The following is a 72,089-nucleotide window of genomic DNA, read 5'->3' on the forward strand; positions in this document are numbered from 1 at the left end:
ATTAGGTAATGATTGTTTGTCTAATAAAATCTGTCAAAATATTATTTAATTATTTTCAATTTTATATTGTCACAAGTATCCCGGGGAAGTTTGCTTAGGTTTATGAAATGTGTTCGTCCAGCCTGTCCTCTCTCAGAAGTCATCAAAAACTGTTGCTTTGTCAGTCATTTCTGTCTAAGATAGAGACGCCAAAAGCCACCTTTCGCGGTGTTATAATATGCCTCCAGACAGCGTCAGTTTGTAATGTGTAAACTGGCAATGCATGCAGCCGATCTTTGCACAGTCGTGTGGTGTTCTTCTACGGTGTGTCATTACAAAGTTACACCACCAACCGCTGGCCTGGCATGCATACTACAGTGTTTCTGTTGTTTTTGCGGGTCCATGTACACAAGGATGACTCTCACAATGTTGTTATATGAATGCAGATTTTTTTTTAAACGCAAAGGGAAGACATTTTGGGTTTTAGTGGGGCAATTCTCATCTAAGCGTAGCCTTTAAATGCTACCAATAATGATCTCATAGAGGGAGCTGAAAGTTTTATATGGGGCAGTGGATAGGTCCAACAAACTCCAGACTTTCAAACTGGAGCAAGTCAAGCGAAATGTAACTACACCCAAGCAATCAACACTCATTGTCTTTTGTTTGTTTTCTTCATATTTATGGTTTCTTTCTTTTTTTAAGTATCTTTATCCAATATCTGATCTAATATCATGGCTTTGTTGACTTTGTATTTGGTTATAAGTATGCACTTAATGGTGAATAAAGAATTAAGGAGGAAAAAAAACCTTTGGAGCATTTTTCAGCCCTGCTCCAATAAGCTATACCAGTATTGTTGGTACCAGTGGGTACCTTAGGTTGTCTAGTTGTACAAGATCCCACTACCTTTGCTTTAAAAATGAGCGCGCCACAGTCTTGCTTGAGACAGTAATGCCAGCCTTCAATTATTTCCACTGCAGGGGGACAACATTTATATTAGAGTGCCCCCTCCCCTCAACCCCTGCTGCCCAGCACCTTGTAGAGAGGTTATATTCAGTGTCTTTTCAATGGAAGCCATAATAGCAGGAAAAAATCAATAGTTAAGCCACCCAACCACAAGACACCAAAAGCCACCAAATCAAATCAGCCAATAATAGATCAGTTCATTCAGCTTCCTTTTCTCATTGATTTTTCAGTTTCTTTGTGAAGTATTTATTCTACTTGATAAGTCTAACACCAGGTATGAATGATCATAACATTAGTGTAAATATATAATGGATCTATATTGTGATCTTTCTGCTTACAGCTTATTTAGACTTTTCTTTCTCTCTATATTCAGCCTTATAATGGAAATTAAGACCTCTTTGAAACCTTATCCATGTGTTTTTCAATGATCTTTCATAATATCATCCTGGCTGTGGATAAAGCAAGATTGATTTTACAAGGTGTTGTTACATTAATGTAATCAATAGATGTTCAGCCCAAATGGCTTTATAAATCAGATTATCAATTTCCATGTGAGACCAAATATACAAATTATATGCCAATTATAGAAATTATATGTATGCCTTTATACTTGACATGCATCATAAACTGATCTTATATAGTCTTCTCACACCAGGATCTTACTTGACCCTTTCCCTCTCACACATAACCCTCATACACTTATTCCTCGATTATAAACTCAACAGCTAACGATAAAGTGCAATCTAAGCAGGATCAAAACATTGTCTGAAATAAACGTGTGTGGCGTGGAGCAAGTGTGCAGGCGTTAACTTTGTCCCCATGAACTAGCAGTAGTCCCTTCTTCAGCAAGCCCTGGGCACTACATATTTGGCAATGATGCAAAGATGAATACTGCAGTGGAAAGAAACTGTACCCACTGAGATATTGACATTTATAAAGCTGATATGCTGACCTTGTTGCCCATTTAGCAGATATAAAGCAACATTATCTTTCATTTGGAGTCATGTCTCTTGCGACCTGAACAGTAAAAGTCCAATACTCTTCTTTTACCTTGTTTGTTTTTTTCCCCCACTGTCTGTAAAGCTGCTAAATGCTCCCCTATATTCACCAGAGACACTATTGTCATTGTGCTGCTTGGTCCCGAGCAGGTAGTGAACTGCAGAGTCGGGTCATGATTCTCTGTGGGTTCATCTCTACAAGCGACCCCTTTCACATACAGATAGACATGTGATCCATTGTTAATATAGAAAGTATTGATTGTAGTTCCTTTAAAGATAACACCTGGAGCAGTCTGTGTTAGTTAATCCACTCTGTCACTCTATCCTGCCCCTGCTCATATCCACTCTGCCTTTGCCTGTGTGGAATTACCTTAACACTGAATGTAATTAGCAAATGTTTAAAGGTGCCTGATATATGCATGAATTGTTAAATATACTATATATATATATATATTCTGGTGTCAGGCTTCACACTTCCCAACAGCATTGCCATTTGATGACTTTTGCTATCAACTAAATGTAGTATCTTTATTTTTTAAAATTCTTTTAAAAAATCCTACAGAAGGTCAGTGTCTGCACTAGTTACATTAATGCACTGATTATATTCATGCTTCATTTGTATATTCATCAGTAATTTCTATGTTTGTGTATATTTGCTAATAACTTGTGCAAATTGACCCCTCTCAATAAAATGCTTTCAGTTCATTTACTTATTGTTAAATTTAAACTCAGCCCTTATTTACAATAATGTTGAGCAGAAAATTAATTAAAATAATTACAGGCATGATTAACAAATAATAAAACAAATATTAAAAATATATAAGAGAAAATGTGATCAATTCATTAAAATAAATCGGATGCTAGCTCTGAAGCTGTTGTTTGACGCACACTGCTGAAACAAAGGGTGAAGATCTGTCTGGCCACGTTTTCACGTAGCGACAGGGATTCTAAAATGTAACTGGCAGGAAGCATGTTACAGTCTGAAACAGGCGGCCAATGACAGGCTCATACCAACAGTGAAGAACCTGTGAGCCAGACTCCTACTACCGACTACTGTACATCTGCTACACTCTAGATAGCCAGCCCTCCGACTGTGACGGGTGCCAGATAACATCATCTATGGCACACTCAATATCTCCCAAGCCAGTGGGATGCAAGCTTCAAATGGCACATATTCCAGCTTATTATCACTGATGTGAAGGCGGCAGGATGAACAGTTCAAATGGAAAAAAAATTCTTAAGAAGCTCTCTTTTCCAAGCTAGACCGTCTGTACATGTAAGCCAGCAATACCCCTGAAAATGCCTCTTCTGGTGTCTGGATATTTGAAGTTGGTGGAGTGGAGGTATTTCCGACAAACTGCCTAAAAGGAGCATTGTTTGACTTGTGGATATGTTGGTACACTGAAATGTGTCATTACAGCAGACACAGGCTCAAAGAGCAAGGCTGAAAGATCGTAGACCTTTAAAAGCCCCAGACATCACGGGCTTTGTGTATCAAGTGAAGATGTTGTTGCCTGAATCAGGCACCACCTCATGCTGTCTGCTTGGCAGCTGCTGTGCTTTTCTTCTTCTGTTCCTCCTGCCTTCACCCAGACTTGAAGCAAAGTAGGCCGCGGCCTTGGGAAGTCCCTCAAGTTACTTATCTCAGCAGTATGGTTAGACACAAGCCTCCCACTTTCCCCAAATGACTCAAGTTTTATAGCATTAGGTTCTCTGTAACGTGCTGTGCATGTGAAGACCTACACAGGTTTTGTTTTTGGCAGACACCCTACCTACTGCTGAGCTAAATTATGAATCACTTGCTGATGTTTGAAAATACATTATTAAAAAGCTGAACACCTCAACAATACTTTTTGGGTATGTGTGCGTGTTTGTGTGTGTGTGTTTGTGATGTTCAACTGCTGGTATACTCAATTTGTAAATGATCTTTGTTTACACTCTCAGTGTTTGTATTAACATTCAATTTTGCATTAATGAATATGAATGTGGTCGTCCAAGTGTTGCTTCACTCGCACGGTCTTTTTTATTAGCGGCAGTGCTGTCACGGAGCAATGAGAAAAGGCTGCTCTCGGCTCGGATCTGCACTGTGGAAATGGAGCTTTTAATACAGATTGCACACTTCATCTGCAAATTTTGTTCACTTTCTATTTTAATGTGCAAGATAAGAAAACACAACATGTATGACATGTCTACAACCAAGTAGAAACAGGAAATTAAAGGAAAGTAAAAGAAACTTATTATTACAGTTTGAAATGTCAAGTTGTTTAAGATATGTGCTCATATGTTTACAGTTATTAAATTAAAGATAGAGTGTGGGACTTTAACATATAAATGAACATCACATAATGCTAATTAAGCCTATCGCTGCCAGGCAAAGCTATGCGTATTTCTTACAGTTTTGATGTCAGGAACTGTTTGACTTTTCCACACAGGTACACAAGAAGTGATGTCTTTTATGTCAACAAGCCAGAGCAAAAGAGAAAGAGACTAATTATTTCATTTTTCTTATTTAATTTAATTTATTTTTATTCAATTTTATTTTATTTTGTTCAATTTTATTTTATTTTATTCAATTTATTTTATTTTATTTTTATTCTATTACTTTATTTTTCTTATATCTTCTATTTATATATATTCTATTTTTTTTTTTTTACATTTTAATCATGACAAATTCCTTTTTTTCTGATGTTAAGCCTTTGAACTTTGCAACAGATATGGTCCACCAGTGCCTACACTGGTAGTTTTGCTTATTGTGATGTGATTTCTTGGAGTATCGACCAATACTTCATGACCCTAATTTTTAAACCTTAGTTTAAGTATATTAAACCACAATAATTGATCAAAGTATTGAAATTATGCCAATAAACAAAAATGTCATGTTTTTTCATCAGATTTAACAAAAATATAATAAATTTATCAATATAATGATCTGCAAGATTTTTAAAGGTAGAAACATAAACACAAAATAATTTTTAACATGCCATAGCTTATTTGAACAATATTATTTTATTTTTGAGATATGCTCATTTTTATAGGCAGAGTGCAAAGGCAGTGTGATGGATTCATCTCTGACACCCCCGCATGTTTTTGCACCCTGGGTACTGCAGTGCAATGACATCATTATGACATAAAACATGAAGAAACAGAAATTGGAAGCCTGAGCTTTCTACAGCAAAAAGAATGAATGTACTTGCTATGGTTTTTACTGTAAATCGATACATATCCAGGATTATGCCGACAAAAATCTCCTGGCCATGAGGGGAAAATTAAAGCAGAAATTCTGCCATAATTACAGCAAAATAATATGTTTGCAACACATGCATGGTAAAAAAACACAAGATAATGATGTGATTACATAAAAGATTAAAGCCTTAGCTCCTCAGTTATAAAAGAATTAAATCTGTAGCTATATATATATATATATATATATATATATCAATGGTGGTTGCCAACTCTGAGCCTTAGGTACAAACAAAGTGTGTTGCAAGGGTGTAGTAGTGCAGCTTGTCCCACATGGGATATATAAAATGTCTATATTGTGATTATCAAGTATAAATGGTCACGTCAGCTTTTGTAGGCCACTGGAATGAGTTGCTTCAGTGTTTTGGCTCAGTCAAATCAGATCAGTCATGATACTGATATCAAATGAACCTAGAAAACCTAAGGAATACAGTGGCACCATGAGGAAGGGGGCTACAACTTTCCAAAGTTAGGCAAAATTTTGTCAATGGAAAAATGGTGGGGCCATTTGACACGGGTCACTTGACCTCTGACTTCCAGATATCTGAATAAAAATGGATTCTATGGGTACCCATGAGTCTTTCTTTTACAGACATGCCCACTTTATGCTAGTCCCATGGATATTTGGGCAAAAACCATGCAGTTTTTGCATGCATTATCAATGTGTTACTTCTGCCTATTGTATTTGAATATTTCTGCATATTGGGGTCCTTTAATAGTCTTGAAATTGCTTACCCCTTAGAGCTGATTATACAGGTGCAGCTAATCACACTGTTGGCAGTGGCAAACTATTTTGGAGTGTGTGAATATCTACTAACCTGTGAATGAAACTAATGCAATGCTTAGATGAAAATGACGCTACTGAAGGCAGAAAAGTCTTTCCTTTGTGTTTAAAAAAAATCAGTGTTAATGTGAGAACACTGTGAAAACATTCCACCTGTTCACAGATCCGCAAAAACAACCAAAACTGTAGTATGCACGCCAGGCCAGTAGTTGGCAGTGCAATTTTGTAATGTAACAGCATAGAAGAACACTACGCACATGCATGAAGTGCGGCCATGATGTCACTGTCTTCACAAGATCTACGCATTTACGCCAGTTTGCACAGCCACAGAAGGGATGGTGTTTTTCTCCAAAAGATTACACTCTGGAACCTGTTTTCAGGAAAAGTTTGCGTTTTCAGGCCCCTAAAACATGAAAGACCAAACTGCAACAAAAGTTTAATGTTTCATGCAAGAACCATTGCCCTGCAAACAGCCCTGAATCGCAGCTAAGATGATGGCTTATGGTTATCAGCTGCCTTAAACCTGCATTTTTTCAAATGTCCAGCACAGTTCGGCTCCACTGGGTGCAAAAAGAAGTCTGACTTTATACAGGTCTATGAATAAATGACTCGACTTCTGTTATGACCCCTGGGGTCATCTCGGCCTTTTCTGTGCCCGTGCTTTCTCTCCTTCCCTGTGTGTGTGTGTGTGTCTGTGCCTGTGTCCTTATATAGCATTTTCATGGCTGATGGTGAGCTGCAGGTGGGATGCCATCATTGGGTGTTGTGGGGGCCTGGTTGCTATAGGATTGGCTTCTCAGGGATTGGAGGGCTTTTTAAGATGAATAAACCCACAGCTCTGCCCTTCCTGCCTACTCCACTCTCAACAGAGCAGGTTAGAGATAGAGGGTTTTCTGCAATTCTGTGCTTCATGATTTGGTAATCAATGAGTGCCTTTTGGCCTTCTTTTGTGTTTAATGTTGATTCTGGGTTCATAACATGTGTAAATACTCTTCTTGGTTTATTGCAGTAATCGAGCACTTTGATAATTTGTTGAGCAGTACACGGAGTGAGTAACCATTTTTCTTTTATTTAACGATTTCCCCTTTTTTAAGTTAGGTATTTATGTTGGAGACCCGTCTTTTGTTTTTAGGTGAGTTTAGGGACCAGGGTGTGTTTTTTTGTGTTGTCTTTTGTTGGTCTTCATGTTGTGTCTAGGTATCCCCCAGGCCGGGGACATAACACTGCTCGCTTGATTTATTACCTAAACATTTTCCTTATGAGTATACGATATCAATAACTACTCTCCAGCCTTCTTTACACATCATGATGTTCATTTAGTAAATTATGGTCCTATTCAGAGTAAAACAGACAATAAAGCAGGGTATGCTTCAGGGCATGGCTACATTGTGAATGACAAGTTGCTACCTCTGCATTGTCCTGAGAACCCCAGGACAAAGCTCTTCCCTCTCATTTAAATATGGTCATTTCTGCCCCCCCAAAAAACATTATGGTTATGCCAAAATACAAGTCTGCTAAGGCTTCAAAACAGGGTTCCTACATAAAACAGTGGCTATATCTATTATGTTCCACCACGATGACAGTCTGAGAAACACGAAGAGACCTAATCAGATTGTATAGTAAAAGCTACCTGGCTTACAGCTTATCATGGAGAAGGATCGATGTTTTAGCGCTGCTTAGATGTAGACAGACGGTAAATGGTAAACAGTGGTGGCATGTCATTGCATCACATTCACCCAGGTCTTGTATTTCTGTCAGAGCCGATCAGGGGCAGAGGTGATAAATACACACAACTACTGCTGAATCATTTGACCCAGGTGTGAATGCCAATTGTAAACATTCCCATTGCAATGTTAGTGGGTGTTAATGGTTTTTTTGTGCAGTGGAAATGAGGCTTAAGATATTAACATATTAACACACTTAATTTTCTTTAGACAAGATTCCATTACACACAGACAAAAAAGGGCTGAGATTAAGTTAACCCTTTGATATCTGGATTAGCATCAGTTTTGTTGCAGTACAATGCCTTTGGCAAACATTTCAACCTTTGAAAAATTAACAAATTGGATGGATTTATTTGGAAACGTGGACAAAGGCAATGAGCAATTTGGAAAGAAATGTCCTGCATATTGCAAGAAATTAGGAAAAGGTAGCAAGACAGTATCTTTTAAAATGAGAGGGAGAAAGAGAGAGAATTATTTTTTCCTTTAAGTTGAGGAAGAAGAAGAAGAAGAAGAAGAAGAAGAAGAAAGAAGACAGTTATTTTCCTTCAATCCTCATATAATCCAGTTTTGAAGAGAAGATAAAATCTAAGAAAAATATTCCTTGCCCAATGCTAACATAACTTCACAACTTGAAAGACCATGTAAGTAATCAAAGCCACCCATGAGCTTAGTGTTACAACCAGAGTCCCCACAATGTGAAACAGCTGCCTGATGTTTGGCTATAAACACAGTGTCGTCTTTCTCAGCACACTATAAACGTATATTATTTATTTATTCCGCATTGTTTTCTTTTGTGTGGCTGTCTGCTTTTGTGCCTTTATGATTGTGAAAATATTTTTTCAAACATACTTTCAGTCAGATTTCTATCCTTTTCCAATGCTGCCTCTCAATACAAACTAAGAGATGCTGCAACCTTGAGTGCTTAGAAAATGCTGATAAGCAGAGTAATCTTCCCCTGAAACGGGATGGGCTGGGCGCACTGACACCGTCTGTATACTGTGCAGCTATTGTAGGAAACCAAAAAGGGATTCAGAAAATTATGAATGCTTTCCGTGGGTAAAATTTGAGGACAAAGATTTGTGTGTGTATCCCTCAATAAAACAAATTCAATAAAAATTCATTCTTATCAACATGGTATTTCAAGAACACCTTTGGGGATTTTCTTCAAATTTGGCACAAATGTTCGAGTAGACTCAAGAATGAACTGATAAGATATTGGTGGTCAAAGGTCAAGGTCACGGCGACACCTCACGGCATTCTTGTGAACGTGGTACCTCAAGAATACCTTGGAATTTCTTGAAATTTGGCAAAAACAGCCACTTGGACGTTTGTTACCTTTCATTCCTCTCATTCTTGTGAAAACAATTTCTCAGAAACAACTTGAAAGAATCTCTTCAAATAAGCTAAAATGCCCACTTAGACTCAACAATGAGCTGACAAGACTTTGGCTGTCAAAGGTCAAGGTCACAGTAACCTTGCATTCATCTCATTCTTGTGAAGGTGATTTCTAAAGAATAGCTGGAAGGAATCTCTTCAATTTTGGTACAAACATCCAACGATGAGCTGACTACTTCGTTGTTTAAAGATTAAGGTCACTGTGACCTTGGATAAGTCTTATTTTCATGAATGCAGTATCTGAAGATGGCCTTGAGGGAATTTCCTCAAATGTGGCACAAACTTCTGCTTGGACTCCAGAATGAACTGATTAGAATATGGTGGTCGAAGGTCAAAGTCACCTCTTAAAACATATTGGCCATAAATCAAGAATTAATACGCTCAGATTTCACACAAGTATCTTCTAGGATATCATGATGAAGTTATGACATTTTATATTCAAAAGGTCAAAGGCCAACTTACCTTTGACACAATAATGTAGTGCAAAAACACTTTTCTGGCTATTTCTCAACATCATAACTGAGACACAGAAAGGGAAACGTTTGGTCAGAAACTGAATTGGTGACACTAATCATGAAACGGTGCTAATTGTAGAGATTCTCTATGCTGCCGGGGGGAAGATGTGTGTGAAGCATAACTGTAAGTGCAACTTGTATGTTGCATGGAGGCAAACAACCACATGGTATTATTTCTAACATGGGTTTTCTACTGGTTTGTCACCGGGATTTCCTCCCATTGCAGCACTGGAATTTGAATTAACCTCCCAGGGGTGTTGGGAGTTTATCAGCTCCAGAGGACACCGGTAGTTATTGAGCATACAGTAAACTGTCAGCAGACTGGGAGGAAAATGCTCAGCCATCCCCCTGATGCGAGAACAACTACCCAGTCCCCCCAAACCCAAGAATGCTTTTCCCCTAGAACACAACTATTTTTAGCTGTTTCCCCCCACAGTGAAAGCAAAATGCTAATCTTCAGCCAGCATCTCTTTGAAGTCTAAGAGGATACTTGAGGTGGATTATTTATGGCCACATAGCTGTAGTCTTAAATCCTGTTAAGTCTCCAAAGAAGCCCTAACTGATATGTTGGAGGTCTGGTAAATAAATAAGAGTGTGTTGCAGTGGCATGAACACATGACAGTTGACTGTGGCTGATAATAAGGTATGAGCACTTGTGAAAAGCTCAGCTTGCATTGCCTCTCACATCTCCCTCGGTCTCGCTCTGCCTCTCTATGTCTCTGCTAATGACAAGAGAGGTAAAAAATGAGGTGTCATTATTTGATGTCCGCAACTTGTTAATGATATGCTTGGCCTTTGCTGCGAGTGACACAGCATTCAGCACTGCCGATTGATATGGTAATGCATTATATGTTTATGCTCACATACATATTTTCATTTCAAAGGGGGCAACAACAAATGCACGAGACATGCACAACATTTGGAAAAATAGGTCATTGCTGCTAAATGTTGATAGTGCTACTTTGCCCCCCAGTGGCACACAGACTCAGTGCAGACGAGGAGCGTTTCATTATCATAACCTTCAGGCTGTTGACTTTCTTCCACACAGTAGCAGGGATATAGATAGGCTGCATATGTGCTCTTTTAAAATATGTGGGTTTAATTTTCTACAAGCATTTCTGTGACATGCCAAAAAATACATGCCCTGCTTTTGTGTTTGACTGCAGCTTTGTGGTTTTAATTGTAGGCTGAAGCAGATTTTTTTTTCTCCATCTCACATCTTGGATGTTTTTGCTCTAGTGAGTCATTTCCAAACTGCTGTGATGGATGACTCATATGTTAAATTCACTTGGCATCACCTCTCAGAAGCTGCAGTTAAACCAACACTATTTTCATTTAATGTACCTAAATGGGGAATATATATACAAATCACATCCCCGCAGGTCAGCAGGCTCTGTTTAAAGCCAAGCCAAACAGATTTCCATCCCATACGATGATATGATTGATAGTTTTCCTCACAGGTTTTAAATCACGCTGGGATGTATAAATATCAATCACAGCCTGGTATGCAGAGCAAAATAAATTATCCATTCAACAGGCTTTTTTGTGACAATAGAACTGATTAGTTTCTGTGTGTGGCTCTATAAATCAAATCCCAACATGTTCTCATACCCAAGTCATCACATATTGCAGGTATCCTTCTGTGCCTGCTCTTTACGTTCCAGGATGTCACTACGGTGATGTCAACACAAGCACATGGTGGGATTACACCGCATGTGGTTATGTTTAGGCAACAAAAACACATGGCAACCAACGCCAGGATATCAACAAACACAAATGCTGGCACAGATGGTTAGGATTAGGTAAAAGAGGCACATGGTAAAGTGTAGAAAAAAACCCATCACATTCAGACAGGAAGCAAACACCCCCTGCATCAATGTCCAAGGTTTATTGGACCCATCCACCATCTATATCAGTATATACTTTACCTAAATATTCCCTCCACTCCACCTTGCACACTAAAGGCCCAGACACACCAAATTGACATCAGCAATGAAAGCTGACAGATGTGCCCCCTCACATTGCCTGTGTCTCGGCCAAAAAGTTGCACATGAACACCACAAAGACTTCAGCCAACTGCCAACAATAGCGTACGTTCTGTACCTGTGTAAGAGAAAATAATTCTCAATACCAGCAGACAGTGGTAGTTTGTAATTGTCATTTAAAAAGGGAAGCCGGAAGACCATCGTGGCACTAGTTAACCAGTTAGCTAATGTTGAAAGCACAAAGCATAATTACCAACAACACAAACCATCAAGTAAAGTTTCTGTTAAAGAGTTAAATGGCTAAAGACAAAAAAAAATCTTACCTCATTTAACAAGTTTGTTTTGATCTTATCCCCTCTCACTTCTGTTTCTTTACTCGGCATGATGAATCAGAAGGAAAAAATCCCACTAGTGCAAACGAGGGCAAAACATGCAGAACACACCTTGGTGACTAGGGCGATGGATGCTCACTGATGGCCCAACACTGACTTACAGCTGACTGTTGGCTTGGTGTGTCAGTTCTACTAACCACAACCACTGTGTTCTGCAAAGTAAAATTAATGTGTCTGTCAATGGAGTCCGGTGGCTTTGATATAATAATAATACCCCGTCGCAAAAAGGCTGTTTATTGTCAAGGTGAAAATCTTATTAATACAGCGCTTTAAAAAAAGGTTGATTGTTTTAGGTGTGCCTTTTTAGGTGGCTAAACATTAACCAACTGAGGCAGCGTTTGCTAAACACTGTTTAATTTTATGTATGTAATGTGAGGGTATTCTTCAAATAAGTTATTGTAAATACACACTGATTCAGTCTACAGCAGTGATACCCGACTTTCAGCCCACAGAACAAATCTGGCCCCTGATAGTGTGCCAATGGCCACTCAAACATTTTCTAATTCACAATAAAAACTAGTAATTCAAAAAAGTAATTCACACCAGGAACTGCTTTTGTATTTTTAGTGTACATGAGGTGCCAGAGCGTGTAAAACAGCAACAAAATAGATTTCATTCATCAAAAAAAGTGCCAGTGGAGGATCTCCCACACCCCTCCGACAGAGGGCCTAGCTAAGCCCCTAATGTCCTAAAATCCTACAAACATCCTAAAATCCTAAAAATGTCCTAAAACCCTAGGCATGTCCAAAAATCCGAAAAATGTTCTTGAGTCCATAAAGCATTCTAAAATCCACAAAATCTGAGACATCCTAAAATCCAATAAACTGTCCTTAAAACTTAGAAACGTCCTAAAATCCTAGAAATGCCCTAGAAATACCTTAAAATCCAAGAAATGCCTAAAATCCGAAATGTCCTTAAATCTGATAAATGTCCTACAATTACAGAAACATCCAAAAATCAGAGAAACATGCTAAAATCCTAGAAATATCTTAAAATCAAAGAAATGTCCTGAAATCCTAAAAATGTCCTTAAGTCTGATAGGCATCCTTAAATACAAGAAATGTCCAAAAAAACGAGAATTGTCCTAAAGATATGTCCTACAAGTCTAGAAACATGTATTGGGTTGCTGTGACTGGCCCCTAGCCTCCTGACATTTTACAAAAATGAAAAACCAAGCAAAGCAAGTTCCCATCCCTGGTCTTTACGAACACAGGCATAAACTTCATAATTCATAGCAGGTTTTTGGAGATAATCCCCATGTTAAACTATGCTTGGCTCTGTTTATATCGTCACCTTCTACTATCATCTATATTCCTGCCTATCTCTCCATATAATAATGTCTTCATTATGAGGTGCATGAAAGGAACTGACCTCAGATCTGCACAGCACTGTGTTTGCTTAATGAATACATGAATGCAGGATCACTGGAAGGATCTTGCTGTGTTCAAAAATGCAGTAATATTTTATGGAAATCAGAAGCTTTGCTCATTGACAGAAGCTTTGCTCATTAATAGATTGCGACAAGCAACTTTGCCTGGGTGTCGGCAGAAAGGCTCAGCTGAATCGGCTGTATCTAGTCCCCCATTGTACTGACTGTCACACTGATCCTCTTTGTGGTCTACAAAGAGGATGAAGAAGAGGAAGGAGACAAGTCGTATGAGCCAAGCACGTGCAAACATACACACAGACACATGCATGCAATCTGTCCGTCTCATTACTTTCTCACACTGCTCTTCTCACTTGTGCATTTATCTGTCCAAACATGACACACAAACAGCATGTCAAAGCTGCATTGTCTCGTCAGGGGACACACACAGCCTGGAGCTGCAGCACAAAGCTTTACAGTGCTGCAGCAGGGGACACGTGCACTGTAAGGCCAGCTGTACCAGAGCCACTGATATCATGTGGGGGTTGACTTCTTACACACACACAGGCCTCACACACACATCTACATCCATAGAATTCAAATGAATTCACATGGACAAGATATTAAGTACCTATAGCTGCTGAGAGACCTTATCGTATGTCATTTATAGTCTAGGATGATATTATCTGTGTTCTCCCACAGTGAACACACACATCTGTATCTGGCAGGAAAATCTTCAGGCTCATATCTTCCAACTAACATATACAGTCAGAACTCAGTATGTTACTATCGTTGTTCACAGGATATGAACTCTTTAAAGGGTTGTGCACAGGGCAATAATTTAAAGAACATACAAAGAAACCACAACTGATACTGGAAACATGTTATTTGGACTTGGCCAGAAGTTGTTTAAAAATAATTGTGCTTGTGCATTTGCTATTACTGCTGTAACAATATAACTCTTGCAATTATATCAACATTTTCCTCACAAATGCCCCCCACCCAAATAAATGAAAATCTATTTCATTGATTATAGAATAGAATAGAATAGAATAGAAAAAGCATGATATACAAGATATAACGTATATCAAATGAATATGCAGTCTTCAGTTATTGCAGTTTTTTAAAATTATCATACACATTACTTAAGTTAAATGATTGTATTTATTATTATTATTATTATTAGTAGTAGTAGTAGTAGTAGTAGTAGTAGTAGTAGTAGTAGTGGTGGTGGTAGTAATAGTATTTTGATTAAAAGTAGTATTGTTGTTGTTATTATTATTGTGATTGAAATAATACTTCCATTTAAGTAATGTGTATAGTAATTTACAAAATACTTAAGACTGTATTAATTAAACCTGTTATATCTTGTATATAGTCACATTATTCTATTCTATTCTATTTTATTCTATAATAATAACACTACAACTATTACTTCTACTAATAATAATCATTATCATTATTAATAGTAGTAGCAGTAATAGTGTAATGATTAGAAGTAGAATTATAGTTGTTTTTTGTTATTATTGTTACTGTAATAACAACCATTTACTTTTAAGTAATGTGTATAGAAATTTACAAAATTCTGCAATGACTTAAGACTGTGTATTGAAATGTGACATTTGACATTTTTATATCTTGTAAATATTCACACTATTGTTGTTCTGTTATATTCTTTTCTATAACAATATTACTATTATAATTATTATTATTATTATTATTATTATTATTATTATTGTTGTTATTATTATTATCATTATTATTATTACTATCATTATTATTATCATTATTCACATTGTTGTTGTTCTGTTCTATTATTTTCTATAACATTATTACTATTATTATTATTATTAGTAGTAGTATTATTATTATTATTAAAAATAATTATTATCATTATTATTATATTTGTATTAGTATTGGTATTAGTATTGGTATTTCTATGAGTTTACCCACACTTGTATAATAAGCGACAGATTTACCAACCAATTACAAGCACAAGTCAAAAGTGGTGATTTCATCCAGTGCTTGTGGATGGGAGGTTCTAGCCAGGTGGATTCCCTGCTTTTGAGATGCTAACTAGAAGCATTCACACCTCTGCCACTAATTTGTCAACTTGAATTAATGGAATAAAATGGTTGGTTATTCTCTGCAATATGTTTATCAGTTGCCAAGGATAACACACTGTTGTGTGGAACAGCTGAAACCTTCATATCTGTCTCACATCAGCAGCCTGGCAATGTGGCTTGTTTCATTTGCTTTGTGGCATCGGAACACCAATACAAGATTTTTAAGGCCAATATTGACATTTGTATTTCAGCATTTATATACTTATTTACTGAGATAAACACATAAAATTCACAGTGATTTTGATTAAGATCCCTTTTTTTCCAAAGAATTGTGACCAAGATATGCACTGAGCAGGCTATTTAACACTGTAAAAACTGTTTAATGTGATGCTGTTTCTTTATGACCTCAAAAATACCCAGCATTCCAACTGAATGTGCTTGAATCTGCATGTTTTTTGTAAACAGTAAACTGAACATGTTTTCACTAATGAATGTAATCGTTTACTCTCGGGACAGTTACCAACAATCACATGCTGTTTTTCATGGCAATTTAAACAGCGTGGTACTGCTGAGATCAGTTCATACCAACACTTGAAGGAATTTCACAAAACAAATCATTTCAGATTCTCATAAAGGAAATCTTACATTTTTATGCAAATTGCTCCAACCCAGTAAAAAAAATAAAAAAATAAAAAATCAACTACAAATTTTAGCCACATCAGCAACATATTTGAAACAACGCATCAAGTTGAAGCAAAAAGCCAGTTTTGGGAAAAATCAACCAATGAATGACAATCACAAGATTTGAAAATGGAAAGAATGAGGGAAAGCTAGTTAATTGTTTAGACTGTGAATCGTCAAAAATCAAATTCTGAACTATAACCATGAACTGGTTCATTTTAATCTGTGTGAACTGAGCTAGCTCTGGCTGGTGCGAATGTGCTCAACACTGAAATATTTCTTCTGTTTTTTGTTCCTGGTTACACACAAGTAGTTCACACCTTCCTCATCACTAAAAGACTTACTCCTCCATTTATTTCTGCTCTTGAAGAAATCATATGATTATTGCACCATTACAGGCAGGATACTGAGGACATTTTAGAGCGGTATCAATGATCATCTACTTCACTACAAAGAAGACTGGACACTTCCTGAGAGAAAATACAGCTGACCAAAAGAAAACAGCCAGCTCACTATTGATAAAAGCTGACAAAAACCAGCATAAACCAGTATTTTCTGAACAGACACATCATGAACACTGACAAAAACTTACAGTTGCGAGTATGAACATTAAACAGCAAACTTCACCGCAAACTAAAAATTACTCAGTCCAGCATGAGGCATGATGGAGAATACAAGTGATTGGAACCACAGTAAAAATGTTGTTTTTAAAATGCAAAATACCAGCAAGAAGCAGAATGAAGCAGAATATTTCATGAGATATAACAACATGTGAATTTTGTAAATGATCAGAGAAATGCCCTATAATTCGAGAAACATCCAAAAATCCAGGAAACATGCTAAAATCTTAGAATTTTCCTAAAATCTGAGAAACATTCTAAAACTGCCCTAAAGTCCAAGAAACATGTTAAAATTCTAGAAATGTCCTAAAATCTGAGATTATCTTCAAATCCTAGAAACGTCCTGACATCTAAGAAACATCCAAATATCAAAGAAACATCCTGAAATCCCAGAGATGTCTTGAAATCGTAGGAACTTTAAAATCCTTGAAATGTTCTAATATCTGAGAAATGTCTGAAAATACTAGAAGTTTCCTAAAATCCATCAGACGTCCAAAAACCTAAGAAACATCCTGAAATCCTACATTTGTCCTAAATTGCAGATAGATTTTTAAAGCCTAAAATCCAAGAAATGTCCCAAAATCTTGTAAACATCCCAAAATCCGAGCAATGTCCTAAAATCTGAGAAATGTACTAAAATTCTAGAAATGCCCCCAAAATCCTAGAAATTTACTAAAATCCGAACGCCGTCCTACAAAATTTTAACAATGTCAGAAAAAATTTGAGATGTCCAAAAATCCGATAAACATCCTACAATTCCACAAATGTCAAAAAATCCAAGAAACATGCTACAATCCGAGAACTGTCCTAAAATCTGAGAAACGTCCAAAAATCAATGATGTATGGAGCTGCTGTGACTGGCCCCTGGCCTCCTGTCATTTTACAAAAGTGGCCCCACAGAAAAGCAAGTTGAGGGTTTTTCCTGAGAGCCCCTGTTCTATAAGAACACACACATAAACTTGATTATGCAGAGTAGGTATTTGGAGCTAATTCCCATGATGGACTCTGCTTGGCTCTGTTTATATTACCACCTTTGTCTGTCAAAGCACTTTGTAAACTGTTTTCAAAGGTGCTATATAAATTAAGTTATTATCATCTATATTCCTGTGCAAGCACCCCGGTCCTAACCACATCACTGTTTTGCTCAGTGAGGTTAAAGCACACCCTCCTGCGTAATATTGCTTAATTGAACATCAAGGTATCTGTCAATGTATCTGAAATACACGTATGTTAGCTGATATATCAGTCCAACCAATTTATCAGTCTAGCTCTACTAACACCATGACACAGCTATATAATACTTACAATTACCAAGGCTATGCTCAAATTATTAAGTTTTACCCTTTTACATATGGGCTCTGGAGGTGAATCTACTTTAAAGTGATGCAGAGGGAGTCTGTACAAAGTAATACTGTGTTTCTTGTTGGAAGTATTGATATTATTATGCCCAGCAAAGCCTCAGCACAGACGTCTCTGTGTGAGAGAATGTTAATGAAGGTAAAGATTGTCTGCACAGCGTCTTCAGACCAGGTTGCTGCTTGCTGGCACATCATTTGCCAGCGCCTTAAAAGTACAAACCTGGGACCAATAACAGCAGCTGGAAAAGCCACCCGGGAACCAGTGTCCCTCCTTCTAATTTGCAGTAACAGCCGTTCGAAACATTGACCGTCTGTCAGCGTAAGCTACACGACGGCCATCTTCGCACTCGATGAGCTACGGTGGGGCGAGCTAGCATGGAGGTGAGATGATATTGAGTGGTGTGACATGCGGCTGGTTTTCTCCTTCCAGCTTGGAAAGTATTGCTTTTATTTCTTGTAGTCAGTCCGGAGAGACTTGTGCACAGCCCTGTGTGCAATTTTCACAGACTGTCATGCATATAAAGTGGAACCTATTTCATTAAGTGAATTCCAATTGTGTTATTCTTAAACAGCTTTTGCTGAAGGCTTAGAAAACTTAATCCTGCATCTCAATAAGGATGGTTACACCTATCTTATGAAAACTCCATTCACAGAATTAATCACTCAAAACGCATTCATTCAATCATTTAATTTGGCTCTTCACTAAGACACAAACTGAAGCTGTAAGCCATGTATATGTTCGCCTGTTTTCATAAGAGTATTACAGGCAGACATAAACACAAAAAACACAACAATGTAAAAAATTCTATCTCAACATGACTGAGCGCCTCATTAGAGGCAGGAGGAAAGAATCTGGGTCATCCTGATCATAATATCTTGCAGCTGGCGAGTCCCATTCAAGTATTGACAGTCTGGGAGGTTTGCTCAGAGAAAAGCCGTGCAATTACTAAAACAAGTGGAGTCTATTGGAATGGATTAGGGAGTTTATTCAACAAAATAAATATTTCTTGGCAATTATCATTTCATCTAGGGGCCCAATTGTAAGCAGTGACTGGGATAATCTTGTTTTGCTGAATCGCAGCAGCACTACAAACAAGCAGGGGATTAGTAATCCCTGTTGGAGATTTTTGTTTTTTTTCTTTTTCCTCTCTCCAGAGAAGACAGATAGTGGCTGGCACCTGGGGCAAGGGCTTGATTTCTGAACAGTAAACATTGATGTTTTCCTCGCTGGAAGAGCTGTAGTCTGTCTGGACAATATTTCATATTGATAATAGCATTTCAGGGCGCTTGAGTAAATGGAGTTGGATACTGCAGGTGACAGCGTGAGGTGACCTTATCAAACTGTGATAAACTGGAAATGGGAAACTGAAATCAAAATACCATCACGGGGAGGGAGGCGGGATTCATCTGCTGTTCTTTTCAGGAGCCGGTAAAAAAAATTTTTAAAAAATGAAATGCCTTGTTCCAAAGGAGATTGTATGACATGGTCTTTGCCAAGCTGACAGCGCGGGCGGCATGATTCAGTCCGCAGCTTGTGCTCGGCAAACACTATTCATTCTCCATGGCCAAACATCTCATGTGATTGTCACTGAAGTCGATCTTCAGCTGTGATCACTCAGGCTCGGCTAATCGAGCTGCAGTCACGCCTTCTGAGCAGTGGAGTACTTTTTAGGGGAAGGAGGGGTTCATTATTATTCAGAGAAGTAACAAACAGCAATTTGGACCTAATTAGGTCTTAATGGCACCTGATCGCTCACAAACACAAACATGCAAAAGCACATGCGCGCTCGCACACACACGCACACAAATTGACACAAAATGGTGTGTCTCTTTCGGAGACCCCAAAGCATGAATATAAACTCATTCTGTCCAAGTCTCTGGGCAACAACTAAGGTCAGGACAAATTGAGAGTCTTTGCAGGAGTGAGTGAATTGTAAATTAGCAAGATGGATATCAACAGAGACAGACTGACTCAGAATACCATGGAGGGAGTGCGCGCACACACACACACACACACACACACACACACACACACACACCCTGCCCCCACATACACACACATACAGGAGATATGCCGTGATTTACATTACTGGTTAACCAGTGCTTTTGAAATGCCAATCAGAGAGTTTATCTTACGTACCCTTCAGCGATGAAGACACAAAAAACATCTTACCTAAAGCGAGACACAGAAAAAAAGCAATTAGTTCAGAGAAATGACAAACATGGTGAACGTTGAGCTCGTAAACTGCTACTTTCTAAAACATCAGAAAAACTATTTTCATGAGGCAGCTGCAGCTACCGCATGTGTACACTGTAGTTAACTGAACTCAGACAAGTTAAGATCATTTCAAAATCAAAAATAAACTCTTGATATATATATATATATATATATATATATATATATATGTATATTAAATGAATATACAGATTAACTGAATATTAATTCAGTTGTGCTTAAATCCTTTAATTTGACTAGAAAAGTTTATCTGTTTTGAATCACTACAAAACTGCCCCAACTTCTCCTCTCAAGTTTAGTCAGTATAGAAAGTTAAGGCAGACTGGACACTTTTTTTTAACCCTTAGGGACTGTTTTGTGCATTTTACACTGTTTTCAGTTCTTCATTTTTTGATTATTTTGGCTGTGTTTAATCTTGGAATTTCCAGCTCAGCTCCTTCAATGAATCTAAAATAGATGGTGCAAACAATATTGTTACATTCATAGAAAACCACTCAAACTGCAATTTTTGATCCCACAGCCATCACAACATAAAAACATGCACTGTATTATTTCTGGGTGTCATTCTGGGCTTTTGTCTTGGAATTTTCCCCCTGATGTCTTTTTTTTTTCTTCCCATATTTGGCATATGGAGGAAATGCATACATACATACATAGACAAGGTGCACTGTCATTATAAATATTGCAACAAATCAATTATATGTTCAAATTCTATTCAAAATCAATTTTTGAAAAAGTAGCACAAATTATATTGAAAATAATGTTGGTTTTTTTTCATCTAAAAACATAGTGGCATAATGACAAAAAACTGGCATTTAAAGGTTTAAAATTCTGAAAATGAATGAATATTTGATATTCATGAAAATGTATCATATAAAAATGTACTCAGTGAAAGTAAGTCATAAGTAAAAGTCATATGAATGTGTCATATTTTTTAAAGCTTGTTTTTGGAAAGCGCATTTTGTGTGCAATTCAGGTGTGTGTGATATTAAAACGAGCCCTAAGGGTTTAAGTTAACGGTTACTTTTTACAGTGTGGACACATTTTTAAAGTAAACTGGTTTCTTTTTTTAGATTTGGTGTAAAGTACAGTAATATGTTGATGGATGGAGCGTCATGCCACACTGAGTCACATCACACAGAACCAGATCAGGCATGTTTTTAATCAACACCATATTTGCTTCACTTCTAAGCAGCCACTTGGCTCAATTAGCTCTGCATTTGTATGATTTTTTTGTTAATTTTAATCAAGTCTCAAGGACAAAACAAAGGTCATTATAACTCACATAGAAATACCAGCTCAGTGTTTTAGTGGGTTTTAAAGTGAAGTCCTCCTCTGGCCAGTTACAACATACTGTCCCAGCAGATGTCAGTGTTACTCAAGCTATTTAGAAAGCCTTACTGACTGTATGTACAGCTGAGCAAAGAAAGCAATGCTTCCTTCACTCAGCTGCCAAAATCATTTCCATTGCAAGTACACCTCTAAATTGCAGATACATTGGTGAAAAGTCCACATGTAATGCACACAAGTAGCTGATGAGCAAACATTGTAAAGATGCAAGAGAGCGATGAGAAGGAGGAGGAACATGCAGCAGCATGAGAGCCAGCCGTCTGTAACACGCTGAAGATTGCTCTCCCTTTCAAAGCAGGCTTAGCCAATTATATGCGGTCTGATTTCATACGTCTAACCAGTTATGTCAGCAAGTGCGTTTGTCTGCCCGTTGGTGTGTGGTTCTTCTGCATTTCACTGAATTGTTTTTGAGAATAGAATTGTGATTTAATCCCTTAAAACCTGGATCGACATTAGTTTTCTTGTGCTGCGCTCAGATGGCTTTCACAAGCATTTAAACATTTGAACTCAGAGCAAATTGGTTTGATTTATCAACATAAATAAAAAAAATAAAAGAAAATAGAAGAAAATAAAAGAAAATGAAAAAAAAAAAAAGAAAAGAAAAGAAAAAAACAAAAAGGCTATTAGCAAGTTGCCATGCAATGCCCCACAAATAGCAATAAATAAATAAAAACATGAAAAAGCAATAAAAAAAATCAATCAATCAATAAATCAATACATAAATAAATAAAAAATAGTGAAAGCAGACAAAAAATGACCTGAAAATTAGCTTTAAAAATGAGAAGAGAGAATCACTAGACAAATATCAAATAACTAGGTAAATATATCAAGAAATCTGTATTTATATTCATATATTCAAAATAAGACTACAAAACAATATTCAAGTATGCTTTTTTAAATCATTATTTATATTTTTTTATTTTAGCAATTTTTGTCTGTGTTCTTTGCCTGATTTCAGCAATGTTTCTTGTATTTTTTTAAATACATTTATTGCAATGTTTGGGTCAGTTCTTGATAAATTGCTCATTGCTTCCTCTTCATGTTTTTTGTTGTTTTTTTTTAAGCCAAGTTGCTCATGTTTGAAAGGGTTAATGCCCTCCATAATCTACACTGTCATAGTTTATGAGGGGAATGCAAGTGGATGGAAGATAAAAGCAAAAATGTCAGCATGAAAATCCAAAGCCACAATGCTTTGTGTTTTGGTGTCAACATGCTTTTGTCCACATGACACGTAGAATATCATGCTTTGACAAAAGAAAAAGCTTCATGGACTGACAAGATAAAGAGTGAAGGAGGGGACGTGCTGTTTTGTGGCCATTCTCAAAAGCAAGAAAATGCAATCCTGACATTTCATTTATTCACACTGTTTTAAATAGATGTTGTTCCATTATCCTGCCCGACAAATGAAACGATGTCCTGAGTTTAAACACATCTCCAGGCAGTTTAAAGGATCAAAGCACAGAAGACGGTGAGCACAGAGAGGACATGACGGGGACGTGAGGAGCAGCAAGCATGCAGCAATGATGACACTGACGGTGATAAATGGCCTCGCAAACACTATGACTGCTCAACAACTACAAATTGAATTAGAGGAAGGTGACATATGAGCTATATCATTGCAAGAATCATTTATCACAGTCATTAAAATCTGAATCACGCTAAAAGAAGATTTCATTTGTACGTCCTCATGTCTGTAATGAGATCCACAAAGGCACACAAGTGTTGCAACTCATTCCACTTACCTGCAGCAGCAAACCAGGGGACTGTTCCCCTTCTGAACTACATGACATCTGTCTTTGATGTACTGTATAGAGGGCCCCAGTAATGAGTCCTAAAATCCAGAAATGATGTAGCATTTTAGCCCCTCCACTTCCCTCGTCTCAAAGTCAATGGGTTTTTTTGAATAGTGTTTTGGTTCAAAGCCTGAAACAAGGTCTGTGGTTAACACACGCTGAAGAGACTCGTATTCTATGACATAAAATACATCAGTAAATATCCCACTGTGAACTTTGAAACCTGTATATGACTTTACCCTTTGAAACTTGAGCAGATTGGCTTGATTTCATTAAAAAACAAGGGAATAAGGCAATGAGCAATGAAAGGAGAAATGACAGAAAAATAAGCAAGAAATTACAAGTACAAATAAATTACCTGAAAATTTTGTTTAAATAAAAACAAAAACTAATAAAAATATACTACTACTAACCATTACTACTAGTACTACTACTACTATTTTTTTAAATTCTGTAATTTAATTTTAAATATGCAATGACAATAATTCTAAATATAGTTTTCCCATATTTTTTTCCCCAAGCCTTTTTGCTTTCTAAATTTTCTTGCTTTAGAGCCTCGTTGCAGTGGCAACACGACCATAGTGTAGTTCATTTTAGCCTAGAAAGAGCTTTTCACTTCTGCATTTAAGCTTCAAAACTCCTGAAAGTAGTGCTCATTTGTGAAGATTATCTTGCTGAACAAAAAGTGTAAGTATCATAACTGTTTGTTTACCACAGGGCTTATTTTCTGTAATTATCCAAAACTCAATGGAGAAATCCTATACGCTTTTTGATGAGAGAACCATAATGTGGGAAAGTCTGCAAGATTTTGGAATGAGACTTTTCCTTGAGCGGGACCCACAAGTTACATGGTTATAATTGTAAAACAACAACAAAAAAAACCATCATGTCATGGATTTTCATGTCTTCCACAAGAAACAGCCAATCTGAGCACAAGTGTAGGTCTTTAAATTCTTGTCAGTAAAATACAATTGCATAAACTGAGAGATTAAGATTTGAAAAGTTAAATGAATCAAAACACATGTGCACTGAATAATATCAGTGGTATATATATATTTTTTTAAATGGTGATAGATATAACCAATGAAGATGAACAAAGACATCAGATTTTGGTAACAGCCTTACATCTACAGACAAAGCGATGCCTGATATCTTGTTTTTGGATGGCGTCTTGACTGGCGTCCCCCATGGAAATTATCGAGCATTTACTTTTGACAGAATCAGTTATCTGATGTCTCTCAGCCAAATGGATGCTGGCATCAGTTCTGTGATAAGATGTGTGCTGTGTTTCAATTCTGCGAGGAAACTGAGGCAACTCCATCAGTTACTGTAAATAACTCTATTTTCCAGTTTTACAGTGATTGCAGTTGGATGATGGTGTTCATGGATGTGAAAAAATATTGTCACTGTAAATCATTCTGAAAAGACTTTGTCTGGCATCAGGGATATCTTCAATAATGGTGTAGCTATACTCTTCAGGTTGGCCATATTATGTTTTTTGTCACTGTACTGAATTTCAGAAACACTGTATCAGTTTCTAATTACAAGTGTTCATGCACAGATTTGTGACAGTGGTTCATTTTTTGTTGTGATTAAACCATCGACTGCTCGATTCCTCAGTGTGGTGATCCATCTTTAGCCGCAGTACTGTTCCACTCCAATGCAACCAGATATTGCTGGTATAAAATCACAAAGAAATCATGCCTATGGAACATGGCAAATTCACAAAGGGTGCACCACTAGCTCCTAAAATTAGATTTAAAAAAAAACAAAAACAATATATCGCTTTGCTTACAGTATTGCAGTATACTGCCTTACTTCGGTATTGCAATATATCACCTTGCTTATAGTATAGCAATATACTGCCTTGCTTAAAGTATCACAATACATTGCCCTGCTTACAGTATTGCAATGTATTGCCTTGTTTACATTTTCACAATGTATCGCAATATATCAAATTGTAACCCCTGTATAATGACGTGTATTTTATGTCTAGATTTTTGCCAATACACAGCCCCAATCCTCAATATCTTTGCAAAGTTTTCCTAGTTGAGTAATTTGATACTACTGAAGTGCAACATTTACCTGAAACCTTTGAGATCTGCATATATCTATTTGGTGGCTGGTACAAGTTAATACAGCACATTGAGAGCAGTCATGTACAGCAACACAACAGGATCACAACCAGCTATTATACACAACATGCAATGCATTTGGCTTCAGTCTATAGAACCAAACCATTACTCAGTTTTTTTTCAGTTCCAGTTTCAGTTCCTTCTCTTACTACAGTGTATGTGCACATAGTCTATAGAATCTACACAGAGATGTGCAGCCAGTTTTTCTGGATAGCTTGCTGCTGATTTGGATGGCAAACTTTTTACACATGTGAAACTGGCAGCCAGAGTATATCCTGCTCCAGGGGAGATTAGCTGCAACCATGCACGTAATTGCCACAGGGGATTGGGAGACATGCCCCCCTCCCAAAGGGTTGAAAGAGAGAAACTTGACCCCCCTCCAAAAAAAAAAAAATCCATCCATCGATATAGGTTGTAGCTTGTACTCTTTTGTGTATTTTTACACTCAGCTGAATGGAGGCAGCATTCGTTGTGCTCAGTGTAACGACATACCACAAAGCAGAAGAAGAAAACACTACTCACATGTATGTGTGCATGCATTCCTACTTTCTGGTAAAAAGAGACAAAATGAGACCACAGAGGTCTGAGTGACATAACAGGAAGTGTATAGGGGAAAATGCAGAGTGCTCAGGTTCAGGTGAAAAAAATTTAAATCAGAACACACACTCACACTCAGACGCTAACTCTCACACACACACATCAAAAAAAATTAATTTAGGGTTTGACTGCTCATGCAGTCAAACACTGGATCTAATTATGAACTCAAAGTACAATTTTATTACTAAGAACTTTGAATCTTAAAGCTGCACAAGAAAGAACGCATTTATAAGATTCAAACACCTACACAGTATTCCAGGGAGGAGGGAGTGAATGATACTGGTGTGTCTGTATTCATCAGAAAATACATTTATATAAAGACAACCATAAGTTAATATGTGTATTGATTGTGCTGCTTTCAGACGCCTTTCACAAGTATTTAAACCTTTCAATCCTGAGCAAACTGGATTTGGAAAAATATTTTTAAAAAGCAAAGGAAAAATTGTCAGTGTAAAAAAAGAGATAATTATTATCATGATTACATCTTTAAAATGACACTACAAAATTCTCATATTTTTTAAACTAATTTTCCCAGGCATTTTCCCCGTTTTTTTTTTTTACTTGAATGATTGAAAATGCTGAATTATTAATTATACAGAAAATTATTTTGGTTCAGAGGAGTGTTGAGCAGGAGTTGAGGAGCGTCCCATGTAAAGGTTTGAGCAAATATACTTTTATCAGACTGATACATCACTTTAACAAGTTCAAGGGTCCACAGTGATTTGTTACTGAATCACCTATGGCTAAAACTATATATTCAAAATATCACAATTACATATTTTACAAAATTATTATATTTTAATTTACTTAAGCACATTTCTGTGTTTCTTTTTTTTCTCCAAGTAAAGTTCTTGCACTTTTGAAAAAAAAAAATTCTCACAAACTTTTGGATCATGTTTTCTATCACTGCTTATTGCAATATTGCCATGTTTTTAAGTGCAATCAAGACATTTTTTTTTCAGGTTTCAAAGGGTTAAATTTAATGGCTATGTTGAAAACTTATACTCTGAATCCATGATGCCTAAATCTAATGTTTTCTTGCTGTATTAGAGTAAATCACACAAAGGAACCCCAAAGACTAAAAGAGAAGAAAAAAGATACATCAACTATTTTTGTATCATGCTTCAATTAAGCCTTTGAAACTTGGATCAACATCAGTTCTCTTGTGCTGCCTTCAGATGCCTTTTAAGAGCTATTTGAGCCTTTAAAACCTGAGCAAATTGGTTTGACTTCTTTCAGAAACATGGGGATGAAGGCCATAACCAACTTGGCGAGAAAAGTCCCACGAATTGCAAGAAACGTTTATCCTACTCAAAATAATCTCGAAAACCAATTGCCTTGAAAAAGGAGAGTATATATAACTTTAAATTTTAATTTATGTATACCTTATATCTAGTTTTAAGTTAACTCAAAATGTAGAAATTAGAAGGTAGATTTATTTGTCATTTTTTAAACAAAGTTTAAAAATGAAATAACATTTGTCCTTGATCCTGCTACATCTTTGGAGTTGAAGGATGACGATTAAAATCAGCAGCTACTATGGAGATTCCATCTGGTTGCTTGGACATGTTGCTGCTGATGGCATTTTTCAATTACTGCAGTGCATTTTTTTAATCTGCATCGGAGTTTTGAGTCCTTTTGGCTGCCAACAAGGTCCGTCCATCCAGTGCAACAGCTTGGTCCCAGATATTCAGGGTTAACCATGTCTCTGTGAAGATGTGCATAGAGCAGTCTCTGATCTCCCATTGCTGAGTGAGCCTCAATCACATCTCATCTACTCCACTCTCCTGCATTTCGACATTAGACAGAAGAAGTCTTGGTAGAGGAACAGTTCTCGGTCCAAGTCAGGCCAGCCTCACCCTGATGCCAGCTCTCCTGCCACTCTTCTTCCGGCGCTTTCCATTTGGTTTCTCCCCTCTGGTCAGACTGGCTGTTCGGCGTATGCCGTTGGTGGGGATCCTCTCACGGTCTGCTGCCTCCAGTCCAAAACCCACACAGCTTTTCTCTGTGTTGATAAGTGCTTCTCTTTCATGGAAAAGTCATTCAGGAGTTCAGGAGAAGGGGCCATGGAGTCGAAAAAATCGAGAAATCTAGCAAAATATAGCAAAAAAGTAGCAAGGATTTGAGGAGCCACTGGCTGCTGCATCTACATGCACTGCCATCATCGTAAATGTAGCTGTATTTACTTAATTTTGTAAAGTTGTTGCAACTTAAAAATGAAAAGTGGCATTACCTTGTTCTTTGTTCATGTAACTTCTGTAAAGCACGTTGGTCTAAATTAACTGGATCATCACAAAGAGGATTTTGCCAACAATGAAGTTAGGAGTTCTGTTTTCTTAACATGTTTAAGAAAATGCAAATGTGATTGACTAGTATGCAAATGGCAGAATACAGATATATAGCACAGTATACTTGTTACTATTACTGAAGTTTTTAAAAACAAACAAACAAATTTTACCTTACAAGATAAATGTAAATGTGAATATAAATAAATAGGGGACAATGTTCCACAACTACATTAATAATTATTGTGTATTTAAAATAATGTTTTAGAGAAAATATTGTATATATATATATACATATATATATATATATATATATATATATATATATATATATGTTCTTTTTACTTTTTATCTTGTTGCCTTCCCAGCATGTTTTTTTGGGATGATCAACTTGAAAATAAATGTCCCACAAATTTAAAGAAATTAATAAAATGTGACAAGAAAATGATCTACAATTAGTTTAAAAAGAGGGGAGGATATATAAAATGAGAAGTGAGTTTGTTTGTTTTGTTTTTACCTAATTTTAATTTTTTTTTTTTAAATACGGATTTATTTTCAGGTTCTTCTTTTAACTTTTAAACTAATTTCTAGTCGTTTTGGGTCATGTCTTGTGAATTTACTTGTTGATTTCACCACATATTTTTTGAAAGAAACCAAATCAATTTGCTCAGGTTTCACAGGGTTAAGTTAAGTGACTCATGTGACTGAAAGACACAGGTGTCACTCCTGTGATGTGAATAAGGGCCAGCTGTCAGCCTGTTGTCTGCTACCTCTTCAGAAACTGTCAGAAGAAGAAGGATGACGTGAACCTAAATATTTCCATGTAATGCTTGTTCCAATGTTTGTTTCTCGGTGTCATCCAACCAAGTAGATTACAGAGAATAGATTACAGGTCCCGGGATAACACCTGAGACCAGCAAGCAATGACCAGGAGGCTGAGCACGGGGCTGCGCTGGCAGCCGGCAGGCAGCCTGACCTTCAGGGAGAGCAGAGGAATGAAGGCAGTTTGGCAGATGCTGGAGGTGCCATCCATCTTTCCACTGCGAATCATATTAAAACAGGCGTAAGCTTTGCCTCAGTGGGTAAATTGCCAATTTATGGGTTAGTAATTAATTTTTGGGTTGAGAAGAAGGTAATTACCACCCAGGCATGAAAAGTGATACGTATGTAGGAGGTGTTCATTAACAGAGTGCTTCAAAGAGACAGAGTGGCACCCTGTGTGGTTACAGACCTAAGAGTGGCATTACATGTAAGTGCTGCAACATGTGCGTCTTGACTGAACTGAACATTGACACTGAGCTTAACGTTTGTGGAGAGAGAATTTGCTGACCATGGGATTTTATATTTGAACTCTGCAATAGAAATGGCCTGCAGTCCCACACTGGTATTTCTGCTCATTCTGATGATTTCATGGAGTATTTTCAAATGCATCATATGCTGCCTTCACATGCTCCTTGGAAATATCGTATTTACAAGGTATGAGCACATGAACGGCCCTCCAAAGTTGTAATTACAAGTGGGAAATTGATACAAGTTGTTGCTGTGTTGTGACGTTTGCGTGATGTTTCAGGGCAGCAGAAATGGTGGAAAGCATGGAACCAGTGTCAGCAACTGACAGTAAAAAATCATATATTTCATTGATTTGTTCCATACCTCATATTGTGAATGCAATAATATAATGTAATAAAGTGTGTGTTTTCTACTTTGAAAAAAAAACCCCAAAGCTTTACACTTATCAAAAAAATTGATAGTTTTTTAGAATATAATCTATCTTGAGATTCTTACAGTGACCCTGGCCTGAGATTAAACGTAATTGTTTCCCTGTTTGACAATGTTGTAATGAGCGAGCAATGACGAGTAAGTCATCATGTGTCAGAGTTCAAAGGTTGGCCGACAGGCAACTATTCAAATTTAGCAAGCTAGTTCACGGCTAAAGAGCTTTCACGTTCTGTCCTGCGGGCACAAGAAAGCAAGACTTCGGCTGCGTCTGCCAGTGAACATTACGTCACCAATGCAGTGGAGATGTCACTATCCAAATGTGCAAAGAAAAGAAAAAGTTGACCACCCAAAATGAGTTATTAGAGCCAAGTGGACAGCACTATGGTTTAAGGGACTGATTGCAGTCAAACAGTGGCGTATTTTCCACGAGGCATGAATGTATTTTGTCTCAGACTGCCTTAAACTTGAATGTACGTTGCTTGTAAGTTATAAGCAAGTTTAATAAAGATTATTTGCTTATCAATAATCGTTTTGGACCTTTGGCCTTGGCTAGAAATCAGATTTGGACCTTTGAATATTAACTTTGAGAACCCCTGCTCGAACCTACAAAGAGATCAACTTCACAGCAAGCTAATGCAATGTTTTAGTAATGTCTTTTCGTTTCCAGAATGTTCGTCTTAAAGTTAGGGTAACATGGGTACATAGGGTAACAAAAATGTTAAAAATGTGTTGTTGTTTTTTTCTTTTCTTTTTTTACATTACATTTTAATTTTGAAAAAAAAGTTCTGCAATCTCAGGCCTTTATAACATGTTCTAGATATTGCTTTTGAAATGTTCTTCCTTTGTTCTCACATACATTTCATGAAAGAACATTATATGAAAACATCCTCAGAATGTTGCAGTTACAACGTTACGTCTCAATCAGCATTAAACCTTACAGGGACATTATTTGAAATGATTAACATAATCTTAAACATTGTTTGAACATTAGATTTAAATGTTTTCTTTAAAACGTTATTGCAACTTGTAGGTAAAGTAAGCCAATGTTGTGGGAACATTCCCTGCCAGCTGGGTATGTTTATGATGGTGGCTCAGCAGGGGATGATTCTCTTTTCTTATCTTTAATATGTATTTCAATATGCACTCTTGTCTTATTTCATTCGGTTCATATTTGTTGCGTGCACATTTGTTTCTGAACTTACATTGTAGTGAATGTGCTTTATAAATAACTAGGACTTGACTTGATACAGATGACTCTGTGCCCTTCAACTGATGGCCACTTGGCAAATCAGCCCCGCTCTGTTTCAACAAGAAAACACAAGGGATCACAAACTGGCTCAAATGGAACCCAAAGGAAGTGTCTGAGAGATAACAGAAAAGTGGTGTTGATAATGGGATAATGGAAAGTAATGGCTGTTCAGGTTAATGGACAAATAGAAGGCTAGACAGCAGTCACTTCTTCCACTTCATGGTACTTTTAGCCTTCTTTTACTCAGTGGAAAATACAAAGAAACACTGACATTATTTGAATGTTATGAATGAAGTTTTTTAAACTCTGTTCTCCTTCTGAGAGTAGTTTTTTTAATTCTTAAAAATTACTGTAGACTCACTATTTCCAGCATCATTTTGTTCACAAATTTTTTAACAAATATATTCTTCAAAAGCCCTTGTTTTCATGATGAGATGATGACGGGACAAAACTGGCTTCATTAAACAAAAAACGTGACTAAATTTTCATCCAATATTGTTGATGTAAAAAGCAGAATTTAAAACTGAAATAAAAAAAATGAAATATCTCTTTATGAAGATTAAATAATGTAGTTTTTCAAAATCATGTGATTCAAACACTGGACAAAATTCCTAGAGTTTAAGTGAGCTGAATATTGACAGTAAATAAAAAAGAATGAGATTGACTAAACATGACTACGACTAGAAACATAAATAAATAAATAAATAAATTTAGATAAATAGCTGCCAAAATGAGCATTAACTCCAACGGATCTATATATTTTTTTAATTAATTATTTACATGTTTGAGCATTTTTCCAGATGAAGTCCTTGTTTGTTTGTTTTCTTTTTTAAATGTTCCTTTTTTTTTGCTTTTTTCTTACTTTATTTTCTTGTACTTTTTTTTTACTGATTTCTTGCTAATTTCTGGGTCATCTCTCTTTAGGTGGTTCATTGCCTTCTCTCCATATTTTTGAAATAAATCCAGCTTATTTGTCCTGGTTTCAAAGGGTTCAATCACAGAGTCTGTTCGTTTTGAAGAGGAAGAGACCTCTGTGGATAATTCAGCTCCTGCTAAAAACCTCCTGAATCTTAAGTTATCTTAAGTCATCAGAGAAAAAAGGTGAGTACACATAAGCATGCGTCAGACGGGTCATCTGCAGTGACATGCCAAAAAATGTCGGGAAAAAAAATATGATTTGTAACATTAAATTGCTTTGTTCAGTTCAATGAACAACAAAGGAACTCTATCTGCAAATCTTCACCACTGGATGCTACATAATTTCCCTAAATCTTAAACGCCTCACCTTTAAAGGGTTTGACATGTTCTATGCACGGTCATAACTACGCAGCTTAACTGAAACCAGCTCACCTCACCAACTGAATGCAGAAATAATAATGTTGTCACTCAATACTGTTCAATGACAAATGAAATGGAAACACAGAGAATGGGTAACCCTTTGAAAGCTTGAACGACATCAGTTTTCTTGTGCCGCGTTCAGATGCCTTTCACATGCATTTAAACCTCTGAAACCTCAAACTGGTTTGATTTCTTTTAATACATGAGCAACATGGTGAGAAATGTCCCACAATTAAAAAGAAATCAAGAAAAGGAGACAAGAAAATGACCTGAAAATAAGATTGTAAAAAGACAGAGAAAGAAGTAGAAATTATCAAAAAATAACAATGATCAGAAAAGTAGGGAAAATGTCCAGAAAGCTATATTTAAACATGCTACAATTATTATTATTACTATTATTATTTATTTTTAGTATTTTTTGATTAACTTTTTCATCTTTATATTTATATTTTTCGTTTTGTTTCTTTTTTGTTTTACCTTTTTCTTTTCTTTTCTTTGTTTTTTTTTTTTTTTTTACATATATTCTCTTTTTTGTACTACATTTCAGGTGATTTTCTTGTAACATGTAATTTGTAACCATGTTTTTGAAAGACATTAAGCCAATTTTTTCAGGTTTTAAATTGTTAAAAATATCGACGCTACTATTGCTGCTTTGATCTGTCTTGTTTGATAAAAACCTATAGATTGCAAATTGTCACAGCAACTAAATCCTTCCACCTGTACTGACACAGCTGTTATTTGAGACTGATTAGAAGCACGGATTCAACCAAAGTACAATTAAGCAATCCAGCAATCTATGTGCACTCTACAATGTAAATTTCCAGAGGTGTCTCTTCAGCAATCGAAAAATGCACACGACTATGCAACAATTACTGCTGATTACTAATGGACTCTTGATTTGCCTTGCGGTAACGCAGAACGCATCACTCGCCCGTGTGAACATGTGCTGAAAGCTGGAACTCAAAACAAGTCACGCTTCAAGAAGTTGTCTCCAGCTCTGATGTCAGACTCTCTGTTTCCCATCATCCCACCGTAGTAGTGCTCTCTATTCTCATGAAACACAACTCGCCCGTCAAATACAACAGCCAGACCACCATGGTATCACCCAACAAGTCCTCATCCCTAGTCATTACATGTGGCTGTTTTGCAGTGGACTTCCGCTTCTACATATAGCGTTCTACATATCTTTCTGCGTGTGCTATTGACATTCCGGGATGCCGCTACTGTGATGTCAACACAAGCACATGTAGGATTATGTATGTGGTTATGTTAAAGCAACAAATGCACATGGAAACCAAACACAACAAACGTAAATGCTGGCAAGGAAGTTTAAGTTTGGAGGAGGTAGGAGACACATGGTAAGGTGTAGAAAAAAAAAAAAAGACATTCAGGCAGGAGACGAACACCAGACTCCGACATGAAAGTCCAGGGTTTGCGACCCATTGACAGGGGCAGTGCTTATTATATTCAGTCGTTACCGGCAGCATTTCAACCTGCTGCCGTCCTGCTGCATTTTATGGGGACGTGACAGGTTTCGTCGGGCTGCATATTCAAGTGACAGTGCTCATCCATGTATCATGAGGATGAGGCAGGTGCTGTTCGGCCATCTGCAGCTGTATAATAACACTGCAACCGTTTTCCCTCTTACCACATTCTCACCTGATGCCATGCAGTCGTGTTTAATGCAGAAGTAAAATGTGGCTTTTGGTGCCGCAGTGTTACACCAAAAGCACTGTCAAAGCAGCAGCAATTTATTTGCAAGCAGAACATGTTGTACCATCGTACCACCATGAAGCCAGGTCTCTTCAATATGTGGACACAACAGTTTTCAGTCCCGCACTGCTGGGTAAGCCTCTTTTATCCATTTCAATTTCCAACAACTAGAAATTAGCTGACTGGGTAGCTAATGAGCCCTAGGTCCAAACTGGGGCAGCCTAGCTCCCATTCTAACTCTTTTCCTTATGTTCCTGCTGCAGTCACACTGCCCTAGGTGGCATTTGATCGGGCTGGTCAGGCTGGGTGGTAGATGCCGTGGGCAGTGATTGTCTCATGGTCCACTGCTCTTAATCCATTCCCCAATCCTCCTTCTCTACTGTTGATGACTGTATCTCTGTCATAAGCCATAGGTGCTCCAGTAACAAATGACTGTGGACCCTTGGACTTGTTCTTAAAGCAATGTATCAGTCTGATAAAAGTATTTTTTGCTCAAATCTTCTCAGCCAACCCTTCACAACTCCTGCTCAACGCTCCTCTGAAGAGAAATATATTTCCTCATGAACAATGCAATAAAAAAAAAAAAACTCAACAGGGTAGTGATATGGTAACAAGTGTTTAAAAACTATAATACTTTTGTAACACAATTTTAAATATGTAATCATGATAACTATGTTATGATAATTTGCCCCTGGTTTTTCATTTTACATTTATCCCTTATTCCCTGTTTTAAAAATAATCTTCTAAATCACCTAGCCTCTTGGACTTTGTTGAAGTTTCCTTACCAAGTTGCTCATAGCCTTTTTTCCTTTGTTTTTGAAAGAAAGTGCACCAATTTGTGCTGGATTCAAAGTTTTCAGTACCTGTGAAAGGCATCTGAAAGCAGCACAAAGTGATGTGGCTCCACATTTCAAATTTTTAAAACACCTGCTGCTACAAAAAGATTTTCTATTTTTTTCAAAGTGCAAAACCTACTCTGGCCACAGATGGAGCAGCTTCAGGCGCTTTTTAAAGTAAAACTTAACCGTTCATTCTGTTTGGTCTAAAAGTCGCATCCACCCACAAACAGCTGCTCCTCACATTCATTAAACTGATTAGTTCAGTTGTGAACAGATCGACAGATCAATTATCAGTCCCACAAGTGACAAAGTGGTGCTGGGGAAAAAAGAACTCATGGAGAGCTCTGCCGGCTCTGCATTCATGGACCCAAAAACTCTCAGAATTTATAGGGGACACAGAATGATACAAATGAGCATTTAAAAGAAATAACTTCAGCCAATCTCAAACCAGTATTCACCAAGACCATGTTGGATAAATGGCTGCTGCAGACTAGCTTTTAGACTGCACACAAACTTGAAAAATATAGCCTAATACACACATAGTTCATACATTCTATCTGCTTGTGTTTTGTAGTGAGGAATAGCTGCTATCATGCATGCTGCATGTGTCTGACAGTTGTTTTTGGTCCTGCTGGGAAAGTAACAGAAGAGATTGTAATCTGATACACAGAGGAGGCATCTTGTATGAATGCAAACATCTCTGTTGCCTCTCTGTTCAGTGTGTATCAAAGTGTGTATCATGTACAGTAGGAGTTCTATGCCTGACAGTCTGGCATCTTGTTTGACAAAACAGTCCTATCTTTAAAATACAGGACATGACAGCATAGCTGTTTCTAGTATCATCAGGAGGCCGCCACAATGCCTGGCTATCAAATTGGGTCATACAAAATCGGTTGATACCTCCCATCAAAACTACTAACACATTTGCTATAAGCCATTTTCCCAGCGCTGAATGTTTGGAGCTCCAGCAGGGAGGCATCCGGCATCAGAACGCTGAAAAATAGAGGAAATGAGCAATTGAAATGGAGCATTTATACTTCTGCCGACGTGCTCGAAGAAGTTTAAGGGTGGATATTTGTTAGCTTCAGGAAGATCACTGTGACTCCTCTGACAGAGGCCGACAAGAGAACGGTTCATGTGAGGATTTTCTTTGAAAAAGTTGATGCCCAAGAGGTGTGCACCCTTCTGTCAATATGATCAAAAGCAACAGATTAAAAGATACAGACCGAGCCAGACAGGAAAAGGCAAAGCCAGGTCTTCACGTAAAAAGACAGTCTGTCTTTCATACTGGTGCCCCACTGACAGCTGCATGAAACTGTATTGTGCTCTACTAAAAGGTGCTTCTAATATTTTGCCTATCCTGTTTACATGAATGAGGGGAGGCTGACTAACAGAAACTTTTTTAATTTTTATTTTTATCTTTTTTTGTCTGTTTGTTAGCTATTGTTCGTTTTTGTTTTTATTCCCCAGGTTAAGTTGCCAGTAATTTGTATACTGTATTACTGTATTATTGCTATGTTTTGTGTTTTCTTTGTTTCCCCTGCTTTGTAAAAAATTCAATAAAAATATGTCCGAAAACAAGAAAAAAAAAGCACACGGTTAGAATTAGATAACAAAAGGATGTGGTTAGGTTTCGAAAAAAATATCATGGCTTAGATTTCTATTCATATGGGAAGCAAACACCTGGTTTAAAGGGTGAAAGTCCTAGCTTTATATGATGTATAATACAGCCACAACAGGTTATGTCTGGCTGACCAGTGGTGTATAATACCGCCCCGACGGGTTATGTCCGGCTGAGCAGTGGTGTATAATACAGCCACGACAGGTTATGTCCGGCTCACCAGTGGCGTAAAAAAGACAACGGACTGAGAACAGGCTGCCTATTACTGTATGACAGCCATGCTCCACACTGTGGGTAAAATTCCAAAAAGGGGCCAAAAAATCAGGCCGAAAACATTTGATCAGTGCCTCCCTGATCACAGTGCTTGAGATCTGTTACACCTTCTAGCCACAACATCCACTGTTGTTTCATTTTTTAAAGCATTAAAGCATTACATTACAGCTAGAGTGGTGTCTGTGGAGCCTCTCTCTGCTAGACAGAGAAGGAGAAACCCAACCTCGTCCTGCCCTAAATTCATTTTTATGTCAATAATAAACAAGGGTTACACTTTTTACATTTCATGATGGTGATGAGCAAAAGAAGCAATACCACAAATCAGCCTGACACAAATATCTGATGGGTGAGACCCCCAAGGAAATTTTGCATCAGGACAGCTTTATGGTACCAGCTTAAACTTTGACTCCTAAGCAAATGGGCTTGATTTCTTTAAAAAACACAGGGAGAAGTTACAAGCTATGAGTTACATGAGAATACCTGAGACCCCCCACCCAATAAAAGAAAACAGGTAAGAAAAAAAAAAAAGCAAGAACCCCCCCCCCCCAATATCAATATAAATGTTGTTTTCTGGACATTTTCCCCTTTTAAAAATAATTATTATTAACTTCTAATAATTTCTCATCTCTCTCACTCTTCTCATCTCTCTCAAACTAATTTCAGGCCTTTTTTTAAGCCACCTTTTCCTAATTGTGTTCAGTCTCTATCCAAGTTGTGCACAACCTTTTTACCCCTCTTAAAAAAAAAAAAAAAAAAGTCAGTCCAATTAATTCAGGTTTCAAAGTTTTAAATGCACAGAAAAAGTATCTGAATGCAGCACAAGAAAACTGATGTCATCCCAGGTTTAAAGGAGTTAACTCTAAATATTAACATATTAGCTCTGTCCAACAAAAATCCTCTAAAGAATATAATATAAAAAGAAGAAAAAATCGGTGGGACATCAGAGGGGTACTAGCTGAATCTCTTATTCTAACTAGGTAGGAAGCTCTCAAATTATGCAATGTAGAACATATTTTGTATAATTAATTGTCATGTTTTACTTTATATCACTAAATTTATTCAGTTCAGTTCAAAGAGAAAAACAGTTAAAACACAATTAGGTCAACACTAACATCTTTAGAATTAGGTCATAAAAGAGCAATGCTTGCATGCCCCCCCCCCCCAAATCATACTGACTGCAAATCCAAAACGCCTTCACACTGTTAATATTTGGTAGTCCCTGTTGACCACTGACAGCTGTGAGACGAGACAAACATGGCTAAATCTGTGGTTGTCTAAAAGCATTGTTTTAGTGCTATGGTGTGCAAGGACAGGCAGTGCCACAATGTTTGGACCAAAGTCCTGCAATGCGACTGCTGCTATGACCCATGACTAAAAAACAATCACATAGAATATAAAATGATGCTGATATAAAACTCATTTTGCAGACTTGGGTTTTCATGTTGCTCTCTTTTTTCTAGCCTCAACCAGCGTCACAATCTCCTCTTTATCCTCTTTCTAGGTTTTCTAATTCACAGAGCTGGTGTTAGAGCCAAAGGTTGTCTTTTGTTTACTACATTTTTTTAAATGAGAGCAGTACAGAAGGAAGACCATCTGTTTTTTTTCTTTCCAAATTGTAACAGTGCAATTCACCAGACATTATGACACAATGTGACGTACCTCAGAACTCATATTGTTCAGTCAGAAACAGGCTCTGACCACAGCATGTTCTCATCCAGAGTCATCACATACTGTCACTCTGTCAGTGGACTTCTGTGTCTAAATATTACACTCTAGGCGACCTTCTGTTTCTGCTGTGAGCGTTCTGTGATACCATAACCAATGCCGGGATGTCAACAAAAAGCACAAGGTGGGATTTTGCTACAAAACACTTGAATATGTTTAGCTACCAAAAGCAACTGGCAACCAATGCAGGAACATCATCAAAAGCACATGATTAAGATAAGGCAAAAACAGCACATGATTAAGATAAGGCAAAAACAGCACATGATTAAGATAAGGCAAAAACAGCACATGGTTAAATGCAGATTAAACCTCCATCAAATTCAGATGAGACGCCAACACTGAACTTTGGAGTGAAATTCCGAAATTTGTCCTATCTGTCCACCACTCTGTAGGGGCCTTCATGCTCCTTTTAATATGTTGTTACTAGTAGCGTTTCAACCTGACACCATGTAATGGCAAATCATGCAGATATGACATGTTCTGTTTGGCTGCATTAATAACTATCACCGGCCATCCACATGCTGCTGTGGCAGCTGCCATCTGGCCATCCAGCGGTGTATCATAACACTGCAAACAGTCTTGTTCACCCGCAGTCTCAGCTGATGCTGCCCTGTGGCCAATCATACAGCCACAAAAGGTTTTTTGTGGTGGGATTGTTGGTGACAAAGACTATTTGACTGACTTACACAAAGTGACTTTCAGTTTAACAAACAGGAAACCACAGGAAAGACTATGTCTTTGCATATCCGGAAAACACACCAATTATTTGAAAGAGTCGCTCATTCGACTTTTATTTATTTATTGTTTTTACTTTTTTTTGGTGCCAACAGATGTTGAGGTGCCTTGCCTACCACCATTGATTTTTCATTAACTGAAAATGAAAAGAAAATATTATGCAAAAGAGTTTCCAATCATTAGGCAACAAATAATTGCTTTCAAGCCAACCATATGGTGTGGATTATTTTTCAGTTTCAATCAGGTGGCTTTCTGAATAGCTTCTTTCAGATGAAACAGAGTGTAAATAATGTGAAGCTTTAATGTAAGTATTCAAAGTGAGGAGCCCTAAAGTACCTAAAGTTATAGTGTGTACTCTTTTGAGTTCAGTGAAAGTTTAGAGGCTAATTTTTTTTGTAGTTTAGCCTTTACGATTACTAAGAGAGGAGCTAGATACTATCAATATTAAATAAAATCCTGCACTAATTCTAGAAATCAGACATTATATGCTATAAGCTATGCTATATTTTATACTGTGTATAAAATTCACAGTAAATATTTTAAATGACAAGATGACAAGAAGACAAGATAAATCTTTTTGTGTTGGGTTTTTTTTTTTGCCTGTAGGTAGTACTTTTTTCACCTAATATTTTAGCTTTTTTAATTCATATTATAATCATAATGCTCCCTATTTTCTATGTGGCATTTAGAAAATGGAAAATAACGACAACAATAATAACAACAATAATAATAATAGCAATACATTGGAATATGCTTCCAACTGAGCTAAAAACAGGCACAGACCATCAGACTTTCTCCCATGGTCTCAAAAAATGGATATTGAGTAACCAGACATGTTAACATTAATTTCACCATGATCCAGCTTTTATGAATGTGTTGGTATGTTGGTGTTTTTTTTATCTGTTTGTATTGTCTATTGTAATGTAATGTTTTTTTGTGTGGTAAGTGTTTTTTAGTGTGAGGTATTTGTCCTGTTTGTACCTGCCCAGGGACTGCAGATGTAAACTAGCTAATAGCAAAATCTGGCATGAATCATCTCTTCTCTTTTTGAGATTAATGCTTTTTTTATGCATGGTCCTTGTTTAAATGAAGACAAAAAAATACAATAAGTATTATTGTTGTTATTATTATTATTATTATTATTATTTATTATTATTATTATTTAAAAAAGAGGACAAGAAGAAAATAACTAGAGCTGGTGTTACATTATTACAGTAGTGTGACTGTTTTTGTTATTGGCACTAGTGCAGTGATAACCAAGATCCTAAGATTATCCAAAAAGTCATGAAAGACAGATAAAATAAACATCATATAGCATTATTAGGCAGGCTTGTAATCATACCAAAACATGCACTAATTTTGATTTTTTTATTTTTCATCCTTGGTGTGTAAACAAATATTTGCACACTTTGCATGCTGATTACAGTCGTCGCACATTTCCCCCCGAGCATCCTGTGCTCCATTATTCCTCGCTTGCTTCGAGCTGTTTTTTCCAGTCACCCTCTCGCAAGAATTCTAATGATAAAAATAGCAGAGCTGCAGAAGCTGCTGCTTCACAATCACTATGAGGTATTAGTACCACCAGTGGTTGAACTGGTGGTCAAGGGCTGTCACCTGCAAATTCCTCTCACAATTGACATCCCATTCCTTCTCGGGGCGTTAAAAAGGCACTTTAAGCAAACCTGCTGAACTGTAAAGGAATACAAATGAAAGTACAACCCCAACTGGAGCCAGCTCCTATTCTCTCCATCTCCTGTTTGGAGGGGTTTGCTGTGTGAAAATTAATATTCTGATGAAGAAGCTATTTTCAATTACTGAGTGGGGTTTCTTCTGTAACTGAAACCAGCTAAATTTAATAAATGTAATGCCTCAAGTCCACAACGATGCAGATTGAATATTTTGGTCACACAGCTGCAACTGACTCCACAAGGGATGGCTTCCATTCCTCACTAATGTATGGGATCTCGCACGAGGAGCCGATTAATTCTGATCAAACATTAAAGCATTAAATTGATGTGGCTCACACTGCTGCCGTGTTGACTATTTCAAACAATAGCCATCTGTCACCCTGAGTGTGCTGTGAGGACTGCAGGACTCAATGTGTCCCCCGTGTCAAAGGGAACACTGAACTGATCAAATGGTAACCATTACAGGACAACAACAACTAAGCTACTCCTCTCATCTTTTTAAAAAAGAAAAGAAAGGGTTCTCCGAGGGTTCTTTGCATGACTAAACATTCCATTAAGAATTAATGCCACTAGTTAGCGGGAGAGAGAGTGCTATGGGTCATTTAATTTTAATTTTTAGAGCCCCCCGTAGTGGGTTCTAGAAAAAAAGTCCTTGGAATATAAAAGGATTTTCGATAGAACCTCCTGTGTAGATTCTAGATTAAAATCTTGGAATATGAAAGAATTTTTAAAAAAAGAACCCAGTGAGTGAGTTCTAGATTAAACCCCCTTGGAATATAAATAGGTTCTCAGAAGAACCTTTTGGGTGGGTTCTGAATTAAAACCATGGAATATTAAATAGGTTCTCAGTTGAACCTCCTGGGTGGGTTTCAGATGCAACTGTATATAAAAGGGCTCTCAGTAGAACCCCATGATAGATTCTTGTTAGCACTCAGGTGAAAAGGTTCTGGGTATAACACCAGACAGGGTTGTGGGTGAAACCATTACACAGTAGAAGAGTACTCTGTAGAACTTCTCATCGGTGGTTTTAGTTATAACCCTTTCACAGATGGCTCTATGTTTCCCCCTTTACGCTGAGTTCTGGGTAGATCCCTCTGAGAGTGTTCCAGTGTGAACTTCAATAAAAGGTTCTATGGGAAACCAAAAAGGCTTCTCCTACAGCAATAATCTTAAAACATCCTGGGCTGTGTCTAGATTAAACCTTGAATATAGAAGAGTTCTCAGTGGAACCTCCGTGGCAGATCTAGATTAAACCCGTGGAGTATGAAAGGGTTCTCGGTTAAACCTTCTTGGTAGATTCCAGATGAAATCCTTGGAATATAAATCAAACCTCCTGGGTGGGTGTTAGATTAAACACTTAATATAAAAGGGTTCTCTGTAGAATCCCCTGGGTGGGTTCTTGCTAGCACTCTTAGAAGGTGGAAAGATTCTGGTCAGAACACACTGAGAGGGTTATGGGTGGAACAAAAACACTACTAGTACAACCTCTCATAGGGGGTTCTAGTTGTAACCTTTTCACAGATAGTTCTAGGTATTACCCTTTATGTTGAGTTCTAGGTAGATCCCTCTGACAGGGTTCTCCTATGGGAATATGCTGTAGAACCCTACATTACTCTAGTTAGCACGTCTGTCTCCAAGTATATATATATATATATATATATATATTATATATATATATACGTGAGTATAAAGTCACTGTATTTTAGAAATATAGAGTTTGAGCTTTCTTCTCTACCTTCAGGGAACCAACCTGAGCTGGCAGAACGACATCACCTCTCCATGATTTGGTAACGTGAAAGTCATAGTAAAGCTGTTATTTCACACAATCCATGGAGAGTGAATTCATTACACTGCACTCTGCTGACACTCACTGACCTGACACGCATATGAAGATCAGGAAATGCACCAGAAAAATAAACCGTCAAAACATGTTAGCACACTGAGCCCAGACTGGACTCCTTGGTGTTCCAGAGTGCTCGGGCTGCCTTGCTATCCTCTGCCCTCATCCTGTTTGACCTGCCTGCTGCATTTGACACAGTTAGCCTCTGCCTCCTCCTGCCTGGCACTCATGCAGAATTCTGACACTGGAAGAGCAAGTCTGGGAAAGCACAGTTAGTCTCCTACATTGCCCACATGTCTCCTACTTGCCTGCCACCTCTTGGTGAATTTGTCCCATCACCTAAAGCTGCTGACCTGTTAATAATGCCCATGGCAACTGCTTTCTTTCTTGTGAATTTACTTTATGCTCTATTTTGTTCCAATAGCCAACATCACTGTGGTTTAATCCTCCTTTAATTGTCCTTGCTTCATTAAAAAGTTTAGAACTAAACCTAAATACAGCTGCCTTTGAAATTAACATGTATAAAACTCATCAAATTAGTCAACAGATGATGTTTGCGCCGTCCACAAACACAGCTACATAAGCTGCTTGTGCATGCTACATCCATCAGAACAGACATGTTTAAATATCATTTAAAAATAAAATCATCAACATTTTTGATAAGTTGCTCATTGCCTTCTTCCCATGTTTTTGAAAGAAATCAAGCCAATATGCACAGCTTTGAAAGGGTTAACAGTCAGTAGAAATCTGTTCTGTTATTGTGTCTCTGTCCATGGTGCTGAAAGACTCAGACCCAGTCTCAGTCCCATTCCATACAGCAAACCATCACACTATCAACTCTGCCTTGATTTGTATTGCATTCACATGGTTCATGGTTTGTGTAACAAAGCCCTCCAGTATAGTCTGTCAAAAAAAGGAAGAAATATTGTGATGTTCTTCTAGAAAGACAAAGTCTGCAGCAGAGGCAGTCTGAGCAGTTGGATGGCTCAGTCAAGATGATCAATACAAAAAGTCAGAAAACTCATAACAAACGTCGCTACATCATTAACATAAATAATAAGCTCATCTTGGAGAAAAAAACGTCTGTACCTCATTGGCCACGTTATCTTAAGAGGAGGACAGAAACAGCATCAAGCATCTTCACAGCTCGTAAATTTTATCTTTACAATTCATCCTCTGCAGCAATGCGCATACTCAGCCTCAATTACCTTGAAGGTAAAGAGTTCGGCTCTCAAGGGCCGGACCACAGTAAACAAGGGACTTTATCAGTTCAGGTATTCTGGTACACGTCCTTTCACTCACACCTGGGTCAAATGACTCAAATGGCAGAAGTCACAGGTTTTTATCACCTCCTGCTCCAATTTGCATTGATGGAAACACAACACCCAGCTGTACAGAACATGTGAATTTCAGCTACTTAACTGGCCAGATGCAATGACGTGCCATCCCTTATTACTGTCTGTCTCCTCCTAAGCAGCGCTAAAACACTGTTCCAAATGAGTCCTTACCGAGTTTGAAAGAAAGACTGAATTAGTAAAAGATAGAGTGTTAAACAAAAGTAACACCATAGAGCTTTCAGAGAGCTCTGTCTACACTGCTGCCTGTTCTCCAACTTGTCCTTGTTATCACATGGACACACCAAAACAACTCCTTATTTTAGCGGGTTAACCCATGTTTAAAAAACCTGTTTGCATGGGCTTATTTTGGTGAAAAAGGGGTATAATATTGGGCGTGTTGTATATTTTGGCACCCCATATCACTGATCCCCTAGACATCCTAGCAACCATAGCCAAACTCCCACAGCACCATAGCAACAACATCTTCTCAATCCAGCTGAAGAAAATTTAAAGCAGTAGTGTAGATATGGGCACAAAATGCCTAAGCAAGGGGCGCCCAGTGGCTCAGTGGATAAAGCAGACGCCCCATGCACAGAGGCTGTGTTCTTGCCGCAGTAGCAGCAGGTTCAATACTGGCCTCGGCCCTTTGCTGCATGTCTCCCCCTCTCTCTCTCCCTTTCATGCTTAGTCAGTCCTATCAATTAAAGGCAAAGAAAGACCAAAAAATAATCTTTGAAATAAAAAAAATTAAAAAGCCTCAGCAAAACCCAAAGTAAAATGTGCCAGTAAAAAAGCGACGCGCCAGTAAAATTCTGCATTTCTCATGCAAGGATGAACGGGGCCACTCCACGTCGCACTAACAACAACAATGACTGCCAGGCAGACAACTGGCAATTACATTTTAATTGCTTTTCTAGCATCTTTAATAAACCAAATCTACTGTCATGGAAGCAAAACAATGTAGCCTACTACTGTGGAAAACAGCAATGTGTTTTTAGCCATTTAGGTTAATCCTTTATCACCTGGATCAACACAAGTTTACACAAACATTTAAACCTCACAAACCTGAGAGAGTTGGTTTGATTTCTTTCAAAAACATAAGAAAAAAATAGTGTAAAAGGTAAAAAAAAAAAAAAAAAAGCCCTGAAAAATGAGCTTGGGGGATTATTAGATATTATCAAAAACTAGGGAAAATGTCCAGAAATTTACATTTATAATTTTTATAATTATATATTTAATTGTTTTTTGTTTTTTTTTTTAATGTTTTTGTCTTTTACTTTTCTTTCATTTTTTGTTGTTTTGTTTTTCTTCATTTAATTGTGTGTTTTTTGTTGCTCATATTTAGCTAATTTTAATTGAAATAATTGATATTTTTTAAATTTTTCAAGAAATCAAGTTAATTTGCTCAAGTTTCAAAGGGTTAAGTTTCTGCCATATTTGCAATATTTTCACTGCTTTATCTGATCCACTAACTAATCCAGGCTGGGGCAGATCACCAACTCTAAAGTAATATTAATTTTTTTTTTTTAAAATTTATTGTAAGAGGCCCGTTTTTAGGGGGCTAAATTCTAACCAACTGAAGTAGCAGTAGTAGTGTTTTATTCTACGTACATGACAGCAAATTTCTACTGGTCTATTGAAAGTTCAAAGTTCAAATGATTCACTCTGAAGATCATATGAAAGTAGCCAAGTGTTGGTTGTGCACACCAACATAAATCTGTAGCGATCTCAACAAATTTATATAAGTTCTATTATTAAAATTATACAACAACATATTTCAGACAAGTAATTTCAGAGTATAGCTATAGCAGATCATCTGCAATGTAGCAGAACCAAAATAATTAAAACTGAGCCAAAAATCCTGTATCACTATCTCTCCTGTGTTTTCTCAACACGGCTAAGAAAGAAGAAAAAAACCTTACCAAACCTATTTACCTGCTAACTGCTCGAGGCTGTTCCTTTAATCAAAGCCTAATTAAAATCAAATTTATAAAATCTGTGAAACACATTATTTAAGCCTCTGATAAGCTAATAAAATCACAAATCTTGTAATAAATATGCATGAGTAAGAGGGATAAACAAAATGAGCAATTAAGCCTGTGACCTCAGCATAATACAGGGCTTTCAGGCATTATACTGTATACTCATCTGGCAGGCATGATTATGTGGAATATGCAGTCTGGACCCCGTGGTGGTGACAGAGTATCTTTCACGTGTTGAAATGCATGCATACACACTTCATGTGATTGTCTGGCTCAGTTTGTGTGCGTTTTTGTGCACCAGATCTCAGCACAGGAGTTTGCTTGCACTCCGACCCGCTGACTAATTAGTGGCTGTAATCTGCGGATCTCGGCTCCGGGACACCTGGGTCCCAGTGCACCGGTGCCCACCTGGCCGCTCGTCTGCCTCCCCACTGACACACAGATGGTTGGGAGCAGAACGTGGTCTTTGTTACCTGCTTGTTCAGGTGTGTTGAAACATCATTCCATCAATGAGATAACGACCTTTATAATACATGACATCTTCTTCACAAGGAATTTCCAGTGTGCTCATTTTGGACAGGGAAGTCCTCTTTCTCTGAAACTGGAAATCCAACCAGGCTGTGATCTTAAAAGTCATCACTTGTTGGAGTCAACTGATCCAGTGAAATTGAAATGGTAGCCGCATTTACTCTGCCTGTTCAAGGCCAGCATATCATGCTATTATGCCGCCTCACTGTTCTGTATATAACGTCCAATCTGGGACTGATCATGGGCGGCACAGGTGTGACGTTTTGACGATGTGTTGATGTGCGCGACTCAGCGCAGGAGATGTAAAAAGCAGCTGTTAACACAGTGGCTAATACAAAGAAGAAGAAGAGCTGCCATAAATGTCCACAAACTGGGAAAAACAATGAAATTCAGACTCCTTACCCTCTGAACAGAGGACAAGACCAGCAGCCATATAACAGAGCCAGAGCCAGTAGATCATTGTGATTGACATGTTATGCCTCTGGGGACGTTTTGGTCCCCAGATTTTGCTGGTGAGTGAGCCCTCTTCACTTATACACTACTCAGACACACAGGCAGAAGGAGGAGAAGAGAAAACATCTCTCTTCTACTGCAAAGCAGTTGACATAGCAACTTAACATAGCTCAGTCTCTGGCTTTTGTTTGATAGTGTCAGCCAAAAATGTTGCACATTTCTGACCTGTTGTTAGCTTTCAAACTTTGTATGGATTTTTTTTTTTTAAACCAATCTTGGAAATTGTATTGAACAGCCAAATCTGATTTGACTGACATTATTTTGAGTTGTGTACCGCCCTAAAATGGTAAAGTAAAAAAAATGTTGGTGCAGGTTAAAAAAAAAAAAACTAAAGTTACATGCACCAGTGCGTTCACAAGCTTAAAACACGATGCAGTTACTGATCCAAGCCTTTTCTGAAAAGTAAATTATGAAAACATAACTTTTTCACCCATTTCAGGTTATTTAGCTTCAGTAGGCTTACCTATGGTTAACTTTGATTACCAAGCATTAATGCACACTGTGGTACTGACACAGCAGTGGCCAAACTGCTATTTAAAAATGGTAGCTACAATAGTAGTCCACTTCATAAGATGCACAGGCAATAGGATGCATATAATAAAGGATAAATCCCATCACTAGTTGACAAAATAAAAACAAATCCTTTTGGGCAGGTGGTTTTCAAAAAGCATCTTCACACGTCTCTGTCTTCTCTGCTGAAAACGAGTAAATCGAGGAGAGGGTAAACAAGTCTCAGGTGATACTTGTCTCCTCCCACAACAGCTCATTGTCTCCTTCTGCCTCTCCAGCATCACTCAGTCCCACCCTAACATGCCACAGTGACACTCTCTCATAAAGAATGACTGCTGGCAGAAAAGTATAACTGATTACAGATTAATACTTATTCATAGATAGCACTCTTTCCTTTGTTTGAAAAGTAACAACAGTGAAGGATAAATCATCCACCTTACCCATCATGCTTGCGATTGAAAGAAATATCAGCAGCACTGGAAACTGTTTTGAAGTGACAGTGGAAGAAATATTCAGTTTCTGATGACTGTTTTCTGTTTGTGCAGACACAGGGATGTTTACAAAACAAAAACCTAATTTTTTAATAGTTAATCTGACAGTAGGCTGGTTTCCATTAACACTCAAATTCCACAAACTGACATTGAGAAAATAAAATACGCCTACTGGAAACACATCAGTTTAGAAAGCCAGTAATATAAAGTTTAGATAATCACTGACAGATGTCTTTTTGCATCAGTGTCTGGCGAGAGAAATAAACAATTCATATATTGTGCCAACAGACTGTAACATTAGTTGGAACAGTTTTCTGCACAGCTGTTAAACAGAAAATATAAAACAGCCCAATAAGAACGATAAGTGATGAACGGTGTAACAGTAGCAGTGCAACTTCTACATGTTCAGCACATTGCTAATTCTTCCTAATATATCAAGCCTGGCTGGGGACAAAAACCATACAGGACGGTGCTGCTTCTGGAATGCTTCCACTTTAAGTGTCTGTGTGGAGCAGCTGCCCGCCTGTGAGAAGTCATTCCAGCCGCAGCCACGGGCTGCAGCTCTGCAGTGCAACCCATGCTCTGACAAGGTGCAGCTTATTATATGGCGACACGCGGAGGCATGTTTGCCAAGTGACATTTCTGTAAACCCTGACATAGAATATGTTGATAAATCGCCTCAGTACAAGCTGTAAACGAGCCTTCTTAAGTTTAGGAGAGACTTGTGGGAGCTCATTGTCATTTAGAATACTTTAAAAATGGACATCTCTGTGTCTACTGTGTCCAACCAGAATGCAGCTGGACATCATCACGTTCAGACAGAAGCAGCGCTGTTGTTATTATACACTGGTGGAGAGCGGGACGCACCAGGCGCATCAACATGCAACATGCACGGGCGACATAACTTGAGAACACAGCTGGATGGAAGCGGTTGCATGCGCAAGAAACACTGAAGTACAGTGTCCCGTAATAACGCTGCCGGTGACCACATTATATAAGGAGTGAGTGCGCTTGTAGGGCAGGCCAGAGGGGAGGTGGATGGATCTCACAAACAGCTGACTTTGGTGTGTGAGTCCGGAGTTCACTTCCAGTGTAGATGTGTCTTTTTTTATTTTTCCTACACTTTACCATTTGCCTCTTTCGCCTAAACCAAACCAGCTGTGACTTTGTTGCCTAATTCCAGCCACCATTAAAGTTCACACTGCTGTGTAATTATAAATACTGTGCTGCTTCATCCCACCATGAATACTTGTTTACATCACCACCACGGCATCCCAAAGCTGCAGACGCAGCAGGATAACTAAAATGGCAGACACAGAATGTCACTGACAGAGCGGCACCATGTGATGAGTTGGGATGAGAAGGTGTTGGTTGTTCACTTGCCAAAGCCGAACTTCATTATTTTGCCCCATTCCTGACAAGCTACTGATACAACAGTATCATTACGGGACGATAAGCTATTTCAGCATCAAAAATGAAAAACATTTTAAAAGTGACATAATCAAAGAGGCATGGTAGCTGCCTTCCACAGCAAATCAGTCCTTTCTGTTTCAGACTACCAGCTGGAAACCTTAAATTGGTACTGACAGCGTGGCACTCTGAAGCCGTAGCCGTTGCAAAAATACCACTTTGAATAAACACATCCCCTAAAGTCATATTTACATCTGTTAAGGCATGACTAATAGTTACACTGCTAGGTAGCTGATACAATTTAATGACTGTCATTTTAATGAATGAGTGAATGTAACAGAAGTATTACAGCATTTTTGTGCATTGAAACAGTCAAAATGTGATGGTGGAAACATAATGTTCCCTTCATAAACTTATAAATGTTTTGTCTGCAAGTACAGACCAAAACTGTTGTTGGTCCAATGGAGTTTTCTTCGCTTAAATGCTGCTCTGACTATCCATACATCTGAAGTCCCCAGAGGACAATATGCTAGACCATATTTATTGAATTTGGAAACAGACATTCTATTTACGGCTCCATGTTCACTTTTTTAAAATTTATTTATTTATTTTATATTCAACAGAACTCCCTTGACACCTTTGCTGATACCAACCACTGGCATGTATGCTGCCTCTGCATTCTTTTTCTCCTCACTTTTGCAAATGTATCCGCCATGATATTTTTTCCATAAACACTGTGTGACAGCGCTGATTTCCCCAGAGTCATATTACATAAGGTGAAATTGGTTCAAAGTCCCCTGAGTAATACGCTACTAGTCTCCTTGTATTTTGAGCCCGAGCTCACCCAATGACACCATGCATGTGCACACAAACACACACACTGACAAATGCAGGCACACATTAAGACATGTGCACAGATACACACCATAAACTTCACCCGAAGGCATATCAAGTAAATCAGCATGCTGATCTCATTTTCCCTGAAGTTCACTTTACGTCTGCTTACCTATTCCTATTTAAATAGAACTGCAGGTCTATCACATGAATAAATAAATAGATAAATAAATAAAAACTATCACATCCAAACTTGGTATTTTTCTACACATTTTCATTTTCATAATCTTCTAATGGGAATTACTATTTATCATTATTATTATTATTGTTATCATTATCGTTATAATTATTTTTTTTACTTTATTTCTATCTTTTACTCTTCAAAAAGCATTTTTTCACATTTCAAACATATACGCTATACATACAGTATCCAAATAGACCCTCAGTTTGTGAAATAATAATTATGTTACTTTAATAGGCTACACTGAAACATAAATACATACTCATTTTGCTACAACCTCTTGGGATTTTGCATAACAACAGTATGCCCTAATAAGTAGGTATTATAAGGATAATAAAATGTGTGATATTTTGCAATATCACAGTGTCACACCGTAACAAACTGTAGGTACTAGTATGTCATACTTTCAAACGTGCTTCTTGTACATAATGCACATTGAATTTTGCAGAGCTTTGAGCAATGACATCTGTTACGTGTAAGTTTACATTTCAGGAGCTTCTATGAAAACGAGTAACTCCTGAAACTTCTGAATTTTTAACCTCAGTAATATATATTTCACAACAAGAAAAAAAAAGTGTAATCTCATCCACATCATTACAACTACAGAAACCTATAAAGGCTTTGTAAGAAAGAAAAGGCCTTGTGTTGTGCAGAGTGCATTTTGCGTTATGAAAGTGTAATTTTCTTAAGGTGCAATGAGACTTTTTCTTTGCCTGAGACCATTCCTGCAGCTCACAGTGCACTGGAATGGGAGAAGTGGTGTCATAAGGGGTGTGTTATTGACCATACCATTGTTACACTCTTGACCTTTTTTTGCACTGCCTTCAGGCTAACGCCCACATGCCATGACCAGGTCTAGTCATTTCTTTAAAAGATGCATTAATGGATAGTTGGCCACTAGACAAAACAAGACTATTTTCCCATTCACACATATAGGCTAAAAAGCTTGGACAGTGATTGGCTGCTGTTCAGTTTAGTGTGACCTGGAGTGACAGAGATTTTAAGGATGCCCATCGGCACTACAGGGGGAATGTTGGGAAAAACTGTAATTTAGCTCAAATGGTAATGTCTTGTGACTTCGTAACCTCCAAATGCACAATAACTAAACTGTCATTTTAACATACAAAAACATCTCCTCTCTCTATTAGGAGCATGGATTGCAGAGGCGTGTTTGTCTTTGTATTTCAGAGTGTCCAGTAAGAATGTATCAACCAGCCCAGATTGCTACAACCCAAACCTGAACCTCCTGGTTTATTTGAAGTGTAAGCCAAAATCTACTCCAATACTCACACTGTCTGCTGTCCACCTGGGAGTATTGGAGCACCCTCTGCACCAACGCCTATGAGAGTAGGGGTCACTGCCAGTACAGATTCAGGGCTACATAGGAAAAATACTGAGCTAGTATGGCAGGATAGCATTGGGTTTGGAGCTAATTATCCAAGCTGATGGCAGGGCTATAAGTATGGCAATTCTAGCAGTTCAGACTGTTCTCACAAACCTTTTGTACATTTTCCTACAAAAAGTAATGCACCCAGGTTTGCACATAACCCACCGATTTTTAAAGGCTCCGATCCTGTGACCATTGCACCGACGGAGCAAACAAGAAATTAGTTGCGAGCAGTCTTGTAATGAGACAGACTGGGAGGGTGGATGGGTAACTAAAATCCAAACTTTCTCCAAGAACTTTTCAGGATCGTGTGAACATTGAGTCATTTTAAGAACTGTCCTCACTGTGTTTCTTTTCCCAACTCTAGACGAGTTTCCATTACAGATTTGCGCAACACTGAAACAACAGAACTTTCTGATGATCCACTCAACTTTTGAAGAGTTATGTGATGCAATAACACCTCTTGTAGCTCCTGCTGCATCATGAGGGAGCCAGTTCCTACTGACAATCACATAGCCATCGCATCATGTGACCTAGAAAAGCCACAGAAGTGTTTCCATGGCAGTTTTGCAAAGTATGATGTGTTCAAATCACCTGAAATACCACCTCATGCCAGCATAAAAATGTTTTGTGATGAATGGGAGTTTTTTCCAAAATTGATATGTTTCCATTAGGCATATTACCTATTGGCAATTTCAATTTGCGCAATTTGAGGGTTAATGGAAACACGCCCAGTGACTGTACTTGTCTAAAGCCATAGACACCTGACCACGTTTCTTTTCCTAATCCTAACCATAGTAACTTTTATTGCCTCGGTATCCTCGGTAACTGTATGTTAGGACATAACCTCATGAGTGGGCTGCTAGTTTGTATATCATTCAAACTGTTGTTCATGCATTTTCCTAGGATTTCATACGACCTGTTCTATGAGAAAATGTTGCAATGTCATATTTTTATTTCACCACTTTGGTCCAGACTGAAATATCTCAGATATATCCTGAATGTACAGGCATTCATAGTCCCCAGAGGATGTATCCTGCTGATATTGTCCAATCCCTGATGTTACCACAAATGTCACAAAGGTTGGTGTTTTTATTTTGAGCGAAATATCTATGATTGTATAGATTACTGGTTGGTATAGATCTGCTACCAAATTGCAATGACTTTGTAGATTGGCTGATGTGTCATCTAACAAATTTGTCAAGATAGAAATTATTCAAATGCGTGCAAAACTAAAGCCTTTCCTATCACCCTCAGTTGTACTGAGCACTTATAAGAAAAGAAATGGCATGCTAAACGCTAATCTAAGATGCTGCACATGGTAAACCTTTTACTTGCATTCCATCAGCATGTTAGCATAGTCATCATGAGCTTGTGGGCATGCTGATGTTAGCTCAGCCTCCCGGAGCCGTGAGCGTGGCTGTAGAGTCTTGTCATTTTTTGTCTGGAAATGGCTGCCTGTGGCTGTTGATGAGAGCAGCTGTGACTCAAATCTGCAGTATGTATGGCCATAACAAGGAACCAAATGAGGCCAAATAGCTTTGGGTTTCTCTTACAAACATTTCTCATTTCCATCCGCTTGAACACTACATGAAGGTGTTCCTTTACAAATGACTACTTAGAGACTGTCATGTGAATCACTTCGAAATAAGACTCAAAAAAACCCACAGATTATTTTTTATGTATTACAGGTGTTAATGTCAGTGGTGTGTGCTGTTGCACTCAGGGAATCAATAAGTCCATTCATTTGGTTTGCTCATGGTGTCCCATGGCTTTTGTCAACAATTGAAATTTCTAAATACAAAACCTCTCACTGACAAACATGACATGTCACCCTTCCCAGCACAGCAGAGCACACATCCAAACTCTGTAGCATGTTTTTTGGCCCAGAAGGCCTTCTCTTAAGCTGAGCACTGTCAACACTTTATTCTGGGACTGTCAGGAAAGTGTTTTGTGACATGGTCTCATGGACTGTGTAAGAGAGAGACAACTCTTCCTTCCCACATTTCAAAAATCAAATATTTCTGTCTGGATTCATGAGGCATAATCATATTTGGCAGGTGAAAATTGCAGATGAAAGTCTTGAAAACCAAAAACTAAAGTCCACTGGTACCGATATATTCTGATCTAGAGATGCGTTGAGTATCATGGTCACAAAAACCTAAGTCTGAAGAAACAGCAGTGGTATGTGCTGCAATAGAAAGCTTGCATGATATGAATTTCTAATGTAATTATTTTGCACTAATTGATGTCTAAAATTTCATTTTTCCATGTACTCTGTCAATAAGTGTTTATCTATTGTTTGACCCTAAGACTGTGCAAACTATTTTGTTACCTGCTGGATTCATTAGCCAAAGTAAACTAATGCCGAAGCCATCACTTCAGTGGTACAATACACATGCACCAGGCTCGTGGTTTATCATGACAGTAACAAATAAGTTATTTTACCCCTCTTCAGTGCACACACAATCAGTACACGCCTAACACGCAACATTGCCTACATCGCCTTTGCCTGGAAATAATGACGGCTAGTGTGGTGGCTGCAACAAAAACAAACCTGCTAATGTTTTGAACATCCATCACCATGCTTCTTGGAGTGTTATCACCGGCGGACGAGTTGCACAACATCACTCAGTGGAAACACAGTCATCTTGCAAATGTGTTTCATCAACATTTTGAAAATGTTGCTGAGTTTTGCACAAATCTGTAATGGAAACCTGCTGCATTTAGCCTAAACCGTTATATCAAACAGTAACGAGATTAGCTAACTGGCTGTTTTTTTTTTTTTAACTTTATTGCACACAATATAGTCTCATTCCCACTGCACAAAAAACTAACTACTACTATCTGGCTTTTAAATGCAATGGGAATGCGTATGATCAGCATTTACACCCGGGTCAAATTACTCTGCAGTAGACAAAGGTTCTTATGGCCTCCAGCTCTGATCAGCTTTGATCTAAACGAGACACCCGGGTGAATGCAGTAATTTAAGCTCCTTAACCGGCGAGATGCAATGACGTGCCTTTACTAATTGCTGTCTGTGTCCTCTGAAGCAATGCTAAAACATTGTCCCAAATTAGTCTGCAACAGTTTGAAAGAGAAACTGAATAGGCAAGGGAAATTTAAAGAGAAGAAACCACTTTAAAGTTTTTAAAGACCTTGGTTCCCGCTGCTGTCTACTGTTTACCTGTTCTCCTGCCTTTCTGCCCTGACGTCGCACAGACACACTATAAATGAAACAACACACACGCACAAATGCCAGCTAACAGGAAGGCTGACTTGCTCTCCAAAGGTGAGATCAGTGGCAGTGGGATTACAGCCACTCGCTCATATTGAGCGGGTTTACCTGTGTTTAAAAATCTTGCCTGCACATGCTTATTTTGGTGGGAATGTTGTATATCATTTACAAAATACATACAGATACATAACAGCTAACTGGCGTTGTTCTTGGCTGAAGCTGGTGTATGCCATCTGCCTGCTGGCCAATAGTGTTGAAAGTAGGCGAGTAGGGCTTGGTGGGAGTGGAATTGATGCCATTCTCCCTGTTGAAAGTTAGTGTGCTATTAGGTCGACCTCAAAGCTACTTTTAAGGTGGAGAAGCTATATAATGTTGCTTTAACCATTGTACTATGTTCCTTTTTTCACCCTTTGGAACTGTTGAGGTCAAAGTGACCAAGGACATTATTGGAGTTTTAAGCTCCTTTAGCCCATTTGCCACAATTGGTGTCAAATTTCGTGCTCCTCTCAGTTATAACACGGTTAAATCAAAACACACCGACAATATATACATATTTTTTTAGATTCAGTGTGACGTACACCTCTGGAGGATACAACTATCTCTGATGTCCATTATTTATGGAATAAACTTTCATACATCTGCTAAGTTATCTGTACATCCATGCTTGCATTGCAAAGGGGAAATATCATGGCAACATTTTACTTTCTGTTTACATGGACTTTCAAAAACTTTAGCACAATTATCTCCCAAACAAAAGTGAGAGAAAGGAAGTAATGGGAGCGAACGAAGCCTTTGATATTAACTTCAAACAATTTTAAATTGCTGTTGCTTCGATTCTGTGTTTGACGGACTTTAAAAACTCCTCTCTTATATAACATAGAATACGAAATTATCAAATTATCAGTTATTCAAGATAAAAGCCTTTAAAACAATTTCTTAATTATTTACATTCACAGTATTGTTGTGGTGCTATTCAAATAACATCAATTTCCAAAACAATATGACAAGGCTTATTGTCCATTAAAGCAGTCTGGTCCAGTGTTAGATAGTGCTTTTCTTTTTAGAGTGATTTTTAGCTGTAATGATAGCTGGTGTTAGTCAGGCTCCATTACTATGACACATCCAGAGATTTTCACAGATATTCAGTTACTTTGTCCAGGTGTCCTCAACATCTCTTCTCAACCTCTGTAGCCTCAGCAGTTTTTTTCCAAACAGATAAAAGCCTTTTCATCCCCTGCATAAACGACTCCTGTGAAAGTTTCATCTCATCAAACTTTAAAGAAAGATGACGGACATCAATCCTGTCTAATGTGCTCCCTTCAAAGCGTGCTCTTGACATATAGCACTTCCAGATGTGATTCCAGCTCACAGCAGAGAGCTTGGCCCGATGCCATAGGTGTTTCAGACCTCAGCCAAATGGAGGCTGCTCTCCCATGTGGAGTCAAACATGATTAATGAATCCACTTCTTGACAAGTGTGACAGGCCAGGTTGACAGCTGATGTCTCCCTTACGATACATCCCTCACTTAATACACTTCTGCGCACAAGACAAGGGCATTTGGCGTCAGGCTCCCAGGAGGACACTGATGCATATGTGAGCTAAATATAGACTTTATATTCATTAATTGGGATTGTGTCTGTTGCTCAGAGGTATTTATGAACTTGATTGTTGTTATGCAGACTAATTATGAGCACTGAGGCTGTATACCATCAAATCCATCCTCAAAAATATCTAAAAATTAAATTCTACATTTCTACATGAATGTGAATTTTAGCACACTCTGGAGCTTGTTTGCAATGGGCAAAACTGTGCTGAAACAGCTTTAATGGTGTATTGTTATTTACAGTTATTTATAGAGCAAAGAGAAAAAAAATTAGTTGATTCCACTTTTTAAAATGTAGATGTGATGCTTTTCACTATTTCATAATATTCTAAAATTTCAGACTGTTGGTTGAAGAGGCATAAAAACAGCACTAACATTTGCAGTATACAGAACAACTTCAATGTAAGACCAAGTTTTTTCAGCTTGTAGCTTCTGCTGACGCGTTGGTCTCACAAAGTCATTCTATATTACAATTCTCCATGCAGATTCTGCCCGTTCTCATTCTAAAGTCTTCAAATGCCGTCGCTTTGACAGTGCTTTTGGCACAAGATCCCCCATAATATGCTGCTGGACGTCATCAGCTGAGAACGCAGCCATAGAGAATATGTAAAGCTGCAATATATAACTATTTGAAATAAGAACGAGTTGGCATATTAAAGGCTGGTCAGGTTGTGCAAGAAATCCTGCTCTGACTGTTGACCCAACAAAAGACACCAAATGATGTAATTATGGAATAATCAAAATAATACCAATTCATGGATTAAACCGTAATGAAAATAGTTAGTAGCTGCAAGCGCAATAAGTAATTCGTTCCTCCTTAAAATATGCAGTTTCATTCCAAATTAAAGTTTTCACCAAAATAATTCTGCCTCCCTGGTGAGGTGTTCCGCGACCCGACCCCAGATAAGCGGTAGAAAATGGATGGATGGATGGATAATTCTGCATGCCTAAGACTATCAGATATAAGCATGGACTAAAATACTTAGTGGTTTAGCAGCAACTTTTCAGACAGACAGCGGTGTAAGTTTTCCTCTAATAACTCGGGGTTCACCTCAGGGTTCCATCTAGGGGAGTCAACAGTTAACTATCAGAACTATTTGAGACCGGCTTCCAACGTAGATCAATAGGTTAATGTTGCACACAATTTACACATATTAATCTCTCTCTTATACATACACACACAAACAGCTTTGCAAAGTAGCAGTCTGATGTAAACAATGAGGCACGCTAAACTTAGCTCCGTATTAGTAGTAGCACTAGCACTTAGCTGTGCCGCGTGAAGATTAAGCACCTGGGTACAATTTTCGAGGATGGCTCACAGTCACAGCCAAAAATCACGTCGCTCCTGCTGGTGGGGAGAAAGCGAGTCGGTCCAAAGCCATTTGGTGCGTCATAGCCATAGTCATCTCGCCACTGTGGCACAGAAGCCAAAGCAGGTTTAAATGGAGCTTCCAAAGCACACCCTGATCCAGTCTACAAAGACATAATGGAGCTCTGTCTGTAACATGTTCAAGAGGTTGGTAGACTGACTATGGGTAGTCACAGCATTCTACCTGGCCGGACCATCACAAAACTCCAGGACGCCAGGACTCTCGACTCTGAGGATGACCACTAAAAAATTATGACAGAGATCTTGCCCATGGTTAGCAGCTTGAAGTGTGCTACTGTTGTGATGTCAGCTGAAAATACATATTTCCATCCACAACATCTACCCCATCACCCTCAGCCTCCTGAAAAACATTTACTCCATGCAGAGGTTGACAGCAGGAGGGTATCAGAGTTCATGGCTAAAGTTTTGGAGCTCATCGGAAAACGTACATATGTATCATATTAATTTATTGTAAGCCACCCTACAGGAATGATGGGATGGAACTTCTGGGTGGAGACTACCACAACCCGACACATTAGAGAGGACAGGCAGAGAGTGAGGTGGAACGGCACTTGAGGGAAACCTCGCCATCCCTTGACACTAATCCCCTTCACTGGTCGAAAGAAAACGAGAGAAGATTCCCAAGGCTCGCCATCCTAGTGAGGCTCTTTCTGGCCACCTTCGGGACATCGGTGTCCTTCAAGTGGGTGTTCTCTGCTAATGGTCAAAAGATTATGAACAAGAATCACCTGGGAGCACGTGGATATGTTAATCTTCCTGAACAGTTTTGTTGTAAGATTAAGTGCAACTGTAGCCTACTTGCTCTCTTAACCCTTAGAAACTGTTTGGTGCATTTTATGCACTTTTCATTCTTATTTTTTTTATATTATTGGCTGTGTTCATGCATATGGCATACATTTTGGCAAGGTTGTGTATTTTTGTTTATCTTTGAATCTCCAGCTCAGCTCCTACAATAAGTCTAAAATACACTGTGTAAATGAAATTCATACTCATAACGTTCATACTGTTAAGTGCAAAAAATGCACCATTGAAACCCATTCAAACTGACATTTTTGATCCCACAGCAATCAAAGCATGAAGCATGCATTGTATTATTTCTGTTTGTCATTCTGGGCTTTTGCCCTGGAATTTGTCATTTTTATTATTTTCCACCTTAAGATGTCAATTTTGATGGAGAAAATATATGCTGTATCCACTAAGCCACTGTCACAATCAATGCTGCTGCAAATCACTGACATATCCCAGAGTATTTGACACTACACAAAAAATAATATTTTAAAAACAGTGTTGCTGCTAATCAATGACATATAACAGGTTGTGACATTTAAAAGGAAAGAAATAAATCTACTTAGCATGTAGTGTACTGAAAACAATTTTTTAAAATGTATTTTTTTTTTACCAAAAAACAAAGTCGCATCATGACAATAACCTGGTGTTAAAATTCTGAAAATAAATGAATATTTGATATTTATGATTAGGACTGATGTTGTTAAAAAATAACTCAATGAAAGTAGAAAATAATATTAATGTAGTACATTTTCTGAAGCTTGATTCATCATTGCACAGACCAATACGAATGTGTGTAATATAAAAGCGGGAACAAATATTGTCAGTTTGAATCAAAACACAATTTTGTTGTAAGATTATAGGCATAGTAGCCTAATTGCTCTCTTAAACACCTGTTTTTTGTCCACATTAAACTGGATAATCAAAGTTTTTATTGTTTTATTATACACTGCTTGCAAAGGAATGTGCCAGCTGCCAGTCAATAAACGCATCTGTAAGACCACCAACAATCAAAGAAGTACAACTCACCAGTGAAGCCTTATTATAATTCAATGATCTATAACATTCAAACAAAAAAAGTTCTGATACATTTGCAAAGGTCAAGACGATCCAAATCCAGTAAAATATGTTCTCCATACACATTTCTACATCTATAAATATCCATGGACTGCTCTCACATCATTTCAAAAGTCCTAATGCCTCTGCCTGTTGTCTTCTTGCAAAGATCCGGTTGAGCCAATGACTGATGCCTCTTTTAGCCCATTAAATTCTGAACATGATAATATGCATTTTGCCTCGGTACCTCAACAGACTGTTAATACACTAAATAAATAATAAACGGATGGTTCCCAAAACATAAAAAAGGGGAATATCCAATGCTCATGAATTTAGATTTTCTGTCTTTATGCAAAATTGTTTGTAGTATTTTCCAGGTAATAATCCCCTCTAATAGTCATCTGCAGGCATTAAAAAAAGAAGAAAATATTCAGGCAGAAATAAAAACCTTCTATTTCTGTGTTCAAACTTCTATTACTCAATGCCAGCAGCAGTCACAGTGATGGACTCTTGGGAAAAAAACAACTTCAGAGCGTTACCTTTCAAAAGAGACCATGTATGTGCATGTTCTCCAGCTGGTTCAAGAACAGCTTTCAACTGACTGAATGTGTCTTGAAAAGGCATTTTAGGAGGCATTTGCAGGAATGGTGAGTTTATGATTTTCTCTACAACCAAGAATAGTACCAGTCTTCACATCTGCACATCAATGGGACACTGATTGAGAAAGTTCCTCATTATAAACAATTAGGCCTGCGGACTGATGACTTTTAAAAATCACATAAGTTGAGATAAGTTGCACATTGAGGATGCCACTTGGTTTTTCTTTCTCATTCTATTGTAGGAGAAGGATTGTGGAAGCGACCTTTCACTCTGCCAATGTTATTTATAGACATGCTGTCTCAAACCTTAACACATCAACAATACATGCTGTCTATCATTCAGCTCACATTAATAACTGAGGACTCATTTGGCACACATCATTGTTTCTTGTATGAGCGAGTCTGCCCAGGCCGGGCGCAACAATGACGTGACTGAAGGGGCCGTTACAAAAAGCAAGGGGGCAATTTGATTTAAACGTGCCCTAACTTCTGACAGTCTAACAAAAAGCAAAGCAAAACAAAACAAAATAAAACAATTGAGGGCTATTTTTTTAAATTCAAGATGAAAAATATATTTATTAACCCACTGACACCTGGGCAAATTGATTTGATTTCTTTAAAAAAACAAATAAACAAACTTTGGGAGAAGGCAATGAGCAACTAAACAAGACATGGACTGGCCAAGATTGACCAAGAATTCAGCAAAAAGTTACAAGAAAATCACCTGAAAAAACAGAGAGAAAAAACAGAAAAGGGAAACCAACAAACAAACGAGGGAATGACCCCCAGAAGTGCTTAAAAATATTATTATTATTTTTAAATGTAGTGTGGTAATAATGTTATTACAAATATTGTTTTCTGGATATTACCCTACCCCCCCCCCCCCTTCCAAACTAATTATGAGTTCACTCTTATATTACCTTTAAGTAATTAAGTGAAATTTGTGAGAATGCATGCTTTTTGTTTAAAATAAATCAATAAAATGCATTTTTAAAAAAGTAATAAATGGTATACTTGCAAAGTTTGCCCTGCTGTGTGGTTCCTCTGGGTCTGCCGGCAACAGAAGGGCTCTTGAGGTCTCAGTACATACAGTACATTTTTGCATAGCAATGAGCAGGGACATGTCTGTTTAGCTTATATATGAGGCGTCTAAACATCTATTTTACACTTAACAGCTGCTACCCATACACAATTACTTTCTGCATTTATAATTTATTTGTAACAGGCAACAACAAAAAATGCAACACCACACTGTGCACATTTTAGTGGTCTATAAATAGATAACCATTCAAAATCAGTTTTACATAAAATTGTAAAACACTGTTTTCTGAATAAGTAAAATAATAAACCATAACTCAACCCCCCAAACTACAAAGTGGGCCTCTTTTCAGTTGAAATAACAAGGCTAAGTGTGTTCTGCTTTCCCCTTCTGCTCACTTTGTTCTGCTCACTTTATTCTGCATACCTTTTCATTGCTCTCCTCCTCTCAATTTCTACCCTGTTTCATTTTTTAAAGTCACACACTAACAATGATAGTATAGTAGTAGACCATAATGATTGTCTTCTAAATCTGACTTAAATTTTTTAAAGAATCATAGAGAACAGACACGTGAAGGGGCTGCAGCTCTGCACTCCTCATCTCCTCCCCTGCATGTGCAGAATCAAACCTCATGTCAGATTTGTTTAACTGAATGATCAGAGCCGCAATGTGAGAGACATCAACATTATTTCAAGCCGAGTTTTAGTTTATAAAGATGTGGAAGAGGGAGAGCAATGCGGCGTCTCTGTCCTCCTGCACCGAGCAGTTGGTGAATCCGAATCTGACAGAATGTTGGAGGGAGACGATGAGATTTTATGCCTGACTAGCTTGCTTGTCGCTATACTTAATGGTGGGTTATTGCCAAAGTTAGGGTGGCTATACTGACATGTTTTAATAGTGGTTCAATTTCACAACTGTGACAAACAATGCTGATGCTCAGGATAAACACTGCTCTGCAGGGTGCTAAATTTGCAAGGCGCTGACAAGGGAAGATGAAGAGGGAGGAGCAGAGCTTTAACTCAGATGCAGTTGTCTGGCACCAAACACGCTTTTGACATACACCAAATTTGGGTATGATAAAACGGTATGTGCACAATAGCGTTCACTAGGGCCCATTATAATAATGTGCAATGGTGCCCATCAAAACCAAGCCAATGCACCACATGGAATCTATTCGTGCACGCAACTGCATAAAAGCAATCACATAAAAACGCAGCACTTACTGAGGGCAAAATATTTTTTGAACTCATGAACAATTTGAATAATTGCCAAAATGATCAGCGGGAGGTGGATACAAACATCTGTTTGTGGCTTGCATCTCTCTGAGAGAGAGAGACAGAGGGTGTGTGTGTGTGTGTGTGTGTGTGTGTGTGTGTGTGTGTGTGTGTGCGCGTGTGTGTGGCCATCACTTTCTCTCCTTTCTCGCTGTGACTGTATCACATTGGATCATTACAGTCAAAAACCCTGATAGCTCTGAAGGTCCACCACATCTTCTCCACTGAAAGTGTGAAATTGAGGATTATGTACAAAAAAGAAAAAAAGTATATCAAAAGACACTATCAAAAGACAGTAGAGAGATTTGTCATTATAACCAAAACCATAATGATGTGCACCAGGTTTCTCCATTTACACTATTAAAACCGTGTAAGCATTTATAAATCAATCCATCCCTCCCTTTTAATACTAATAAAACACTCAATAAGAGCCCTAAAATACCGTCTCTATACCTGATATATAACACTTGGCAACTCAGACCAAAACAATCTACACACACAAACTGATTTTGGGATGAACTGTTTCTTTAAGCATGTGGGTGGGTGTTTCCAACAGTGACAATTAACAACAAAAAAAAAGAGTCAGACAAGAAAGAACATCATATGAACCATCATAGCAGCAGTTGTTACTCTAAGACACACTCTAATACATATTCCAAAAGGACAGGGAGGATGGGGTAGCTCAGGAGCCAGCCTGGTTTACTCACTTACTTAAATCATAATAAATCTACTACAGTAGGCTTGGACGGTATCACAGCGTTTCATTATACCAGAGTATTCAGAAATCCCAATGGTATAATTCTTAATTCCGTCAAAATTACAGAAGCTCATCTTTCTGTTAAGTTTAGACAGATAGGCTGTATTGAAGATGTATTGTTTGTAGTGCACAGCACGCACCACTAGAGGTCAGCCTCTACTCTTGGAACAGGCAGCTGAGCTGACATGGTGACTGCCAGGGGTGGGGACAACGTTACAGGACTGTAAACAACCAACAGGAACAGCAGAGTGAGACAGCTGGGGAAAAACTGCATATTTTCACATCTAACTTTGTGAATTAAGGAGTTATTGCAACCAAACCAGAGCTGGTCATTGTTGGAACAGTGGACTAGGTAACTAAAAAACTAATAACACTGACCAAGAAGATTTTGCAAGTTTAATTGTATTCCTCATTTTTTTTGTCAAGTTTGAATGCAGTTGAGATATTCAAATTCAGACTGTCTATGGTTGTATTAATATATAAGTGCATGTTAATAATATTAATTTATGAATAAATAGCCAACCATGAATCATAAAAAGTCAGTAAATCTACACTAAAATATTTAGAATCAATATGTGTAAATATGATGGTTTGCTGTTTTTTGACATTGAAAGTTGAACATTAGACTATGGGGTATTGTGATGAGTATTTCTCACATTACTTTAACTATTTATTAACATTTAGTTGACTAGTGATAAATGGAATAATTTAACCGACAAATATATATGCATTGCTCCAACTAACCCCCATAGCATTAGCAATTAGCAGTTAGCAGCCTGTTCTGTTGTAGCTGAATGGTTTGCAGATTCCAACTGGCTGGATCTTCTCCCTGACAGAATTCCTTAAGTGTTCTTATTTCAGGAGCTTTTTACCTGGAAAGAAATTATCCACAGAGGTCTTTTCCTCTCTAAAACAAACTATGATGGCTGATGCGAAAACGTCACAACATGAATGGCCCTGTTCAGTGTTTGGTATGTTCATTCTGGGTTTCTGAAGAAACATGGCAGTGTATTGTAGCGATCTCCATGAATAAGGAACCTCTCCCTACGATTCTTATATTAAGTTGATTCTACACCAAAGAAAACAGTGTTATAATGTTATGTTCCATTTCCTAAAACCAAACACTCTATATTTGGGGAGTTCGCTGTGCTGTTCACAACTTTTATTTACTTTCTTCAATAGTGCAGCATCTGTGACAGAAATCTTTCTCAAAATATACATACTAGTTTGTACTTTTTTTCTAAATATTTATAAGGAAGAACATGTCTATAAAATTGTCAAGAAACCCATATCAAAACTTAGAATTAATACATGCAGAATCTGTAAGTTTGTATCCTTAGGGAGAAAAGCAAGAAATCATATTGAAAGTACCCCCTCTCATATTTCTACTTTAAAGCAGCACCTCAAGATGTACAACACTTTCAAGGCTGAGAAAAATTCATGCAGATGTCGACGGACATATTTCACCACTGTTCCGACATAATGGTATTTAAAGCTCCTCAAAATGCTCAGGGACATCCCAAATCATGCGTGTCAGTGTTTGGGTGTCTCAGCATTATGAGAACAGACAGCAAAGGAGAAGTTGAGCAAACTGTGTCCTGCTATGCACCCTGCCATGGTCATTGCTTTCTGTCCTTAGAAACTTTTCCCGGGCAGAGTTGAAAAGGTCGTGACATACAATTGCAGCTGTGCCTAAATATTTCAGTTTCCACACACATGAGGAACACAGTGTGTAGGTTTGGCCTTTGTTTGATGGTAACACACACCAGCAGGGGTCTATGCTGTGCTCAACACCACTATATCAACATGTTAGGAGTTTAGTTTGTATTGGTTAGTGTCTTGAAGTATTTAATATATAAAATCAAATACTAAATAGTAAAAATTTGTATGAATTTGCCATTTTTACGATAAGAATTTCTCATAAAAACCAATATAAAAACCTTCAATTCTTCAATAATCTGGGTCTGTTATTGTATTATTCAGCTAAAAATGTGCCTTTACACTCCTTTCATCATATAGTCTACAGCACACATAAATGAGAACTATATAAAGCAAATATACAATTTTGGGACATCTTATGGCACAGCATCCAGACGACTGTCCTGAAAGATGAAGACCACTGGCTGCCAAGATTTGCATGCTAAACATAGGTCTATCATATGCACTACTCAGCAAAACATAATCCATCCACACACATTGTAAGTATCATGCCACTTCAGACAGTTAAGAAATTCAACATTATTAAAAGGCAGTATTCATATTAATAAGGAGTATCCAAACTGCTCATTCTCACAAACTTCACTAACTTTCAAAAGGGAGAATGACATATGTCTCTTTCAGCACTATTGGCCAGCAGGCCCCAGATCACTGGCGAGAATTGAGTAAGGCTTTACAGCACAGCTAAAGAGAAACCAGTTAGCTCCTTAGTATCTGTATGCATTTTGTAAATGATCTACTATACAACAAAGAAAGTTTAAAAGGAGCCAGTTAGCTCATCTCAGTACTGTTTGATACAAGACGGCATTCCATCACAGATTTTTTAAAAGTTAATAAAATTCAATTGCAAGATGGCTGTGTTTCCACTAAGTGATGTTCTGCCACTTCTCCCATGGCGATAACATTCCAAGAAGCATGGTGATGGATGTTCAAAACATTAGCAGCTTTATTTCTATTGCAGCATGATGGCTAGCATGCACTAGCCATCATTATTTCCAATCCGAGGTTATGGGAGCCATAATGGAAAGGTGAGCCCCTTATACATGGGAGTGGCTATGAATAAGCGATTTCTGGGAGGTTCACAATTTCAAAGAGGAATTGTAGACTCAAAACTTCTGGATGATCTGCTTTGCTTTTGAAGAGTAATATGATGCAATAACACCTTTTGTAGCTCCTGCTACATCATGCAGTTTCTACTGATAAGCTCATAGCCTTAGCATCATGTGACATAGAAAAGCCCAAAAAGTTTTTTTTTTCTTCCAAAATTTACATATTTCCATTAGGTATATTTCAATACTGTCAATTTCAATTTGTGAAATTTGACAGTAAATGGAAACAGCCAACCGATACATGTTATTCATTTATCATCTGGATATGCCAGGCTTACATATTCAGTATAAGTTATAGGTTGCCCAAGCTATAAAAAAGGAAAAGGTGAATCTCGCCACTCTTCTCCATTATTACACTTCCAATACACCAATCATTTAAACATGTTTCCTGAAAATATAATTTCTTAAAATTCTTAACATAAAACTAAAAAAGTGAATAATTTTGTCAAAACTCCACAAATCTCTTGCAAAATAAAACAATGCTCTCAAAACTATGTTCCCTCTTCTAAAAACTGTCTCTTTCCACCAAAACAATACACGCAGGTCTCACATGAATGCCTCACATGGACACCACTGTGATACATTTAAAACAATAACTATCAAAGTACTGTTTGTATGTGTTTTGGCTTCATGAGGCCATGCTAGATAACCAGATGTAGGATTTTTTTTTCTTTTTCACAGTTAAACTTTAGTTTATTTGTCCCAAGATAGAGTTCATTTTTTGGTGTATACAGTATAAAGATTGTTGTCAAACCTAAAACAGTTTTCCCTAGTTAGACACAATTTGCAGATTTAATTCACTCTTATTGCAAAACTCTAAACACATTCTCACTTACTAAAACCCATTTTGCACTGTGATGAACTTTTGATGTATAAAGGTGGCAGAAGTTGAACACAACTACAGCACAAGTGTCACACTTTGCACACAACAGTTTAAAACTGAAAACGCTTGCTGCTGATGGTGCTATGAAACCAACAGAAGCTGGTTCAGAGTGCACAGATGAGCTGAAGGTTGATATCAAAGATGGATGAAAACAATTTGAGACGTAGAGGAGGAAGTGTGTGTGTGAGAGGTGGCAAACCAGGAGAAGGAGGAAGGGGAAATTCAAGCAACTGTGATAGACCATGTTCTTTTTCTTGAAAACAAGGGATGCAGGATGAAGAGTACAAACCAATCTCAGCAGATTTTCTGTGAGTACCATAAGCAGGAGATTTAGAGAAAGAGAAACATTATTGTTTTTATTGGCCATTGGAATTCTGTGCGCAGATGTTTCCATTGCTGTTTTTACTGCATGCATATTTCTGGAATTGTTTCCTTTTTGTAGACTTGCAAGGCTATGGGTTGGTAGACTCGCATTGTTGACAAAGTCCTGCTGAGCTAAATGAAAAATCGCACTTGCACTGTGCAATATCAAAACTTGAGTTTTTTTATTTTGTCATCCATGTGCGTTTATATTATTTATATATTTCTTTCTAGCTACATCCCTGAAAACTGGGTTTTCTGTATTTTGATGCAGTGTTTACTGAATGCGGTGTGTATGATCTGAAAACACTGTTTGGTGTTGAGCAGATATAACTGTTTCGATGTGATTGTTTGGATTTGCCAGAAGAGTTGAAGGTTTTGTAAATGTAGTTTGAAAACTGGTTTTTTTGTTTACAGTTTTGGGAGGAGGGTCAAAGGTTTAAAGAAATGTGTCTTAGCAATAGTGAAAACCTGTAATTTAATACAATAGTGTGAATTTATCGTACTGCTTATCATATTGCATCAACACAATCATTAGGCATGGCACTGCGTGAAAAAACTTGTGGCGTGAGAGTGTGTGAAAAGTGCCAGTTGCATGTGCCTCATGGTCAGAGCTAGCAGCCATGTGAAGTTACTACAGTCATCATTTTTGCACGTCACACAGCTGTTTCATTTACATGAGTTGGCGCATGTAAACCACACTTGAGGTCATCCCATGTGAACAATTGACCTAAAACCTCTAATCAGATTGATTTCGATCAAATTGAGAAAAAGTGTGCATGTAAACACAGCTTTTGTATCAGTAGACGATACAATGCACATCAGTCTATCCAATGAGCTTCTGTTGGGTTAAACCAACAGCCCAGCTTCACAGAGTCACACTGCGAACCTATAGTTTATAGTGCAACTATGTCAAAATTCTACAAATACACAAATGTTATGTATTTTGGCAAAAATGAATATGACAACTTCTATTGTTAGCTTTCCTTTTCTGTTCTGCATGCTGCTCCATTTTTACCCAACACAGCAGAGGTTACCTGAGGCCTTTCTATACTCTGACACATGATTGGAGTGTTTTACCTACTCAGTCTAAACAGGTGAGACGTGAGTGAGACCATTTAGTAATAAGAATGTGGCAGTTCGAAGGCCAGAGTTTTCCAGGTGAACAAAGTGTGATAAATGATGCAGTTTGTGCTCAGTGATTTAGTATCCTATTTATGTGAAAACTGTGGAATTATGCTTAAAGTTAGCAGCCTGGATTCCTCTTGTTGATAAAAATGCCTCAAGTTTCTCTGAATCATGTTTATAGTTTCTTCCTTTGTGTGCATACAATGGAGAAAAACAGGAATAATGGCATCATTTCATTCTTGTGGCTTCCTTGAATATTTGTAACGACTGTGAGGCTTATCACTAGTCATAAAACCAACAAAACATCATACACAAGCTAATTTAAAGGACTATGACAAGTTCTGCTTATGGTATGGTATGCTATGGTATGAGGCAGTTTAGTGCGCATGACAAGAGAGAATGCCATGATGTGCCAGAAGAAACCTGAAGTCTGCATTGGTGTGGATTGTTCAGTTTTTGAGCATGTTACCATGATATAACTTGATAATTACTGATATGTGAGATAACATGGAACATCAAGTTGGTAGTGGACCAGGCGAGATGTTATTTTGGAGGGACTTGCCTGCTGTGCTTTTTTTTTTTTTTTTGTATTCTCAAATAAACCTTGTTCAAGTTTTTCCCTGCCTCAAGTGGGTGCCTTGATTTCACAAAATGGAACTGGAACACGAGTCAAAACCAAGACACCTACCAGAAGGGGCCTGGGAACTTTGGTAAGCAATGGCCACTATAATACTGATCAAGCAGCAACCCCCAAAGCCCAAAATTGAAGCCAATGCCAAAAACTGCAGGTCCTCCAATGTCCACTTGAGGCTAGCTCCAAAACAGAGACAACAGGAAGATTTCCATTATAGATTTGCACCAAACCTATGCAATATTTTCAGAATGTCTATAAAAGACAATTGCAAGATGACTGTGTTTCCACTGAGTGATGTTCTGTAACTTCTCCTCTGGTGATAACACTCCAGGAAGCATGTGATGGATGTTGGCAGCTTTATTTCTATCGCAGCCACCGCACTGGCCGTCATTCTTTCCAATCCAAGGCCACATAGGCGTGTTATGGAGCGATAATGTAAAGGCAAGCCCCTTATATGCGGGAGCAGCCATGTATGAGGGATTTCTGGGAGCTAAGCTGGTCCACGATTTCACAGAGGAATTGTGGATTCAAAACTTCCAGATGATCCCCTCCTAATATTTGAAGAGTTATGTGATGCAATAACACCTCTTGTAGCTCCTGCTGCATCATGAGGGAGCCAGTTCCTACTGACAATCACATAGCCATAGCATCATGTCACTTAGAAAAGCCAAAAGAGTGTTTCCATGGAGTTTTTTCAAAATATGGCTTTTTTGAATGGCCTGAAATACCACCTCAAACCAATTGTAAAAATGGGAGTTTGTTCGAAATTGACGCGTTTCCATTAGGTGTATTTTATATTTGCAGTTTCAAATTGCACACTTTGAGGGTTAATGGAAACCTGCCTAATCTCAATCCCATGGTTAGACGTCCAGCAGAAATAAAATGTATTTAGCCTGGTAGTTATACAGTCTATTTTGATACATGGGGACAATTTCTGTTAAAGCTTTAAAAAAGACGAGTAAATTAATAGACGGGTCAACTTTAATAATGTCCTGCTACAAGCCAGTATGACCTCTTATCTAGCATATAACCACAGTTTTACCATGCCTAAAATAAGCCTGAGAGAGGACGTGCACCAAGACCAGTAGCCTGATCCACTGGGTCATCCTCTCTGACTTTGCCCAGTGGAAGATGTTCCTCTTTAACAAATATGACCTCACCACTGCCCAGAGGAAGTCCAAGCAGCACCAACAGCAGTGACACAGTGTTGAGGGCCCGGTGCCTGCGTTGCTAAAGGCGAAATAACACCAAATGAGATGTGACAGCTGAAAGAGAAAACAGACCCAGCTGATGGGGCAAAAAGAGAACAGAAGGTCCTTTCTATCATATGCTTTAGAATTTACACAGTGGGGGTACAGTATGAAAAATGTAGGTGAATATTTGAGAATTATAAAGAGTTTCAGTGTGTGATAATTAGATTTATCTTGTTAAATACATATTGTTCATTTAAATTCAAGCTAACTGCTATGCTGACCTTTGAATAAGACTGTATGTGTCCAGTGCTCAGCTGTTACTGCCTTTCAATGACCTTGTTATTGTGAAGTATGAGGAATAAGCAAGCTTCACATTCAGCTCAGGGCTCGTCTGTTAGTGAAAGATCTGAGCTGTCCTGCTGATGTAGAGGGGGAGGTCTGTGTGTGTGTCTGTGGGGTTGGGGGTTCTTGCTGAAATTGTTGTTTCATCAATAAATAATGGCAGACAGAAGTCTGATGGCCACACAGCGTCTCTGATCTTTGATCAAACAGAAAGCACTGTCCTGCTCTCAGACTGCAAATACAGCCACACGCCATGCATCAAACACACACACACACACACACGCACGCACCCACGCACGCACGCACACACACACACACACACACACACACACACACACACACACACACACACACACACACACACACACACAGAGACAGTTGCACGTGTCAGCACACACAAGTCCGTTTGTCTTCTGGCAATCTGAACTCTTAACGATGCTTTTAAAATCTGAAGTGGGGTCATTTCTCAATCACACTTCCCATACTTCCCATGAGCCTCAGCTTTAGCTTCCTCTGCAGCTTTCTTTGCATCTACCCCTCCAAGCT

The sequence above is a fragment of the Plectropomus leopardus genome, chromosome 13 (genome assembly GCF_008729295.1).
Source record: "Plectropomus leopardus isolate mb chromosome 13, YSFRI_Pleo_2.0, whole genome shotgun sequence".
Lineage (NCBI taxonomy): Eukaryota > Metazoa > Chordata > Actinopteri > Perciformes > Serranidae > Plectropomus > Plectropomus leopardus.